The sequence below is a fragment of the Pristis pectinata genome, chromosome 24 (assembly GCF_009764475.1).
Source record: "Pristis pectinata isolate sPriPec2 chromosome 24, sPriPec2.1.pri, whole genome shotgun sequence".
In the NCBI taxonomy this organism is placed as follows: domain Eukaryota; kingdom Metazoa; phylum Chordata; class Chondrichthyes; order Rhinopristiformes; family Pristidae; genus Pristis; species Pristis pectinata.
Window position 1 is genome coordinate 2,050,068 of NC_067428.1, and position 70,833 is coordinate 2,120,900.

The 70,833-nt window shown below is 51.7% G+C and overlaps 2 protein-coding genes and 1 long non-coding RNA gene across 13 annotated transcripts in view; 1 reads left to right on the forward strand and 2 right to left on the reverse strand.

Moving 5' to 3' along the window:
• Positions 1–14,643, forward strand: part of LOC127582547 (lipoprotein lipase-like) — a 140,591-nt gene extending 125,948 nt beyond the window's left edge. For 3 of the 4 annotated variants that reach the window (XM_052037896.1, XM_052037894.1, XM_052037895.1), the window contains exons 8-10: positions 7,976–8,215; positions 11,812–11,913; positions 14,418–14,624. In XM_052037896.1, the coding sequence (XP_051893856.1) occupies positions 7,976–8,215; positions 11,812–11,913; positions 14,418–14,439 (364 nt within the window). In that variant the 3' untranslated portion in view covers positions 14,440–14,624. Of the gene's footprint in view, positions 1–7,975; positions 8,216–11,811; positions 11,914–14,417 lie in introns of all 4 variants that reach the window. The other variant, XM_052037892.1, reaches the window with a different exon arrangement.
• The window catches only part of LOC127582549 (uncharacterized), a 118,113-nt gene extending 101,106 nt beyond the window's left edge, over positions 1–17,007 (reverse strand). The window contains exons 1-3 of one of the 5 annotated variants that reach the window (XR_007958123.1): positions 16,902–17,007; positions 8,081–8,196; positions 1,611–5,459 (exon numbers count right to left, since the gene is read on the reverse strand). This is a non-coding gene — a long non-coding RNA (uncharacterized LOC127582549). Of the gene's footprint in view, positions 1–1,610; positions 5,460–7,950; positions 8,197–16,901 lie in introns of those variants that run through there. The other 4 variants (XR_007958121.1, XR_007958125.1, XR_007958122.1 and 1 more) reach the window with 4 other exon arrangements.
• An 11,024-nt stretch (positions 17,008–28,031) lies between these two features.
• LOC127582365 (lipoprotein lipase-like) lies at positions 28,032–56,243 on the reverse strand. Of its 4 annotated transcripts, XM_052037539.1 has the most exons (10): positions 55,757–56,235; positions 43,452–43,673; positions 41,107–41,276; positions 38,071–38,250; positions 36,149–36,260; positions 34,686–34,919; positions 33,970–34,212; positions 32,532–32,652; positions 30,226–30,459; positions 28,032–28,583 (listed from the first exon to the last, which is right to left on the reverse strand). In XM_052037539.1, the coding sequence occupies exons 4-10, from the start codon at positions 38,239–38,241 to the stop codon at positions 28,475–28,477; spliced, it is 1,224 nt and encodes a 407-aa protein (XP_051893499.1). In that variant the 5' UTR covers positions 38,242–38,250; positions 41,107–41,276; positions 43,452–43,673; positions 55,757–56,235; the 3' UTR covers positions 28,032–28,474. The 4 variants fall into 4 exon arrangements, with proteins under 4 accessions (XP_051893499.1, XP_051893497.1, XP_051893498.1 ...); XM_052037537.1 differs by lacking the exon at positions 43,452–43,673 and having other exon boundaries at positions 28,032–28,578; positions 55,757–56,243; XM_052037538.1 differs by lacking the exon at positions 43,452–43,673 and having other exon boundaries at positions 30,222–30,459; positions 55,757–56,240.
• Between the last annotated feature and the right edge of the window lie 14,590 nt (positions 56,244–70,833).

The following is a 70,833-nucleotide window of genomic DNA, read 5'->3' on the forward strand; positions in this document are numbered from 1 at the left end:
AGTAACCCAGCGCAGGTTCCACGAGGGGTAACAGTGCTTCTCCCTGGACCCACTGACCGGTTGCAGAATCAGACATGGGATGATCCGGTTCCCAGTGGGAACCTGAGTCGGGTTGGAGGCCCCAGCTTGCTCTGAGCGTTCTTTTCCTTCAGCATAGACCTTCCAACAGCCACTAAGTAATTCCAGCTGCAGAGTCTGACTGCCTTACCCCACCCCACACCATCCCCACCCCCACCATCCCCACCCCACACCATCCCCACCCCACACACCCTCCCCACCCCCACCATCCCCACCCCCCACACCCTCCCCACCCCCACCATCCCCACCCCACACCATCCCCACCCCACACACCATCCCCACCCCACACACCCTCCCCACCCCCACCATCCCCACCCCACACCATCCCCACCCCCACCATCCCCACCCCACACACCATCCCCACCCCACACCATCCCCACCCCACACACCCTCCCCACCCCCACCATCCCCACCCCACACACCCTCCCCACCCCCACCATCCCCACCCCACACATCCCCACCCCCCACCATCCCCACCCCCACCATCCCCACCCCACACACATCCCCACCCCCCACATCCCCACCCCCCACACATCCCCACCCCCACACCCTCCCCACCCCCACCATCCCCTCCCCACCCCCACCATCCCCACCCCCCCCTCCCCACCCACACCATCCCCACCCCCACCATCCCCACCCCCACACCATCCCCACCCCCACCATCCCCACCCCCCCATCCCCACCCCACACACCCTCCCCACCCCACACCCTCCCCATCCCCATCCCCACCCCCACCATCCCCACCCCCACCATCCCCACCCCCACACCATCCCCACCCACACCTTCCCCACCCCCACCATCCCCACCCCCCACATCCCCACCCACACCATCCCCACCCCACACCATCCCCACCCCACCATCCCCACCCCCACACCCTCCCCACCCCCACCATCCCCACCCCCCACACCATCCCCACCCCCCACACCATCCCCACCCCACACCATCCCCACCCCACACCATCCCCACCCACACCATCCCCACCCACACACCATCCCCACCCCACACCATCCCCACCCCACCATCCCCACCCCCACACCCTCCCCACCCCCACCATCCCCACCCCCCACACCCTCCCCACCCACACCATCCCCACCCCCCTACTCAACTCCCATTTACGGCCTACACTCCCTCACGCACCCATCAACACCCAGACCTTCCCCATCACGACCCACCCTCTGTCTGCAACTCCAGAACTTTGTCGACATGCCTGACCCAGACGCTACTGTAACAATCCCCCCACTCTCCTTATCTGGGCAAAGGGTGCCTTCCCACTGAACAAGGGATCCCGTCGGTCACTCCACACAGGACTGAGGCACCACCTTCAAAACCAAGATTCCAGGGGGGGTATTTCACAGGAGCCAGGGAATTATCGCTGATATTCCAACTAAAGTTTATCCCTCAGCCAATGTCACAAGAAGTTTTGGGGTCATTTTTACATCACCCTATGTGGAATCCTGCTGTGCACAAACGGACTGGAGTGTTTCCAGTTTAACTACAGTGACCACACTCCTGTGTGTAAATGTACTGCTGAGAAGGACAGGCTTCCTTCCCAATAGTAGAGCGCACATTCCCCGTGCTGTTTGAGTGTTTTCCCCGGACACCCCATTGTCCAGGTGCCTGTCTAAGCTGCACACTGTTCCTGATGAGAGTGACAGCTGCCTCTCTCAGCATCTTGCCTCAGCATTAATCAGAGACATCATTGTAGTTCTACAAGGCTCAATGTTTGGTTTAATTTTTCCTTACCAACAGAAGTACTGTCTCCATGTTATTATTACTGTGTAGAAGTACTAGAAGGTGCTCAGCATCCTCCCATAGTAGAGGGACCAGAGAAATACAGTGAAAGCAAACCTTTGAGAAATTCCAAGCCAGAGACTGTGATAGAGCTTCAGTTTGTGCACCCAGTATTTTGTCACCCTGCAGAGCTTGAAAAGCTTTGAAAAAGTCAATTTGTAACTTAGCTCATCCACCTTTGAGCTGTTCTGTCAGAGGGGAAAGTTGCTGGGGAGAGTCGGGGAGTTCCCTACTCCTCTCAGGATATCAGTGATCACAGCGGCTCCTCTGGAAGAATTAGAAGCTGGATCACACGTGAAAAGTTTATCTTGCCACAGCTCCAGGGACTTTCTGATGTTCCTTGACTTGTACGTGGAAAACTAAGTGACACTTTCAGAGCTGGTAATCGGCTGGAGCCAAAGGCGGGCCGGTCACTGGGAACCCCAATGGTTTGTGGTGTGGAAATAGATGAGCAAGAGTGAGTACTTCAGTCACTGGGAACTAAAACAGCCCATTGGATAAATGTAACAAAGCAATAAGCTGACCCCAGGAAACTTCTGTCAGTAGATCCCTGCTCAAGGCAGATGCTTCGCCACAAGGACAGTAGGTGTGGGGGGGAGACATCCCGCGACAGGAGGTCCCGGATGGGAGATGTTCTGCGACGGGAGGGGAGATGTCCCGCGACAGGAGGTCCCGGGACGGGAGATGTCCCGTGACAGGAGGTCCCGGGACGGGAGATGTCCCGTGACAGGGTGTCCCGGGACGGGAGATGTCCCGTGTCAGGGTGCCCCGGGACGGGAGATGTCCCGTGTCAGGGTGCCCCGGGACGGGAGATGTCCCGTGTCAGGGTGCCCCGGGACGGGAGATGTCCCGTGTCAGGGTGCCCCGGGACGGGAGATGTCCCGTGTCAGGGTGCCCCGGGACGGGAGATGTCCCGCGTCAGGAGGTCCCGCGGGGTGTGTGGGGGAAGATGTCCCGTGACGGGAGGTCCTCAGCAGCTTCCAGAGCTCCCGTACCAGCAAAAGGGAAGTTGGGTCCATCTCACGAGACAAAGTAGTTGATCCGGGCATGGGAATGGAGCGGGCATGGAAGTGTGGAAGCCGTGGACACCTGCGGTGATGGAGATGTGCAGGAAGTGCCTCCACCACAGCAGCTCGAGCTCCAGGGTCAGGAAGCAGATGGGACATGGAGACGGCGTGTGCATCCTCAAGGCTGCACTTGGATAACACGTTCGGGGCAGTGGTCACTCTGCTGGACGAGGGTGACAGACCAGGAGGCAGGAGCAGGGAGGTAGTGCAGGAGGTCTCTGAGTCCATCTCACACCACGGATCTTCCCTTTCAGATGTCCTTGGGCCAGTGAATCCTCAGAGGAGTGCAGTCAGAGACAGGAGAGTGGCGCTGCAAGAGACCCAACCGCACAGGAGGGGAGGGGGAAGAGTTGGGGAGTAGTAGTGATCAGGGATTCAGTAATTGGGAGAGAGTAGTGTTTCTGTGGCCATAGACACAACTCTGGGATGGTGTGTTACCTCCCCAGTGCCAGGGGCATGAGCAGCCAGACGTCATGGGCCACATTGCTACCAATGGCATAAGTAGAAGCGAGTGTGGTAAACGTCAAAGGCGAACCAGGTATCGGATAGCGGATTATTGGAACTTTACTGTTTATACAAGCAGGAAAAGAGGGTAAAGTATGATGAGGAGGGAGAAGGAGAGAATGGAACTGAACTGATAAATGTTCGTAACAACTGGTAGGAGCTTCCACGTAGCAGGCACTGAAAGCAACGACAGTAGATAATCATGGACTACAGGATGGGACTGGGCAAACTGAGAGGGGTGAAGGTGCGCAAGTCCCGGAGCTGAGACCTACAGCCTGGGGCTGAGCTGTGATCGACCAAATCCCCTGGATTCTGGAGAGGTCCCAGAGGCCTGGAAAACCACAATGTGAAGTCTCTATTCAAGAAGGGAGACTGAAGGCAGGAAACCGAAGGCTAGTTGGCCCAGTATTTGTAAAAATGCTGGAATTCATGACAGAGGTCACAGCAGAACATTTAGAAAATGATCGAGCAGAATCGGTCAATGCCAAATAAAAGCTTCCAGTAGAAGACCTCATGGGGTTAGTGGTAAATTATTGGCACAGACAGGAAGGGAGAATAACTAACAGGAAAGTATCCAGTGAGAGTAAGTGGGTCATTTTCAGACTGGCAGCAGGAACTGGTGGGCTGCCACAGGGACCAGGGCTGGGGCCTCACTTATTGAAAACTGGAGGAAGGAACCAAGTCCACTGGAGCCAGATCTGCTGCTGATACAACAGTGCCAAGTTGTGAGGCAGACACCAAGCCTGCAGGGAGATCGAGACGGGTTAGGTGAGTGAGCAAGGGGTTGGCAGGTGGAGTAATGTGGGGAAAATGTGAGAATGGGAAAGCAAGACTGAAGCACTAAAAATTAGTGGCAGGTACAGCAAGTGATGAAGAAACTAATGGAATACTGACCTTTATTGGAGTATAAAAGTAGGGAAGTTCTGATGCACCTGTGCAGGACACTGGTGAGACCGCACCTGGAGGACTGGGTACAGTGCAGATCTCGGTTTTTAGTTCGGAGGGTGGGCTTGCATTGGAGGGTGCAGAGGAGTTCGCTGGGTTGGTGCCTGCGATGTGCAAAGAGAGGTCAAGCAGACTGGGCCGAAACTTGTCGGAGCATCGAAGAATGAGAGGTGATCTTATTGAATCATGAGGTTCTGAGGGGGACTAATGGTGAATTTTAAGAGGATGTTCCCCCAGTGGGGATAACTAGAACAATGGGACGGAATTTCAGAACAAGGGTTGTCCATTTCAGACAGAGATGAGGAGGAATTTCTTCTGTCAGAAGATCATAAATTTCCGGAATTTCTACAGAGGGCTGTGGAGGCAGGATCATTTGGTGTAGGGTGGAGAGTGGTAAACATTTGGACTACATTGGAGTCACTGTGCCAGGGGAGAGTGGTGTTGGAGCCAAGGTCATTGAACGGCAGAGCAGGCTTGGGATAAACTGCGACTCGGGCTCCCTTTAAGAGTTGGAAGGATGCCTCCTGCTTCTCAGGTTACTGAGCACGGCATCCCTGGTGACCAGGCAGGAGGCTGGCAGGCTGCTTGTAAAAATAAATTACTTGGAACTGATCCCTGACTCAAACTCCTGGATAATTTCCTTTTAAGTTTATTTCTGGGATATGAGCACCACTGAGAGGGCAGAATTCATTGCCCATCCTTCACTGCCCTTGAAACGGTGATAATGAGCCACCTCCTTGAACTGCTGCAGTCCTTCTGGTGAAGGTGGTCCCACAGTGCTGTTAGGGAGGGGGTCCTAGGGTTTAAACCCAGTGATGTGGAGGAATGGTGATACATTTTCAAATCAGGATGGTGTGTGACTTGGAGGGGAACCTGTAAGTGGTGGTGTTGCCCCACACCTGTTGTCCTTTATTTAAGAGGTGCTGACGGAGTATCCTGGGTCAGTAACTGCAGGGTACTTTGTAGATGGTCCACACTGCAGCCACTGCGCTGGTGGAGGAGGGACCAATGCCTTGAAATTGGGTCATCTGCTGTTTGGGTTGTAGCGTTCTCACTGATGTCATGTCAGGCCCTCTGCAAAAAATAATCATAATATCGGCTAAAATCAGATCTGGAACAGGTTTGGGGTGTTACACACCCAGAAATGGTACGCGGGGAGTTTGCCGTTCCGTGTAGGAGTGTAGTCAGCTGAGCATGGCTTCTGACCGTTTACTGGGCACGCCCACAGCCAGTCATCCCAGGTGTTGTTGGGGTGTTCCCTTGGGAGGTCAAATGTAAGGGAACAGTATGCATTTAATGGCAGGACCCTTAACACCACTGATGTACAGAGGGATCTTGGGGTCCAAGTCCATAGCTCCCTGAAAGTGGCCTCACAAGTAGATAGAATGGCTTTATCACTCGGGGCATAGAGTGTAAGAGTCAGGAAATCATGTTGCAGCTGTATAAAACTTTGGTTAGGCCGCACTTGGAGCATTGTGTGCAGTTCTGGTCACCCCATTACAGGAAGGATGTGGAGGCTTTGGAGAGGGTGCAGAAGAGGTTCACCAGGATGCTGCCTGGATTAAAGGGTATGAGCTACAAGCAGAGGTTGGACAAATTTGGGTTGTTTTCTCTGGAGTATCAGAGGCTGAGGGGAGACCTGATGGAAGTTTATAAAATTATGAGAGGGATTGATAGGGAAGACAGTTAGAATCTTTGTCCTAGGGTGGAAATGTTGAATACTAGTGGCTTTAAGATGAAAGGAGGTAAGTATAAAAGGGGTGTGCAGGGCAAGATATTTACACGGGGGGGGGGGGGGGGGGGGGGGGGGGGGGGGGGGGGGGGGGGGGGGGGGGGGGGGGGGGGGGGGGGGGGGGGGGGGGGGGGGGGGGGGGGGGGGGGGGGGGGGGGGGGGTGGGGGGGGGGGGGGGGGGGGGGGGGCCTGGAACGTGCTGCCGGGGGCGGTGCTGGAGACAGATACGATAGTGGTGTTAGAGAGGCACATGGATATGGAGGGATATGGGTCATGTGCAGGAAAAAGGGACAAGTTTAATTTAGCATCATGGTTGGCACAGACATGGTGGGCTGAAGGGCCTCTGCTGTACTGTTCTATGTTGTGTGGAACTGTTCCCTGAGTGTTGTGGTGTGGACCTTCGAGCTGCAAGTTGTTTCAGGAATGGGTGTTGCATTAATAATGATGATCATCAGGCACAGGAACCCCAGTCACGTTTCACGTTGGACACAATTTCCCCAGGAGATGATCACGCAAGTGATTGGTTCCAGGTGAAGCTGGAATTTTCCCACATGGCCAACATTCCCGGCATCACACGGTCTTGTGTCCGGATTTGGCAGATGTCCTTCCTGTCGCTCCACATGCCAACTTCCCTATCCAGCTACACGGGAGAACATGCAGCAAATCCGGAGTGTCCCAGTGCCCACTGGCCAGTTCTGGACTGTAGGCTCCAGGTGAGACCATCGGTAAGGTGCAGTGTCTGGAGATTGACCAGGCCCACAGGAGCGTGTTGTAGTGTCAACATAAGAGGACCATTTCCAAGTTTGAGATCGGAGAGACCAGTTGATAATATTGGTCCTCGTCCCACCAGGAACCACAGCATTCAGCTGACCTGGGAACTCTGACTATACCAGCTGAGAGCAGGTACTGGGTGCTGGGTGGGACCTGCGGTTCAGAGTAACAGGCCGTTCCTCCAGTGACCCAGAGGTTGTTTCAACTTCTCAGTCAGATCTGAGAGCAGCAGGATGTCCATCGGGTCAGAGTGGGGTTGGTGAAGGCAGGAACACTGGCCAGAATTCCCTTGCTCTTCTTCCCAGTGGTGTCACAGGATATTCTCTGTCCATTTATAAAGGTGGGTGTTTATCAGTGTATCTCAGAGATGATTGACAGGATCCAGGGCACAGTTCATCTGTTTATCGGTTAGACTCGATACCGCACAGAACACTGTTGTCTGATCCCATCTGATAGCCCAAACTTTGTACGTAGATGCTTTTTACTCAGTGACACTCTTGTTTGCATCTTCTATGTTTTCCCCATTCTGGGTGTTTGCTTTCCGTCCCATTCTACAAATGATGTTTTATTTTCGTTGATATCAGCCTGTTGTACACACTTGGGTCACTTCTTCTCCCCCACTGCCTCTCAATCCAGGGGAAGCTATTGATTGATCCTAGGCAAGCCGTTACCTTATGGCGTCATGCAGCACAGGAACAGGCCCTTTGGCCCACCATGTTCATGCTGACCTTGTTGCCTATCCTCACTAATCCCACTTGCCCACATTAGGACCAAACCCTTCCATGCCTTGTCTGTTCAAGTGTCTGTCAGAATCTGGTCCATGCCAGTAACCCTCCTGAGAACTGACTGTCCCCATCCTGGGACAGGTCTCCCCTCCCAATAAGGGGATCAGCGTGGGACCTACTTACATGACGTCCTCTCACGATGTCCTGTGTGGCACAGTAAACCCTGACACCCTCTGTGCTAAACCTGCCTGATGTTCAATGTGGTGTCTACATCAATCTCCTTCCAACAACGGGGCCACTGAAGAACTCCCACAGCCCACTGAACCCACTGACTCACCATGCTATCCGTCTGTTTTGTTCAGAGTGGAGAGGTTTTCACCAAACAAGACCTATTCCTTCCTGGTGGTAACCGAGGTCGACATTGGGGACCTGTTGCTCATAAAGTTCAGGTGGGAATCATCCCTCACCTGGAATTCCCTGTGGAAAAGAATGAAGAATTCCATTTCCTGGTACAAGCTGCCACTCTGGAGCACCTTGATCAGTTCCGATTCCGACATTCAGATCCGCAGGATCCGGGTGAAGTCTGGAGAAACACAGAAAAAGTAAGGAGGGGCTGACAGGAACAGAAATATCACCGTCAGCTGATTCGGGGGATTTTGATCAATGCAAGGGGCAAAGCGGTGTTTACCTCGAGGAACAGAGGGTTGTTTGTGATTTCTTGGATGGTCTCTCCCTCTGCAAGGGAATCCGCTGTCTGTCATTGGTGCTGCTTTTGGGATGTAACTGGAAGAACTGGACCCTCAGGCACACACCCTGTCTCTGTGACCCACATGACCCTTCGTCCAATCCCAACACCACATCCTCTGTCCTTTCCCTCAAAAGGAAAGACTGGAAACTTCTCTGAATATTTATTCAAATCCAGAAGGAATATTACATCTTTTAAATAAACCAGCCCCACCTCTCCCTCTGCAGCCTCTGTGAGTTCACGTGAGGCCAGTCAGCAGATTTATAGTAAAGAGGAGCAGGTAGGCCATTCAGCCCGAGCTGACTGTTCCTTCCATGGAGTCGTATCGCACAGCACAGAAACAGGCCCCCAGCCATGCCGACCTTTTTACCCACTCACACTGACCCCATTTCCCCGCATTAGGATCATATCCTCATATGCCTTGCCTATTCAAGTGTCTGTCTAAATGTTTCCTAAACATGATGATTGTACCTGATTCCACTGCCTCCTCTGGCAGCACGTTCCAGATATCAGCCACTCCCCTCCAATCCCCTTTAAAACTCCTCCCTCTCACCTTAAACCCACGCCCTCTTGTTTTTGACACCCCTACCATGGGGAAAAGATTCTGACTACCTACCCTATCTCTGCCTCATAATGTTATGTACTCTGTCAGGTCACTGCTTGAGTCTCTTTCGCTCCGAAGAAAACAAGGCCAGCCTGTCCAGTCTCTCCCCGTAACTAAAGTCCTCCAATCGGCGAACCTCCTCTACACTCTCACCAGTGCAGCCACATATTTCCTGTAGCTTGAAGACCAGAGCTGCACACATTATTCCAAGTGCGGTCTAACCAGTGCTTTGAACAGTTGCCGCATTACATATGAACTTTTATATTCCATGCCCTGACCTATGAAGGCAAGCATGCCATATGCCTTCTTCACCACCCTATCGACCTGTGCTGCCACTTTCAGGGAGCTATGCACTCAACCCCAAGATCCCTCTGCTGATCGACATTCCTTATCGTCCAACCAGTTACTGTATCTGTCTGATCCCTCTTTGACTTCCCAAAATGCGCCACCTTGAATTTGTTAGGATTTAATTCCATCTGCCAATGCTCCACCCAACTTCTCACCTGATCCTTGACCTACCATGGCTTTAGATGATCTTCCTCGCTATCCACAGCATCACCAACTTTCGTGTCATCCACAAACGTACTAATCATACATCCGCAAGGTTTTTTTAAAATTTTATTTACAGCGTGGTAACAGGCCCTTCCGGCCCAGCGAGTCCGCGCCGCCCATTTTAAACCCATATTAACCTACCCGTATGTCTTTAGAATGTGGGAGGAAACCGGAGCACCCGGCGGAAACCCACGCAGACACAGAACGTACAAACTCCTTACAGACAGTGACAGGAATTGAACCCCGATCGCTGGTGCTGTAATAGCGTCACGCTAACCACTACGCTACCATGCCGCCCATTGTATATCACAAACAACAAGGGTCCCAGCACCGATCCCTGTGGTACACCACTGGTCATCGACTTCCAATCAGAAAAGCATCATCCACTGTTACCCTCTGGTTCCTATCATTGAGCCAAGTTTGGATCCAATTAGCCAGCTCACCTTGGATCCCATGTCTCTCAACCTCCTGGACCAGTCCACCATTCGGGACAATCATGGCTGATCATCCAAATTCAGTCCCCTGTTCCAGCTTTCTTCCTAAATCCCTTGATCCCTCTAGCCCCAAGACTAATATCCATCTCCTTGAATGTATCTAATGCTTTGGCTTCAGCTGCTTTCTGTGGCACAGAATTCCACAGGTTCACCCCTCTCTGGGAAAAGAAATTCCTCTTCATCTCAGTCTGAAACAACCCACCTCTTATCCTCAGGATGTGACCCCTTACCCTGGACATCCCCGTCATCAGCAACAGCCTTTCCGCATCCAACCTGTTCAGGGCTGTTAGAATTTTGCAGGTTTCAGTGAAGTCAGCTCCCATTCTGCTACACTCTAGTGAATGTAAACAAGATTGACCCAGTATGTCAGACCTGCCATCCCGGGCATCAGTCCTGGTGAATCTACACTGAACTCCCTCCAGAGCAAGAACATCCCTCTTTGGAGAAGGAGATCAAAGTACACACAGTACTCGAGGTGCGTTCTCACCAGTACAGCTGCAGGAAGACATCCCTGCCCTCTCTACGAAGGCCAGCATACCATTATACCATATGTCTTCCTGCATGCTTACTTCAGCGACTGGTGCACGGGGACACCCAGATCCCGTTGCACCTCTGGCCCCCCGTCCCCCCCTCCTTCCCAATGTACCACCATTCAGGTAATAATCTGCCTTCAAAGTGGATCACCTCACATCTGCCATGTACCTGTCCAAGTCACACCAGAACCTCTCCGCACCCCCCGTGCCACCGCCCCCCCCCCCCACCCCCAGCTTTGTGTCACCCACATACTTGGAGATATTACATTTAATTCCCTTGTCCAGATCATGAGTATATCGTGGATCACTGGTGTCCCAGCACTGATCCCTGTTGGACCCACTCGTCACTGCCTGACACTCTGAAACAGACCCGTGAGTTCCTTCCGTCTCTTGTCGGTTTGCCAGTTCTCTTCCTCATTGGCACCTTGGTCCCAACCCCACGTGCTTTCATTTTACACACAGTCTCTCTCCCGTGGGGTTTAATTGACTACTTTCTGAAAGTCCAAATACTCCCCACCCACTGGTTCTCCCTCATCTATTCTGCCGGTTACGTCCTCGAAAGATGCCAGTCGCTTTAAGAACTATGATTTCCCCTTCACCTTGACCGGTCTGTCACACTTTTCCAAGTGTCCTGCTAGTGCACCTTTTCTGTGAACACTGTATTTTCCCCACTGCTAATGCCAAGCAGTCCAGTCTATGATTCCTTGTTCCGTCTCTACCTCCTTTTTTAATTAGTGGGGTTACATTAACCACCCTCCATCCACTGGGACAGTTCCAAAGTCTGAAGAATGTGACATTGCTGGGTTTGATCCTGACCTCTGGTGCTGTCTGTGTGGAGTTTGCACGTTACCTTGCACTGTGCAGCACCAGAAACAACCCGAGCTTTGCCCCATGGGCTCTGCTGCCCAGTGTCCCAGCTGGAGTCTGCCTCGGGCTGGGTGCGCTGTTGTACTTCTCTGTATCTCTCCCTGCTCTCCGGGTTTCCAAGCTCAGTGGAGCAACCTCACCAAAGAAATTTTTGACTGGAAGGTTTTATTGGGATGTAACTGAGCTGTGATTGGGACCACCCAGGCAGAGATGGACAGGGGAACGTGATGGTGGAAGGTTGGTTAATGCCATGGGTGACAGTCAGGGAAGGTCCCCGTGACCTGGCAACACATCCCAATGGTGAATGACTGGGAGTGGGTGGGCTCGTGCCTCTCGCTGGGTGATGTGGGTGAAGCTGGGCTTCTGCTCAGGACCTACAGCCTGTCTGCCTGTATCCCTCCAGAATGGTCTTCTGCTTGGAGGATTCCTCGGCCAGTATAGCCCCCTCTCAGGAAGTCATCTTTGTGAGCTGCCCAGCCCGTCAGGAGTCGACACCCACCACGAGGTAAGCACGAGTGTCATCGGGTCCTGGCACCCAGACCTTCCTCCTCGCCCACTCCAGCTGAGCAGTGCAGACTCCTCTCGCAGGTGCCCCGTGACTGGTCCAGTGTTTGGGAGCTCAGCGCGTGAAATAGGGCAACATGGTGGTGCAGCGTGTAGTGCTGCTGCCTCACAGCCCACCCCTGGTGACTTGGGTTCAACCTTGACCTTGGGTACTGTCTGTGTGGAGTTTGCACGTTCTCCCTGGGACAGTGTGCGGTTCCCCGGGTGCTCTGGTTTCCTCCCACATGCCAAAGACGTGGGTTGGTAGGTTAATTGGTCAGTGTAAATTGTCCTTAGTGTAGAGGGAAATAAAAGGCGGAATGGGATTGCTCTGAGAGCCAGCACAGATTCAATGGGCAGAATGGCCTCCTTCTGCATCATGAAGGAATAAGAGATTCCAAGGATCAAAGCAGAGTAGAAGATCTGGTCCAGGGAATGTTTGACTCTGGAGACCACGGGCCAGCTCAGACCTATTTCCCAGTCCCGGTTCCTGAGGAGCCACGTCCGTGGAGTAGAGTCGGGTCCTGCTGCCCCCATTTAGTGGCAGAAGAAGATTGAAAAGGGCTGGTTTTGGGACGTGACCTCTCAGTTAATCTGCACCTGAATCGATTCAATCAGGGTGAAGGACTTGGCATGTTTCTACCAACCATATCCTTGGAGTGCAGGGGTGAGGAATGGGTTCTAACTGCAGCTACTCCACCACTTCTGGAATTTTCCGCCATAAGTGACGGTGGCTGTGATTCCAGTGGGTGGTGAACCTGAAGAGCCTCTCCCACTGAGTGCGGTGGGGGACAAGTCATTCAGGGAGGTGGATCAATGCCTTTGTGCCAAAGGGATGAAGGGATATGGGGAACAGGGCACTGAAGTGGATATCAGCCATGGAACAAATACGCAGGGAGACTGCAGAAAGCTCAAGAATAATAGGGTTGTCATAGCAAGGGATTTTAACTTTCCTAACATAGACTGGGACTGCCATTGCGCTAAGGGCTTAGATGGGGTGGAATTTGTTCAGTGCGTCCAGGAAACTTTCCTCAGGCAATATATAGAAGGCCCTACCAGGGAGAGGGCAAAGCTTGACCTACTCTTGGGAGATGGGTCTGGACAAGTGACTGAGGTGTCAGTGGGGGAGCACTTTGAGACCAGTGACCATAGTTCTATTAGTTTTAAATTCGTTATGGAAAAGGACAGATCTGGTCCACAAGTTAGAGTTCTAAACTGGGCCAAAGCAAATTTTGACCTTGCCTCAGGAACTTGCAAATGTTGATTGGAGTAGGTTGTTTGCAGGCAAAGGGATGTCTGGCAAGTGGGAGGCTTTTAAAAGTGAGATACTGAGAGTTCAGGATCTTCATGGTCCTGTTAGAGTGGAGAGCAAGGCTGGCAGGAGTAGGGAACCCTGGATGACGAGGGATATTGAGGGTCTGGTCAGGAAAAAGGAGGCATGGGTCAGGTACAGGCTGCTAGGATCAAGTGAATCCCGGGAGGAGTATAGGGGGTGTAGGAGTGTACTCGAAGGAAATCAGGAGGGCAAAAAGGGGGCATGAGATACCTTTGGCAGGGAAGATCCAAAGGGATTTTATATGTTCATTAAGGGAAATAGAGAGATAATCTAGAGAGAGAATAGGGCCCCTCAGACCTAAGTGGACATCTACGTGTGGAGCCACAGGAGAAGGACGAGGTCCTCAATGAGTATTTCTCCTCTGTTTTTACTGTGGAGAAAGATATGAAGACTTTGGAACCTGAGATAGTTGATGGGGATGTCTTGGGGATAGTCTGAGATACAATAAGGGAGGTACAGGACGTCTTAAAATGTATGAAGGTAGTTAAATCTTCAGAAGGCCTGTCCAATTATATTCAGGAACACTGTGGGAGGCAGGAGAAATTGTGGGAGCCCTGGCTGAGATATTTGCATCACTGCTAATGTCGGATGAGGTGCCAGGGGACTGCAGGGTGGCTAATGTTGTGCCTTTATTTGGGACCAGTAAGCCTAATATCTGTGGTAGGTAGGTTACTGGAGAGGATTCTGAGGGATAAGATATACATGCGTTTGGAAAGAACAGGGTTGATAAGGGATAGTCAGCACTGCTTTGTGTGTGGGAGATCACATCTGAATTTGATTGAGTTCTTTGAAGAAGTAACCAAGAAGGTCGATGAGGGCAGGGTGGTAGATGTGGTCTATATGGACTTCAGTAAGGCCTTTAAGGTTCCACATGGTAGGCTGGATGGAAAGTTAGATCGCATGGGATCCAGGGAGAGCTGGGTCATTGGATACAGAATTGGCTTGATGGTAGGAAGCAGAGGGCAATGGTGGAAGGTTGTTTCTCGGACCGGAGGCCGTGACTAGTGGTCTGGGTGCAGGGTGTAGTTGGAGAGACGTAGCTGTTACTGGGCAGTGCTGTGGGTCTTGGCTGGTGTCAGTATCTCTGCTCCACACACAGTGTTTCATCCTCTCCTCTCCCTCTCTCACAGTCCCCGTGGTCAGGAGCACTGAGAGACGTTGCTGTGAGGATGGACCGGACCACTGCAGGAACCGGCATCAGCGGCAGTGGTTGTTCACATGATAACTCTCCCTTCAGGGCTCACGTTTACTTTTTGGGATGGTATTTATTTGTATATATTGTAAAGTCACTGTAAATACCGTGTACAGTCGCTGCATTAACCCAATGAACTTGACTATTGAGCATTGTGTATTCCCAAAATAATAGCCTTTTCTTTTCATATGTTACGACAGTCAAAGCCATCCATGGGCTTCCCGCTCCCTTCCCGGAACACGTTTCCTCACTGCTGGCTTCCAAACCCTCTCAACCCCGGCCCGATCCCCTCCCTGACCCCCGCTCACTCCAGCCCAGTCTTCCCAACCTCCAGCTCTGCCTCCGCTCCCCCTCATGTCGACACACTCCCACCCAGCTCTCCAGCCCACAGGAAGTTGAGGGGTGTATGGGGGGGGTGGAGGGTGGGGGGGTAGGGTGGGGTTAGGGTGGTGTGTTGGATGGGGGGGGGTTGTGTAGGTGGGGTTGGGGGGAGGGGATTGGGGTGGAGTGGGTGAGGTAGGGGGTGGGGAGGTGTGGGGTTGGGGTGGTGGGTGGGGAGGAGGGGGTTGGGTGGGTGGGGTTTGCGGGAGTGGGTGGGGGGGGGTGAGTGGGGCCTCCCTGGATGGAACAGCGGTCCATCGCCAGCCATTACTCCGTCCTCACCTGGGCCCCTCCCAGGGCACCGGGGTCAGAGTGAACCGCTCCGGGGACACCAGCTGCACAGCTCGGCACGACGACACACGACCGTGACACACCATCCCATCGCCAGCCCCTCGCGCGCGGGGAGGGGGGCAGGCGGGTAGTGGGGTCAGAGCAGCCGCACAGTGAAGGAATGGCTGGGAGACAGCAGGCAAAACACAAAGAGGTCGGGAACAGGCCTGGGGCGGGTCAGAGGTCGGGGGAACCTGAGATAGGCCAGAGGTCGGGGAATCTGGAGCAAAAAACGAACCACTGGAGGAACTCAGCAGGTCGAGCAGCATCTGTGGGGGTGGGGGGTGGGGGAAGGTATTGTCGACGTTTCGGGTCGAGAACCTGCGTCAGGGCTGAGAGGGGAGATGGCCGGTGTAAAGAGGTGAGGGGGAGGGGTGAGGCGGGGGCTGGTAGGTGGAAACATAAGGAAAAAAGATTTTAGGCAAGTAAGGGGAGGGGGAAGGGGAGGGGAGGGGGAGGGGAGGGGGAGGGGAGGGGGAAGGGCAGAGACGGGAGCAGTGGTCGGTGATGGGTGTCGGTAACGAGGGGGCAGGGGCGGGAAAGGTGGAGAAGGGACGGACCCTGGGTGGACCGGTGGGAGTGGGAAAGGAACACCAGGGCGGTGGGTCACCTGGGATTGGAAAATCCAATGTTTAAGTGGAATACGAGGTGTTGTTCTTCTGGTTCGTGCTGGGCCTCACCTTGCCTGTGGAGAAGGCCGACTGACAGGTCAGTGTGGGAAAGGGACGGGAAGTTACAGTGACAGGCAATGGACAGCTCAAGACGGCTGTGGTGGACCGAGCACTGGTACCGAGGGAGCTCAGACCCACTGACTGTACCGAGGGAGCTCAGACGCACCACCTGTACCAAGGGGCTCAGAGCCACCCAGACTGTACCGAGGGAGCTCAGACCCACACCGCCTATACCGAGGGAGCTCAGACCCACTGACTGTACCGAGGGAGCTCAGACGCACCACCTGTACCAAGGGGCTCAGAGCCACCCAGACTGTACAGAGGGAGCTCAGACCCACACCGCCTGTACCGAGGGAGCTCAGACTCACCACCTGTACCGAGGGGCTCAGAGCCACCCAGACCGTACCGAGGGAGCTCAGACCCACACCGCCTGTACCAAGGGAGCTCAGACACACATGGACTGTACCAAGGGAGCTCAAACCCACTGACTATACCGAGGGAGCTCAGACTCACCACCTGTACCAAGGGGCTCAGAGCCACCCAGACTGTACAGAGGGAGCTCAGACCCACACCGCCTGTACCGAGGGAGCTCAGACTCACCACCTGTACCGAGGGGCTCAGAGCCACCCAGACTGTACAGAGGGAGCTCAGACCCACACCGCCTGTACCAAGGGAGCTCAGACCCACTGACTGTACCGAGGGAGCTCAGCTAGCAGCCACAGAATTCCACTGTACAGGAACGTGGGGGTAGGGACAGATCTGAAGCAGGACAGCCCTTGCAAACCACGGGTGCACTGGCTCCTGACGGCAGGTTCAGCCGCTGGTCCAAGCGGGTAGTGGGAGAACAGTCAGTGCTGAGTGTGGGGAATGTTCTCCAGACCCACCAGGACAGCAGTGTCTGGGTCTCAGTGAACCTCACACAGACACTTCCTATCACCGCATGGAGGTGGGGGGTGGTTAAAGTGTTTCTGCAGTCTTAGATGAGTAAACAGCTGTTAAAATATGCCTTTAACACTTCACCTTTAACAATTCACCCCTACCTCAAGTGTGCAGCTGGTCACTCGGGGGCTCTTCGGGGCAGGGAGAGGAGCCCACCGATTCAGACCGGTGGCGCTTCCAAAGCTTCCACTTCTCCCTGGAGTCGCTGGGGTTACTGGCGGGCACTTGGAGCTGGGCCAGGGTTTGATGTCCAAGGGATTGTTTATGCCCTGATGTGATGTGCTGTTTACCTACCAAGAACTCCCTCATCAATCACACGGCCTCAGCTTGTGAGTAAATAAGGGAGTGTCTGTAACCAAAGACAAAGGGCAGGATGTGAGGAATTCGTTACATGGGCTTCATTTTCCAGTAAGTGAAGCCCATGTAACTAAAACAGCTGGTAAATCTGGAATTGAAGGATTCCTGGAAAAACAGGCAAGACGTTAGAGCAAACAAGATATAGTAATGTCGGAGAGCAGCCTCTCCCTGTGTAATCGATGCCCTGGGGACGTGTGTGCGCTGCTGGGGTAGGTGTACGTTGGCCGTCCCACACACCCTGAGGAAAAGGGGCAAGTCTGGTCAGCTGAGGGGCTGCCAATCCCGGCAGGGTCCGAAGCAGCAGTTCTGACGTGGTGGGACGGGAGTCACGGACAGTCCACACTGGGAAAGGACACCACCATTCCTTCCTGAAGCCACATTAGTGAACCAAATGGTTCCAATAGTTTCGGCTATTTTACTGACAACTCCCTTTTATTATCAGATGAACTGGGTAAAAGTGAATTTTGAGCATTCAGTAATTAGTTAGGCAAAACTTCCGAATTAAGGCCCAACACACTCTGCAAAAATGTCTCACTGTCAACACCCAAGTCCTGTGTGTCAATAAGTGATTAAACTAATGATTCATGCTCAGTACAGAGAGAGCAGAGCGGTGATGGTATTCCCCACAGATCTGGGTCCAATACTGTGCTTTGAAGGTTCTCTGGTGCAAGTCAGTGGGCATCAAGGGGTTGGAGTGACACCTTGCACGGAGGAAGATGGTTGCGGTTGTCAGAGGCCGGGAACCTCAGCCCCCGGACATCACTGCAGAGTTGCTCAGCGCAGAGTCCTGGACCCAGCTGCTTCATCCTGTCATCTTCCTTCCATCAGTGTTAATATCCTGGGGTCACCACTGACCAGACACCGAACAAGACCATCTGCGAAGGTGCCGTGACCATCAGAGCAGGTCAGAGGCTGGGTATCCAGCTCCTGACAGCCCACAACCTTCCCGTGATCCACAGGTACATGTCAGGAGTGTGACGGAGCACTCTCCACTTGCCTGGATGACTGCAGCTCCAGAAGTTCGGCACCCTGACCATCCAAGACTAGCCGGCTTGTAAATCGGCATAACATGAAGCACCTTAACCATTCACTCCCTCCACCGCTGCCCCACTGCAGTGAGCACCTCCCTCCACCACCTCAAAAATGAGCTGGAATTACTCACCCCGGCCACTCCGGGGTGTCTCCCAAGTTAGTGACCACTACAGCCGACAATGACAATGGCAGCAGGAGCGATGGGAACACCATCCCCTCCGTGCCCCACTACAAGCTGACCTGGTCGTGTATCACCAGTCCTTCAGCACAGTTGGATCTAACTCCCAGGACTTCCCACCCAACAGGTGGCTCACGGGCAGCTAGGGATGGGTAATAAATGCTGCCCTGGGGACGAGGGGCACCGAAAGCAGCAGGTCCCAGCCTGCCCAGTGTCTGAGCTTCAGTGTCACTGTCTCCCCTTCACTCTGACTGGGGCAGGAGGGCTGTGGGTCCGGGGTAGTGAGCTGACCGATTCCCCTTGGTCCTACACTACATTGTAGCTTTGTGCATGACAGCAAAAGATATAGAGGCAGATTCGGCCCCTCCTGCCTGGTCTTCCATTCAATAAGGTTGTGGCTGATCTTTTACCTCCATACTGCTTCCTACACTAACCCTATATCCCTTGGTTTCCTCAACATCCACAGATCTGTTGATTCCTGTCCTGAATGTACTCAGTGACTGAGGAAGTCTGACGGAGATATTTAGAGTCATGGAGTTTGAAGACAGAGTAGAAAGAGAGAATAGTGGAGAGGTCAAGAACGAGAGGATGTCCAATAGGGGGATAGACAATCAGAGGAAATGTTTTACGCAGCGAGCGGTTGGGTCTGGAATGTGCTGCCGGGGAAGGGGTGGAGGCGGATACTGTTGTGGCGTTCAAAAGGAGCTGGATACGTATCTGAAAAGAAAGCATTTACAGGACAATGGGGAGAGGCGAGAAGATTGGGACAAGTTAGATTGCTCTACATGGAGCCAGTACAGACTTGATGGGCCAAGTGGCCTTTGAACCATTCTGTGATTGTGATTCAGTGCCTCGGATTCAGTTGAGAGTGACCAAAGTTGATCCAAGTCGTTTGATCCGAGTCCCGCCGTGATTGTACCTTGGGATTTGGATCTGGGGGTTCACAGTGGCTTTGTCTGGGTGAGACGGTATGAGTATAGCAGGTGGCGTTGGCGCGGTGCTGCGGCGAGTGGAGCTACTACTTCGCTGCTCCGACAACCAGGTTCGATCCCCGCTTCTGGTGCTGTCTGTGTGGAGTCTGCATGTTCTGTGACTGAGGGTTTCCTCCAGATGCCCTGGTTTCCCTTCCACACCCCAAAGCTGTGCAGGTTGATAGGTTAATTGGCTGCTACGGAACACATGAACACAAACTAAAGTCACCTTTGGTCATTTTCAACTAAATGCAAGCAACCAGGCAGAAGGCCACTTGGCCCCTCTAGCCTGTCCCGCCGTGCAATATGATCATGGCTGATCTACTCCTCCTCTGTGCCAGAGCCCTCAATCCCCCAATCTTTCACAAATGTATCTACTGCCACTTCAAGTACTTCTAATGATCCGGCCTCCACAACTCTCTGAGGAGGAGAATTCCAGAGATTCACCACGCTTTCTGAGAAGATATTTCCATCGACCTCAGTTTTTAAAGACTGGCCCCTTATGTTGAAACGATGTCTTCTTGTTCAAGACTTTCCCACTAGTGAAAACATCTTGACATCTACCTTGTGTTTCAATAAGATCACCCCTCATTCTTCTAAACTCTGAAGAATACAGACCCAACCTGTTTAACCTTTCTTCATAGGACTATCCTCTCATCCCAGGAATTATCCTGGTGAATGTCTTTAGGACTTGTCTTCAATGTTACTTTATCTTTTCTTATGCAAGGAGACCAAAATTGTGCACAGTGCCCCATGTGTGGCCCTGTTCAATTGTAACAAAGTTGTAATAAATTGCCACCAGTGTGGTGGTGAGGGGTAGAATCTGGGAGGAGTTGGTGGGAATGTGGAGAGAATAAAATGGGAGTAGAATAGGATTAGTGTGGATGGGTGTTTGATGGTTGGCACGGAGTCAGGGGGCTGAAGGACCTATTTGTGTGCTGTATCTCTCTATGTCAATGAGATGCTCTGTGTGCACTAACCAAATGCACCTCACCTGCTGGGCACAGCCAGCTTGGTGTTGCGCCCTTGGACAGTTCAGGTTTAATTAAATTGTTCTTTAGTGAAAGGGGACCAGCAAGTTCTCAACACAAGTCGAATACTTTCTGCTGAGGTCTCGGTGCCTATACAATGCAGCACTGATCCTGTACATCAGCCAGCAGGGAACCAGCCCTCGATCAACATTGTCTCCACACAAGCCCACTTGCCTCTCCTTGCCCACAGCGTCAGTTTGTGTGGGATCTGGAACTGGAAGCCCACCACTTGCAGCTTTGCCTTTGCTTCCCTCTGTAGCCGATGGAAGATTTCTTGCTGTTGCAAAGCCCTGTGTTGGGGGTGGGGGTGGGGGTGGGGGGGACACTGTTTATACATTCTGTGACACTCTGCCAAGCCTGTCTGGCAACTAGCCTCCTCCGTTGCTGCCGTTTCCAGGGCGACCACAGCAAGGGCTGCAGATTGTGCCAGTCTGACAGTCGACACAGACAGCCTGGCCGATCGAGCGACTGGCAAACACTGCGGGCTGGCAGGGAGTCTGGTGCTGGGGGCTTCCTCATCTCCAATAACGTCCAGCTGTCTCACGCACTGCATTATATATCCAGGTTACAGGTCTCCCCTAGTATTATGTATCCATGTTACAGGACTCCCCTAGTATTAAGTATCCAGACTACTGGGCTCCTCTAGTACGACTGAGATACAAGAGACTGCAGATGTTAGAATCGGGAGCAACACACAAAGCGCTGGAGGGACTTGGCAGATCGAGGGGCATCTATGGAGGGAAATGGACAGTCGACATTTCGGGTCGAGACCCTTTACCTGGACTGAACCCACTCTCTCCTCCCCCACCTGCCTATCATGCCCCTCCCTCACCTGGATCCACCTATCGCTTGCCAGCTCTCGCTCCAGCCCTTTCTACCACCTCGTTATACTGGCTATCCCCCCTATCCTTCAGACTAAGAGTTGACAGGACTTTGACAAGGTCCCGCATGGTAGGCTGGTCCGGAAGGTTAGATCCCATGGGATCCAGGCTGCGTTGTACCTGTACCTCACCACACCTGTGCACATGACAATAAACTCCACTTGACTTGCCTTAAGCCAAATGGATACAAAATTGGCCTGGTTGTAGGAGCAGAGGGTAGTAGTGGGGGGCTGTTTTTCAGATTGGAGGGCTGTGGTGTGCTGCAGGGATGGGTGCTGGGTCCTCTGCTGTTAGTACAGCACAGGAACAGGCCATTCAGCCCACCATGTCTGTGCCGACCTTTTTGTCCATCCACACGAGTCCCATTTGCCCACATGAGGTTGGTATCCTTCTGTGCCTTGCCTGCTAGTGTCAGTCTAAAACGCAGTGATTGTATCGGACTCCGCCACCTCCTCTGGCTGTGTGTTCCAGATACCAGCCAAAGGCGGACAGTAGTGCGGCTAGTGGAGCCACTGCATCACAGCACCAGTTCGATCCTGACCTCCGGTGCTGTCTGCGTGGAGTTTGCACCTTCTCCCTGGGACCGCATGGGTTTCCTCCTACATCCCAAACACGTGCAGGCTGGGAGGTCAATTGACCGCTGTAAATTGCCCCTAGTGTGTAGGTGAGGGGAAGAAACTGGAGGGGGTTGATGAGAATGTGGGGAGTGTAGGATGAATGTAATTGGAAGGTTGATGGCTAGCATGGACCAGTTGGGAACAAAGGGCCTGTTTACATGCTGTATGGACTCTAAAAGCTTACCTCTCAGATCCCCTTTAAAATTCACCTCTCACCCATACCTCGTTGCTTTTGATAGCCCTGCTGTCAGAAAAAGATTTTGATTACCTACCCTATCTGCACCTCTCATAATCTTGTATACCTCCATCGGCTCGTCCCTCAGTCTCCTTCACCCTGGGAAACAAGCCCACCCTATCCAATCTCTCCCCTTAACTGAAGTTGTCCAATCCAGGCACCATTCTGGTGAATGTCCTCTGCACCCTCCCCATGCAATCACACTCATTCTCCAGTGTAGTGACCAGAATGCCACACAATACTCCAAATGCAACCTAACCAGTGTTTTGTCAAGTTGCAACATAACATCTATGCCCCCACCTATGCCATACGCCTTCCTCACCATCCTATAGACCTGTGTAGCCACGTTCAGGACATAATGGACCTGGTCTCTAAGGCCTCTCTGTTCATTAACATGCCTTAGTGCCCTACCATTTACGGTCCATGTCCTGCTCCTACTTGAGCTATAACATAGAAAGCCATGGACACAAGCTTACCAGTGACACAAATAGTAGGCAGCACAGTTTGCAGTACGGATGGAAGCAGGTATGAATAGATTGAGTAAATGGACAAAACTATAACAAAGGGATTTGAGGTGTGCAAGTGTGAAGTGTCCACTTTGGACCTGGAAACTGTGGTGTACATCGCATTTGAAAAGGTAACAACCTAATGGGGCACTGAGTACTAGAGTCAGGAAGTCATGTTGCAGCTGTTTAAAACTTTGGTCAGGCCACACTCGGAGCATTGTGTGCAGTTCTGGTCAGCCCAATACAAGAAGGATGTGGAGGCTTTGGGGAGGGTGCCCCAGAGGTTCACCAGGACGCTGCCTGGATTAGAGGGTATGAGCTATAAGGAGAGGTTGGACACACTTGGGATGTTTTCTCTGGAGTGCTGGAGGCTGAGGGGAGACCTGATGGATGTTTTAAAAATTATGAGAGGCGTGGATAGGGTGACAGTTGGAATCGTTTTCCCAGGGTAGAAATGTCAAATACTCGAGGACATGCATTGAAGGGGAGAGAGGGAAAGTTTAAAGGAGACATATGGGGCAAGATTTTGTTTTTACACAGAGCGGTGGGTGCCTGGAATGTGCTGCCTGGGGTGTGGGTGGAAGCAGATACAATAGAGGTGTTTAAGAGGCTTTTAGATAGACACGTGAATCTGCAGGGGATGGAGGGATATGGATCATGTGCAGGCAGAAGAGATTTTGCTTACTTTGGCATCACGTTTGGCACAGACATTGTGGGCTGAAGTGCTGTATCGTTCTTCGTTCTAAAGGCAGGGAGGTCCAGGAGCTGGCGATTTGGGGAAGTGTATCAATCATTGGAATAGCACATTGAGTAAAAGAAATAATCAAATGCAATAAAACATTGGACTTGGCACCCAAGGTTAAAACTTATGCTGGTTAATCTACAGCTGGAGTACCATGCGTCTCTCTCGGATGGGTATAAAGATTCCTGGATTTCAAAGGTTAAGGGACAAGGAGCTGACAGGCGCTGGGATTGCATTTATTGCAATTCAGAAGGTGAAGAAGTGGTCTTATTTAAGCTTTGATGATACTTGGGAGAACAGAGGAGCTGGTGAAAGGTAATTTCTGCTGCTGAGGGAGTCTGACACTAGAGTCAATGCTCCAAATGTGGAGCCAGTTTCAGGCGTGAGGTTGGAAACACTTCGAACTGCAGAGAGTTCAAAATCTGGGAATCACTTGGTTTGTTCAGTCTCTGTGTAGATTAAAGATCCCCGTGATTATTGTATGACCCTTGGTATACTCACCTGTAATTCCCCAACTGTACCCTGCCCTCCATTCCCACTGCTGTTTGGGGCCTGTGTCCAATTCCCACCAGTGTCTTCTGCTCTTTGCTATTTCTTAGCTTCACCCAAACTCATTGCACTTCTTGATGTCCTGAGCTACAATCCTTCAGTCTGTACCCCACCCTTCAAAATCAGGGCTACCCCAACCCCTCTTCCATTTCTCAAAGTGTCCAGGCACAGATTCACACCAGCAGTTGGACTGAACCACAGGAATACTGCCAGATGATTGGAGGGTGGCAAATGTTGTTCCTTTGTTTAAGAAAGGGAGTAGGGATAACCCTGGGAATTACAGACCAGTGAGTCTTACGTCAGTGGTGGGCAAATTACTGGAGAAGATTCTTAGAGACAGGATTTATGGGCATTTGGAGAAGCATAGCCTGATTAGGGACAGTCAGCATGGCTTTGTGAGGGGCAGGTCGTACCTCACGAGCCTGATTGAATTCTGAGGATGTGACAAAGCACGTTGATGAAGGTAGAGCAGTGGATGTGGTGTACATGGATTTTAGTAAGGCGCTTGATAAGGTTCCTCATGGAAGGCTCATTCAGCAAGTCAGGAGGCATGGGATCCAGGGAAACCTGGCTGTGTGGATTCAGAATTGGCTCGCCCATGGAAGGCAGAGGGTGGTGGTAGATGGAGCATATTCTGCCTGGAGGTCGGTGACCAGTGGTGTTCCGCAGGGATCTGTTCTGGGACCCCTGCTCTTTGTGATTTTTATAAATGACTTGGTTGAGGAGGTGGAAGGGTGGGTTAGTAAGTTTGCAGATGATATGACAGCTGGTGGTATTGTGGATAGTGTAGTAGTTTGCTGTAGGTTACAACAGGACATTGATAGGATGCAGAGCTGGGCTGAGAAGTGGCAGATGGAGTTCAACCTGGATAAGTGTGAAGTGATTCACTTTGGAAGGTTGAATTTTAAGGCAGAATACAAGGTTAATGGCAGGAGTCTTATCAGTGTGGAGGAACAGAGGGATCTTGGGGTCCACTTCCATAGATCCCTCAAGGTTGCTGCGCAGGTCGATGGGGTTGTTAAGAAGGCTTATGGTGTGTTGGTCTTCATTAGCCAGGGTATTGAGTTCAAGAGCCGTGAGGTGATGTTGCAGCTCTATAGACCTCTGGTTGGACCACACTTGAAGTATTGTGTTCAGTTCTGGTCGCCTTATTTTAGGAAGGATGTGGAAGATTTAGAGAGGGTGCAGAGGAGATTTAGCAGGATGCTGCCTGGACTGGAGAGCGTATCTTATGAGGATAGGTTGAGCAAGCTAGGGCTTTTCTCTTTGGAGAGAAGGAAGATGAGAAGTGACTTGATAGAGGTGTACAAGATGATAAGAGGCATAAACCGAGTGGACAGTCTGAGACTTTCCCAGGGTGAAAATGGCTAAGATGAGGGGACATAATTTTAAGGTGATTGGAGGAAAGTATAGGGGGATGTCAGGGTAAGTTTTTTTTCCACACAGAGAGTGGCGGGCGCGTGGAACGCACTGCTGGCAGAGGTTGTGGGGGCAGATACATTAGGGGCATTTAAGAGACTTTTAGATAGCCACATGAATGATAGAGAAATGGAGGGCTATGTGGGAGGGAAGGGTTAGATAGATCTTAGAGCAGGATAAAATGTCAGCACAACATCGTGGGCTGAAGGGCCTGTACTGTGCTGTAGTGTTCTATGTTCTAACCATTGAGAGAATGTTGTGAGTGGTTTTCAGGAGGAGAGAACGCCTAGATGAAGTTATGTTAAAATATTGCAGAAAATATCCCCAATTATTTGATACTTAAATAAACATGCTGCCCGGTATGGGAGCAAACTGTTCTCCACACACACACTCATCAGGAACTGTAACTTTTACAGATCATTGAAAACTCTACCAGCTTCAGGCCATCTCCAGAGTGAGGCAGGAGGCCCAGGTACAAACCATATCTCACATACACAATGTGCAATGACACAGACAAACGTTGAAGCTGACAGAAAAGGGGACAACATTGTTCAGCTCCAAGGCACCGTCACTGGTGCTGCGTTGTTCCAGGTCGCTGACACCGACAGCACGCTGCCGCACTTCGGAAATGTGTGTGGACAGCACACCCCCTGCAGAGTGGCTCATCACACCATCAACATTACAGCAGAGCAGTCCCACATCATCCAAACCACATTTCTACTATACAACTCACGGAGGCCACAGTGCGCTAGAACCACACCGCACTGTCTCATGTCGACACACACCCTGTGGTGTGGTGACATGTCAGTCCCTCCCCAAGAGTGGACCACATCCCTCCCCAGGAGCGGACCACACTATTCTCTCTGTGGTGATAATGGGTCACGTCACTCGCTGTTGAGTCCGTAAGTCAATGGAAAGTTACGTCTGTAACCCAAGGTGAAAGACCTTTAAACCTTGAATGAATTTGAGTTTCTTACGGTGAAAGCCTGTGGAAAATATCTTCTTTAGTCCTTTCCTGCACCTTATGAGATTCAATTGTTTGCAAGTCTCCCACGGCAACACCCTCACCGCTTCCGAATGAAACTTGCTGATGGATTCTGCATGTGAAGAATGTGCTCTGGGACTGGAAGCTGGGCAGGGAGGTGAGAGTTTGAGAAATGACAAGTCTTGAGAGCGAACAATCTGCCGGTGGAACTGAGTGTTCAGGCAGCAGCTGTGGAGGGACAGAGTCGGTCGTGTTTCGGGTCGAGACCCCGCACCAGGGCTGAGAGTGCGGAGAGAAGAAAGCCGGCATATAAAAGGTCGGGGTGGTGGGTGCCTGGCTGGAACCAGGTGAGGTGGGGGATGATGGTAGATGGGGGGGGATGGAGTTTAGAGACAGTGGGTGTAAGGTGATGTGGCACCAGATAAGAGAGAGCTGATGGGTCGAGGGAGAAGAAAGCCCGGGGGTAGGTATGTGGTGACGGGCAGATAGAACCAGGTGGGAGAGGAGCACAGAAAGTGAACAAAGGGCTGGAGAGCCGGGGTGGACCAGTGGGATAGGAAAGGAACACAGGGAAGTGGGTTACCTGAAACTGGAAAATTCATGGCTCCTACCACTGGGCTTGCAGACTGCCCCAGATGGAATACGAGGTGTTGTTCCTCTGGTTTGTGTCTGGCCCCACCCTGGCTGTGGAGAAGGCCAAGGACGGACAGAGTCATGTGGCAAAAGGAGTTAAACAGACATACTCAAGGAAGCTCAGGATGACCGGTGTAGACAGAACACAGGTGGTCTATGCTCAACAAGTCTGCGCTTGGTCTTGCCGATGTACGGGAGGCTACATCACGAGCACCGAGTGCTGTAGACGAGGTTGGAGGAGGTGCAGGTGAATCTCTGCCTCACCTGGAAGGGCTGTTTCAGTCCCTGGATGGTGGGGAGGGAGCCGCTGAGGGGACATGTTGCACCACCATTTCCGGGGAAAGTACCTGGGGATGGAGAGGGATGAATGAACCAGGGAGTCATAGAGTGTGGTCCTTGTGGAAGGCAGACAGGGTGGGGGCAGAGGGGAAGGTGTGGCTGCTGCTGGGATCCTGTCGTAGCTGGAGGCAATGATGAAGGATGAGGTGCTGGATGCAGAGGCTCAGAGGGTGAAAGGTGAGGACTGAGGAACCCCACCTCTGTTCTGTCTGGGGGGGGGGGGGCAGAGCAGATGTCTGGGAAATGGAGGAAACGTGTGTGAGGTCTCCGTCAACTACAGTCGAGGGGAAGCCACATTTTCTGTAGAAGTTTGATATTTCAGAAGTCCTGGAACGGAGGGCCTCATCTTGAGGGCAGATACGGCGGAGTGAGAGAAACTGAGAAAGGGATGGTGTCCCTACAGAAGGCAGGGTGGCAGGAGGTGTGGCCGAGGTAGCTGTGCACAGGCTTCGAGGGTGATGTAGCGAGAAAAATGAACAGAAAATGGGAAATCCAACACACTGAAACTCTGCCTCGATGACCACACGATCCAGGGTGTTAGATCTTAACTGTTGGGTAGAATGGGCTTTGGCCAGTTGCCCAGAGAGATCCAATCCACCCTCTGCTCCCTCGACTCTGCCCAAAACAGAAGGAAGTTACGCTGTGGTCACAGTGGCCCGGAGCATTTCACAAATAGCACAGTGCTTTTGAAATTCATCACCTCTCTAATCGTGAAAACAGTGGTCACTCTACACAGCAAGATTCCATAAACAGACCTTGACCAGATAACATGTTTATTTCAGTGATCTTTAGCTGAGCGATAAATATTGGCCAAATATTTGAGAGAATTCCTTTGGCTTTCTTTGACCTTAGTGACATGGGATTCAAAGTGAACGGGAGCCTTGGTTTGACATCTCTTCCGAAAGCTGCAGCCCGCCCACAGAGTCAGCTCGGACCCTGTGCCAAGGGCCGGGCCCCTGGAGTGTGCCGTGAGCCCACAGGCTCACAAGATCAGAGGGGTGAGGGGACCAGCAGCCGAGCAGTGACACGCAGCACCAGAGGGCGATGCTTCAAAACCTGGTTCCCTGAGGAGATCTGCAATGTTCAGAAGCGACTGATACAGTTCCTGGGAAATCCACTGTCAGGAAGTTGGGCAGGAATCAGGGAAGTCCAGTGTTCAAGTTCGTGTGCTTTACCCATCCGCCAACCGGTGACTCACTCTACTGGTCGCCCTTCCTCCTTGTCTGTTCGTTCTGACACTTCACGAACGTCGCCTCTTGGGCAGGCCGCACCTTCACCGAGGCCGAGTCTTTTGCGCAGAACACTATCCTGCCGTTAAACAAAGGGAAAACTCAGTCACCGGCTGATGCGGCAGAGGGAGGGCTGACTATCATCAGATGTAGGCAGACATTACAAAGTCGTACAGGGTCTTCAGCCCATCGAATCCATGCTGACCAGCTACCCCCAGTTACACTAACCCTACACTGATCCCATTGTATTCTGCCCACATTCCCATCAATTGCCTTAGATGCTACCCTTCACCTACACACCCGAGGCAAGTTACCAATTGATCTACTAACCAGGATGTGGGAGGGAACCAGAGTACCTGGGGGAAACCCACGCAGTCACGGGGAGAACGTGCAAACTCCACAAAGACAGCACCCGAGGTCAGGATTGAACGCTGGTCACTGGAGCCGAGGCAGCAGCACTCACTCCAACACCACCGGACCATCGTCAGCCGAGAAGCCCCCCCCCCCACCCCGCTCCACAGCTCTCGGTTCCCATAAAGCCATCACTAGTTGTGACCAGAACGGAGCACGGAGATTGCTGGCTCTTCTGCAAAGCCACAGTGTTGATAAGATGTCGACGAGCTCTTTGCGTTTATACTGACCAGGAGACTGCAGGTGCCGGGATCTGCACCAACACACAGTCCACTGGAGGAACTCAGTGGGTCGAGCAGCGTCTGTTGGGGAGGGGGGGGGGGTGGGGGGGAAGAGGAACTGTCCACGTTTTGAGTCGAAACCCCGCATCAGCGCTGGGGACTTTGAAATTAGTGACAGGACTTATTGCACCGCTGGAAAGGATGTCTCGCAATGAGGAAGGGACTCAAAGCCCATTTGTGTTTCTGGCATCACCCTGCCCCCCTCACCCTGCCCCCCTCACCCTGCCCCCCCACCCTGCCCCCTCACCCTGCCCCCCTCACCCTGCCCCCTCTCACCCTGCCCCCCTCACCCTGCCCCCTCTCACCCTGCCCCCTCTCACCCTGCCCCCTCACCCTGCCCCCCGTCACCCTGCCCCCCCTCACCCTGCCCCCTCACCCTGCCCCCTCTCACCCTGCCCCCTCACCCTGCCCCCTGTCACCCTGCCCCCCCACCCTGCCCCCTCAACCACACTGGTCCACCTGCTGCATTAATTCGTGCCAGTTGTGTTGCAGTGGGGCAGACTGAGCACCTTCTTTACCTCAACCGGCAGTAGATGGTGGGAGGGAACTGGAGCAGGCGTGTCCTGTGAAGAATCTTAAATCATATTTGATTATCGGAAAGGGGAAGGGTAGGGAAGTTCGGGCCAGATGGGTGCAGTGGGTTTAAGGCGGGACCTGTAGAGTTGGAAATCCTACTCCTTGAAGATTGTCAGATGCAAGGAGTTTCCCCAGTGCTGTGGTCAGCCAGTGGGTGACACTCAGCGACACCAAGTGCAGTCACAGCTCTGTCTAACACGGCAGACACTGCCCTGCACACTGAAACGAATTGCAAGTGTAAGAGGCAAACCGTGACAACTGGTTACTGTGTTTAAATTATTACTATGGTCGATAGTTTTTTTTTAAATGAGGTGAAGACCAATTGTTTTCTCTCTGATTGAACCAACTCCTCCCGGTGAAGCACCTGGCCCTCCTCCAGCCCTGATCCGTCATTAACACATTTTTCCTCCTCTCCCTCTCTAACCGACTGAAGCCCCTGTGCCCCAGACCTACTTCCTCTGGGTCTCCCCTGCCTTCACTCGCATCCTCCTGATTTCCAGGTGGTTGGTGGTCTCCTCACGGCTGTCCCACAGTCTCCAGAGTGACCACGGGTTGGTGACCTTGCCCATGATGGTGGACCAGATGGACGAGGAGGTGTCCCACTTCAGCTTCACCATCAGCAGCTCTCCGATGTCCACCTCCGTGTGCAGTAGGAACGAGGTGGTGCTGTTGGGTGGAATTTCCGATCTGTGAGGAGCACAAAGTCATTCACATAACTCCGAGGCCATGGATAGAGAGGAACCAGGCAACAGCAAAGGTCCCCCATAGCACGGGAAACACCAAAGATCCAGGGGTATTTCCTGAATCCAGGATAAATCCCAGGATTCCAACATTTAACATGGTAAATAAAGAACTCTCATTTCACACTCTGACTCACAGCCAGAGCACATTTGAAGTGTCATCAATGCAGGAAACACAGTTGTCCCCACACAACACAACACTGATTGGAATAAATGTGACCAGGTCACCAGGGACAATCGCCCCCTGCTCTTCCAGCAGGGCCACAGGAGAGAGAATGGGACCTCGCGCAGAGGGTGGTCAGTATATGGAACGAGCTGCCTGAGGAAGTGGGTGAGGCAGGTACAACAGTATCATTTAAGAGGCACTTGGATAGGTCCATGAAGGGGTGGGGCTTGGAGGTATGTGGGCCAAACACAGGAAATTGGGACTAGGTGGGTAAACAAAGTTTGCACGGCACGGTAGTGTAGCAGTTAGCATAACGTTTTACTGCGCCAGTGACCCGGGTTCAATTCTGGTCGCTGTCTGTACGGAGTTTGTACGTTCTCCCTGTGTCTGTGTGGGTTTCCTCCATGTGCTCCGGTTTCCTCCCATATTCCAAAGACGTACGGGTTAGGAAGTTGTGGGCGTGCTATGTTGGTGCCGGAAGTGTGGCGACACTTGTGGGCTGCCCCCAGAACACTCGACGCAAAAGATGCATCTCACTGTGTGTTTCAATGTACCTGTGACTAATAAAGACGTCTTATCTTATGGCTCTCACAAGGCAATGTATTTCAGGAATGCAATAAGGGTAGGACATACACCGTGAACGGTAGGGCCTCACTGAAGAAGGACTGAGGAGGAGGGACCTTGCTGTACAAGTCCTGCAGGTAGCGGCACATAGACAGGGTGGTGAAGCAGACATATAGGATGCTTGTCTTCATTAAACAGCAGAAAGAATATTGCAGGGAGGTCTTGGTACAATTTTATAAAATGTTGGTTTCGGGCAGTCCTGGTCACCCCACTATAGGAGGGATGTGAGTGCACTGGAGAGGGTGCAGAGGAGGTTCACCGGGGTGCTGCCTGGGATGGAGGGTTTCAGTTATGAAGAGAGACTGGGTCTGTTTTCCTTGGAGTCGAGAGTGACCTGACAGAGGTACACAGAATCATGAGGGACATCGGTACAGTAGGTGGTGAGGAACTTCTCCCCATATCAGAGGTCATAGAGCCCAGAACCAGGCCCTTCGGCCCACCAGATCTATGCCAGCCTTTCTGCCCACCCACACTAATCCCGTGTATCCACATTAGGTCTGTGGTTCCTATTTGTCTGCCTAATGTCCCTTAATCATTGAGATTGTATCTGAGTCCACCATCTCCTCTGGCAGCGAGTTGCAGTTATGAATCATTCTCTGTGTAAAAAAAATGTACCCCTCCGATCCCCTTTCAAACCCTTCCCTCTCACCTTAAACCCACACCCTCTTGTTTTCGATACCCCTGACATGGGAAAAAGATTCAGATTACCTACCCTATCTCTGCCTGGTGTAAGACCAGAGAGTTACGAGGTTCAGAGGGGACCTGAGGAATAATTTTCTCACCCAGGAGGTGGTTGCAATCTGGAACACATGGCCTGGTGAGGTGGTGGAAGCAGAGACCCTCCCACCATTTGTAAAGCATCTGGATGAGTACCTGAACTGCAAAGGCTCTGGGCCAGGTGCTGGTAAATTTGATTGGTATAGATCGGACTTGATGGTTGGCAGAGACATGGTGGGCCAAAGGGCCTGTTTCTGTGCTGTGTGACCCTATGGCTCCACAAGGAAGGAAGTGTGGGAGTTATCGTGTGCACAGTGAGCCTGCCCCCAGCTGTATGACACCAGGACTCTGAACACTTTGTCTCTGGATCCTCAATGACGAGCTCCAGTGTAAAACCGAGTGGCGTTCAGCAGCCGGACTCTCAGGTCCCCCCCAGGACAACAATATCCAGCTGTCATTCCCACCACTTAATGATCCCGCTCCCCCTGCACGATGAAGCCGGAGACACTCACATTGGAATGGCAAGTCCTCCAGTTTTGTTCAGGGTTCCGTAGAGCGAGATGCGGAAGTTTGCAGCCGTCTCCGATTGATTGATTTTTCTGAAGAAATGTATCTTCAGCTGATAGTGGTAAACTGCGGGAGGAAAGTAAACACGTTTCTCAGCAGCCAGGAGTGTGTGCTGGATTGGACCATCCAGTCTGTGCCGGCTGGAGCTGGCTCCTGCTCCAAGCCTGGGCTCGGTCAAACTCTCCAGTGCAGAGAGACCGGGCCAAGGAATGTTGGAGCCTTTTGAAAGGGGCTCGGAGAGACGAATGGAGACACAACATGTGGAATCCGGGTCCCCTCTCCTCGCACTTCCCATTTCTCACCACCCCTCCCTTCTCTTCACCGTCCTTGCTTCTCAGACTCCACCACCCGCAGCCCTTTGCTGCCTCAACCCATCACCTCCCGCCTTCCATCGCCACCTCCACCTTCCCCTGACTCTGTCCGCTGATCACCCAGACCCACCCATCGCTTCACACTGCTTGACCCATCCCTCCTCCTTGACTTTTTATACCGGCTATCTCCCCTCTACCCTTCCAGTCCGCATGAAGGCTCACGACCCAAAACGCCAGCTCTCCACTTCCCACCACAGATGCTGCCCGACCCGCTGAGTCCCTCCGGCAGGCTGTATTTTGAGAGAGACCGATGGAACCGTGGCCTCGATCTTGTAGGAGTGGAAACAACGGGACGGTCAGGGGTTTGCAGGGTGGGGTCAGTACCCACCACCCTCACCCCTACCCAACACTGAGTGCATGCAATGAGGAGACCTGGGTGACGATGCTTGATGAGTTGAAGCCATGGGGGGACGGGGGGTTGGGGAGGGGGAGGGGGATGAGAGGAAGGGAGGAGGGCAGCGGAGGGGGAAGGAGGAAGGGGAGGGGATGGGAGGGGATGGGAGGGAGGGGGGAGGGGGAGGGGAGTGGTGGGGAGGAGTGGGGGGGAGAGGGAGGGGGATGGGAGGGAGGGGAAGGGGAGGGGGATGGAGGGGTATAGAGGGGGTTGGAGGGGGAGGGGAGGGGAGGGGGAGGGGAGGGCGAGGGGAGGGGAAGGGGAGGGGGAGGGGGGGAGGGGAGGGGGAGGGGAAGGGGAGGGGGAGGGGGGGAGGGGAGAGGAGGGGGAGGGGAGGGGGAGGGGAGGGGAGGGGGGGAGGGGAGGGGAGGGGGAGGGGAGGGGAGGGGAGGGGGAGGGGAAGGGGGAAGGGGAGGGGGGGGAGGGGGGGAGGGGAGGGGAGGGGAGGGGGAGGGGGAGGGGAAGGGGAGGGGGAGGGGGAAGGGAAGGGGGAAGGGAAGGGGAGGGGGAGGGGGGAGGGGAAGGAGGGGAGGGGGGGAGGGGAAGGAGGGGAGGGAGGGGAGGGGAAGGAGGGGAGGGCTGGGGGGATGGAGAGGGGTGGGTGTCCGAGCCGCTCACCTCTGAAGGGCATGTCGGCCGCTGTCTTCAGGTACATGCGGCCGCCCCTCTTGCTGCGGATCCTGCGGACGTCGTAGCCCAGGGTGTTACAGCGGTTCTTGCGGCAGCTCAGGCACATGCCGCGCTCGAAGGTCTCGGGGCTGGAGCAGCGGTAGGCCCGGCTGGGGTAGTCCGTGTTCAGCAGGGAGTCGATGAACAGGTGGATGGCCCGTTCGTGCTGGCACTTGATGGCGTCGGCCACCGCTGCAACATGGCGGAGGGCAACGTCAGGCCCCGCAGCGTGCACAGTCCGATCCCACCGCCCCGCAGCGTGCACAGTCCGATCCCACCGCCCCGCAGCGTGCACAGTCCGATCCCCCATCCTGGAGCGTGCACAGTACGATCCCACCAACCCGGAGTGTGCACAGTCCGATCCCACAACCCCAGAGCATGCGCAGTCCGATCCCACCACCTCAGAGCGTGCGCAGTCCGATCCCACCGCCCCGGAGCGCACACTGACCGATCCCCAGAGTGTGATCACTTAACCCCCCCACCCCCCCCCCCCCCCACCATGGGATCTCACCATCACCCCACCCTGAGCACACCTCTTTCGGCCCCCCTGCCCCGAGCCCACCCCCCCGGGCCCCACCCCCACCCTAAGCCCTGGGCCCACCCCCGGCCCTGAGCCTACCCCACTCAGCCCCCCACCGCCCTGGGCCCCCCCCTACAGGCCTCACCGTACACTCCCTGCGACCTCATGTTGCCGAGGACCCTGCTGAGGCTGCAGCCGGGCTGGAAGCTGCCCCCATTGGGGTAGATGTCCACATGCGCCACGGGCTGCTGGATGCCGATGCTGCGGCCCAGCGAGCCCCGGGTGAACGTGTGCAGGGCGTCAACGAAGGTGGCGTCATCCGGGGACAGGCGGTGGTGGGCCTCGGCCCCCTCGAATTCCGGCCCCGCTGGGTCCAGGCCTAGGAACAACACACACCGTTACTGGGGAAACTGGGCCCCACTCACCACCCACGGCTATGTGAGGGAGCTCCCTGGGGGTCACAGGGAGCTCCCCTGGGTGTCTGAGGGAGCTCCCCGGGGGTCACAGGGAGCTCCCCTGGGGGTCAGAGAGTGCACAGCCCCGGGGGTCAGTGAGGGAGCTCCCCTGAGGCCTGGGCATTCCCAGCTGGAAGTTGCCAGTGAGCGGTCGGGTCTGAGGTGCCCCTGAGAGCGGCCGCACACTCTGGACCCCCGGCAGGTCCCAGCTCCCCCCTCACCCCCAACATCTGTAGGCAGCCCAGCAGGGTCCTGAGGCAAAAGCCAGGACGTGGGATGGGTTGGGTCTCATTTCCCAGGGGCTGATGTCCCAGACCCATCAGCTGCCCTCACCTGTACCAGGTACCAACTCACAGCACCTCACTGCACATCCCAAACCCCCACTCGCACCCCGACTCCCCCCACAACACCCTGACCATCCCCTCACACCCGGACACCCCCCCATACCCCGACCCCCCATTCACACCCCAACCCCCTCCCAACCTGAACCCCCCTCACACCCCGCCATCCCCATCACACCCTGCCCCCCTCACACCCTGATCCCCCTCACACCCCGACCCCCTCACCCCAAAACCCCCTCACACCCTGATCCTCCTCACACCCCAACCCTCCTCACACCCCGAACCTCCTCACACCCCAAACCCCCCTCACACCCCAAACCCCCCTCACACCCCGACCCCCCCACACCTCGCCGTCCCCCTCACACCCCGACCCCCCCACACCCCGATGTCCCCCTCACATCCTGACCCCCACACACCCCAACCCCCCCACACTCCAAACACCCCTCACACCCCAACCCCCCCCACACACTGCCATCCCCCTCACATCCTGAACCCCCCTCACACCCCTATGTCCCCCTCACACTCTGCCCCCCAATACCCCGACCCCCCCACAACCCAACCCCCCATCAACCCTGAACCCCCCCACACACACATACACACACACACCTCACGCCGACCCTCTCACTCTCTGACCCCCCCCACTCTGACCCCCCTCACTCACCAGCCCACCTTACAGCCTTCCCCACAGCCATCCTCTCATCCTTGCCTTCTTCCTACTCACCCTCCTGTCATGCTGATCCCCTCCTCCCTCACTGAAAGTGAACCACCCAGACCCTCAGGGGAATGGCCCAGACCCCACCCGCTGCTCTCACCTGTGATCCTGCCAACTCTGGAGGCTCCGTAAGTTCCTGCAAACCCTGCGACGTGAGCTCCCAGACTATATCCCAACATGTGGATGTGCTCAGCTGGGAAGTTTAGTTCCTCCTACAGTAAGTAAATAAAAACCTCACTTCTGGGAAATTAGGCAATGTGCGTCTTTTATTCATTCCCAATTTATTCAATTAATTGAACTGAAATTCCCTTTTGGATACAATCTCATATAGTTCCAAGTCCAAAGCCTCTATTTAACCAGCAAACCTTCCGTACACAGCAAGGAGAGGCAATTCAACTCTTCCAAGTGTTTACATGGGAACAGGGGAGGTCATTCCATCCTTAGAGTCTGTCACGTAGGAACAGGGAACTCAGCTATGGGAAGGATTCATCACACTCTTGACTTGTGCCTTCCTTGTAGACGATGACAAGGCATTGGGGTGTCGGAGGTGAGTTCTTAGCCACAGGATACCCAGCTTCTGATCTGGTGTTGTGGCTGATATATTTATGTGGCTGGTTCATGTAAGGTTCTGGTCAATGATGACCCCTGGGAGGTTTATGGTGGGAGACTTGACAATATTAATAGCATTGAATGTCAAGGGTAGTTGGACACACCGCACAGGGAGCACTGAGTACAGTTTTAATCGCCCTGTTTTAGGAAAGACGTCATTAAACTGGAAAGAGTACAGAGATTTACAAGGACGCTGCCAGGACTTGAGGGATTGAGTTATGAGGAGAGGTTGGGCAGGCTAGGACTTTATTCCTTGGAACGTAGTAGAATGAGGGGTGACCTTATAGAGGTGTGCAAAATCCTGAGTGGTATGGATAGGGTAAACGCACATAGTCTTTTTTCCCAGGGAAGGGGAACTAAAAACTAAAGGGCACAGGTTTATGGTGAGTGGGGAAAGATTTAAAAGGGACTTGAGGGGCAACTTCTTCACGCAGAGGGTGGCGCATCCATGGAACGAGCTGCCAGGGGAAGGGGCTGAGGCAGGTACAGTAACAACACCTAAAAGACATTTGAATAAATACATGGATAGGAGGGGTTTGGCGGGGGATATGAGCCAAACGTGGGCCAATAGGACTGGTGTGGGACTAGCACTATGGTTGGCATGGAGGAGTTGGGCTAGGGAGCCGTCTCCGTGCTGTGTTGCTCCATGACAGATCCCTCTCCTTGGAGATGGTCACTGCCCGCCACTTGTGTGGCACATATACTACTTGGCCAGCAAGTCCCAAACTGGGCATTGGTGAGGAGCCCGAAAGGCAAAAAATCTGGCCGGTTAGGACGTGATCTGGTGTTGGACAGAAGTGTGCAGACTGCCCAACTGTTTTGCAGATACCAGGATTGTATCTGTGCTGGAACAGCTTGGCTAGATCTGGAGGGTAGGTCTTCAGTGCCACAGCTGGGATGTTGTCTGGTCCCTTGAAATAGTGATGAACTAGCAACACCAGGGTATTATAGATGGACCTATTTAGACAGGTTGGGTGCTGGTTTGGGCAGACCATGTGCTTTGATGAAGCAATTTATAGAAAGGAGGCCTGTTTCTATTCATGGACTCCCTGTGACATAGATCTCAAAATTGACAAAGACAACTTTCGCCCTGTGACTGTGTGGGTTTCCCCTGGGTGCTCCAGTTCCCTCCCACATCCCAAAGACGTACAGGTTGGTAAGTTAATTGACCGCTGTAAATCAGCACTGTGTGAGTGGTAGAATATGGGTGGGGGGGGTCGATGGGAAAGTGGGGAGAATAAGATGGGTAAGGGTGGGATGAGTATAAGTGGGTGGTTGATGGAGCGCAGGGACTGGGTGGGCTGAAGGGCCTGTTTCTGTGTGATATCTCCCTATGAATTACTTGGGGCATTTAGAGTCAAGCATTGAGAGCAAGATGAAAGAGCAGAACAGGTGTTCACAAGTAACACCCACCTCCAGCCACTCAATGAAGTGTGCGATGTCACGGCCAACCAGCTTGGTGTTCTCGGCAGCGACTGGGTAGTGCTGGTGAGCCCGGGTCAGCCAGTCTACCACAATGACGTTGGAGTCTCCCTCTCTCTCATACAAAGCCAGGACTAGCTTCGGAATCCAACTTTCAAACATACCAGTAACCTGCAATGTAAATATAAATAAAACAGAATCATTTGCTTGGTGTAGTTCACTAGATGAAAGGTCTCAAGATCTAAATAAAGCAAGGGAATGAGTCGGAGGGAGATGGATGTGCTGTGGGTGATACAAGGAGAGACTGTGTGTCAGATAAAGGCTTCCATTCCACTGGGATTATTTGGTGAGAGCAACAGTTGGACACAGCCAGTATCTGGGATTGGGGAACTATACCAGCATAGGACTGAGGGCAGCCCGGGCTCTTTAAAGTGTTGATATGGGATTGTCGGCATCATTTGAAGGAAGTGCTGATTGGTCATATATTTTTGCTGGGGCTGTGAATCCTGATTGTTGAGATTACTTGATGAGATTGTGCACACTGCGGCATTGAAATTATTGGACTGGTGTGTTGATATTGGATCGTTGGGAACTTTAGCAGGGAATATTGCTTTTGGATTGTGGTAACTGCTTGAAGGGAATGTCGATTATTGATAGTTTAATGTCTGACAAGAGTGTTGTTGAATTTTTGAGACTGGTTAAAATTATTGATCTGGATTGTAGGGACAGCCTGAAGATGTTGTTGATTTTAGATTAGTAAGTGTTTGAAGTGAACGTTGTATTGTTGACACTGTTTAATGTGAAGTTCAAATGCATGCTGAATTTGAGTTGTTAAGTTTTTAAAGGGGATTTTGAAATCTTTTTTTCAGATTGTTTTATGGGAATGTTACTTATGGATTTTGGGCCTGTTTGAAGGGAGAATTGATACTGGATTGTTGACTTTGTTGGAAGTGAACATTGAGAGAATATTGTTGAGATAGCTGGGAGTGCAGGGAGAGTTGTGTTTGTAGTTTGTAGGAGGCCAATGTTTTTGGATTTTCAAAACATTGGTCTTGGATCGCTGGCATCAAATGAAGGACAATTTTTGATTTATTCAATTTTCAGATGTTTGCATCTCTGAGGATTATTGACCCTCCCTAATTGCCCTTGAGAAGATGGGAGCGAGCTGCCTCTTGAACTGCTGCAGTTGTTCTGGTGAACTTGCTTCCATAATGGTTCCGGGCAAGAAGTTTCACGATGGAGACCCAGTGATCTGCTTCCAAGTCAGGAGGATGTGTGACTTGGAGGGGAACCTGCAAGCGGTGTTCACATGTGCCTGCTACCCTTGTCCTTCTTGGGGATTGAGGTCATGGCTTGGGGTGCTGCTGTCTCGGTAGCCTGGGTGAGGAACTGCAGTGCACTCTGTAGATGATACGCACTGCAGTCACTGGGCATCAGTGGAGGAGGAAATGAAGGTCTGGTTGATGGGTGCAACTCAGGTGGGCCACCTCGTGCTGGGTGGTTCTTGGAGCCATGATCATCCAGGCAAGTGCAGAGTATTCTATCACATTACTAACATGCCTTGTGGATGTGGGAAAGCCTTTTCAACACACCCTCCGACAGCTTTTAAACAATCGCCTTGGTACTTACATGGCTGGCTTAGTTGAGCCTCTGATCAATGAAGACCTTCAGGATGTTGATGGTGGGAGATTTGTCAATCCTAATTCCAGTAAATTGTTCAAAGTTACATGGTTAGACCTCTCCTTGTTGGAGATGGTCACCGCCTGCCCCTTTTGTGGTGGCAATGACACTTGTCACTTATCAGCCCCAGCCTGAACGTGGCCTAAATCCTGCTGCATGTGGGCAGGAGCTGCTTCGTTTGCTGAGGAGTTGTGAATGGGATTGAACGTTGTGCAATCCTTAGCGAAAATCCCAACCATTGCCGCCTCTTCTTGTTATCGTCTCTGTGTCACGCTGCTGGTCATCCTTTGCATCAACTCGACAAACAGTCCAGGCATTGCTTGTTAACATCACTACTGCTGCTTGTTGACATCACTGGAAAACACCACTGGTTAACACCGCTGAACACGGTTAGGCCGAGGACATTGCCCTGAGGAATCCCCGTAGCTGGGCTGGGATGGGATGATTAGCCTTCAATAACAAGAACCATCTTCCTCCATGTGAGGTCTGATTCCAACCACTGGAGTGTTCTCCCCTTAATGCCCATTGACACCAGCTTTACCAGGGCTCCTTGATGTCACACTCGGTCAGATGCTGCCTTGACACCAAGGGTGGTCACGGTCACCTCAACTCTGGAACTCAGTTCTTTGGTCCATTTTAGGACCAAAACAGTGAGTTCTGGAGTGGAATAACTGGGTGTTGATAGGATGGTTATATTGAAGAACAAGTGCCATTAGGGAGCATTGTCGCAAACAGCTTCCATTACTCAGCCGATGGTTCAGAGCAGACTGATTAGGCAGAAACCGGCAAGGCTGGATGTGCCTTGCACTTTGTGGATGGGACATAGCTGGGTGATTTTCCACATTGTCACTAGATGCCAGCGTTGTAACTGCACTGGCACAGCTTCACTGGAGTACAGATCTTCAGTGCTATATCTGGGATGTTATCTGGTCCTGCAGTCTTTCACGTATCTCTGCTCCATTTCTCAATATTATGCATTGTGAAGAGTGAATCAAATTAGCTGGAGGTGGTTCCTGTGACATTTGTGATCTCGGGAGGGAGCTGAGATGGATGTCCCAGCTGCAGATGGTTTGGCCTTGCCTGGACCCCGCCATTTTGAGGATTGTCGATATTGGACGTCTGAAATTGTTTGCAGTGAGGATTGATTTGGACTGTTGGAACTGTGTCAATAGCTATTTGCCCTGCCAATTCTGCAATGATTGTTGTGAGTTCTTTCAGGTTCATTTCAATCACAAGCACTGCAGCCTAACTGGCAGGCACGAGCAATGTAAGTTTGTAAGGATTTACAGCAATCAACAGAGGGCAGAAATAAATGTTTGTTTAATTTATCCATTTGTTGGAACTTACCGTCCACCCATGGATGACTAGGAACGTCCTCGCGGTTTGGTTGAAGCTGCATTCTGAGAAGCTTTCCAACTGGCCAGGGATAAGGTAACAGGAATCGGCCTCTGGATCCAAGGCATTTCGGAGAGAGAACTTGGTCACGATGTTGCTGAAGTCCTTTTTTGTCTGAGGAGCTGTGTAAAGTTAAGACCAACTATGAATGGCGCGCACCCAACATCTAGTGCTGAAGACACACTGAGAGACACACTGAAGGAATCAGACGTTGGCCACTCAGCCCTTGAACAATATAAGCATGCTTGAGCAGATCCCTGCCTCAGCTCCACATTCCCCCTAACATCAGCTCCCCTTCAGACAACAAATTCATTGCAGAATGGAGTGATGTCAGAAGTTAGACGGAAATATTCAGCAAAGGGGAACAGATTCTCGGAGGTGGGATACATGGATAAACGCAACTGCAACAATACTGCAGGGCAGGAGGGTGAGAAGTTCAAGGGAGATGTCAGAGGGAGGTTTTTCACCCAGAGAGTGGTTGGTGCATGGAATGTGCTGCCTGGGGTGGTGGTGGAGGCTGATACGTTGGTCGAGTTCAAGAGATTGTTAGATAAGCACATGAGGAATTTAAAATAGAGGGACATGTGGGAGGAAGGGGTTGGATAGTCTTTGGCGTGGTTTAAAGGTCGGCACAACATTGTGGGCCGAAGGGCCTGTATTGTGCTGTGCTGTTCTATGGTTCTATGGAGATAGACGATGAAATGTGGAAGGTGAACAAGAACTGGTCATGGGAAGAAGGTGAAGATTATGATTGTTCAAATGAAACAGATATGAGGCAAAATTACTTCCTACACAAGCAAACACTAACATAAAGAATGTAAAAAATGCTGGCACTGCCTATGACTATTATGATCAAACACTGCAGGCAGAGGTTATTGCCACCAATATAAAACACTACACACTGCTTATCCTTTCTAGAGGGCACTGCCGACACTGTTTGTCATTATCTCCATAAAACACTGCCGCCTCTTCTTGTTATCATCTCTGTGTCACGCTGCTGGTCATCCTTTGCATCATCTCGACAAACAGTCCAGGCATTGCTTGTTAACATCACTACTGCTGCTTGTTGACATCGCTGGAAAACACCGCTGGTTACAGTCTGCCAGGAACTCCTTGGCATCATCCGGATGAAACACTGCAGGCAGTGGTTGCTAACATCTCTATAAAATGGCACTGTTATCACTCAGTGTCACACTGCAGGAACTCCTGGGCATCAGCTCAATAAAACTCCGCATGCACTGCTTGTAATCAATCTGATAAAACGCTTCTGTTTCCACCTGTTACCATCTGTTTAAAGCACTGCAGACACTTCTATAAAACACTCCAGACACAGCCTGGTATCATCTCTATAAAGCACTGCTATCACTGTGTGTTACGCTGCGGGCAGTCCTTGGTATCATCTCAATATATCACTGCAGGCAGTGCTCATTACTGCTGGTATAATGCAGGCACTGCTTGTTATCCTCGCTATAAAACACTGAATGTTATCTCCGTAAAACACTGCAGGCACTTTGTGCTACCATCGCTGTAGAGCATTGCAGGCACTGGTTGTTACAATCAATTTAAACACTACAGGCAACGTTTCGTACCATCTGCATGAAACACTGCAGCCACTGCTTTTGATCATCTCTGTAAAATGCTGCAGGCACTGTGTGTTACCAACTGTAGAATGCACTGCAGACACTGCTTGTTGCCGTCACTATAAACATTACAGGCAGTGCCTGTTATCCTCTTGATAAAATACTGCAGGCACTGTGTGTTCCTAAAGCACCACAGACGCTGCTTGTTATCATTCTCACACCACAGGAACTCCTTGACATAACCTCGATAAAACGCTTCTCGTTCCTATCTCTACACGGTATACACTGCTTGTGATCATCTGCATTGAACACGGCAGGCACAGGAAACACTGCCAGCACTGGTCGTTGTCTACAAACAACAATGCCGTCTCTGTGGGCTGTTGTGTTTATAGAGTTGCACAGGCATGTTTGGTTATTATTCTTTCCCTAAAATGTTGCTGAATCTCAGTTTTCCCATTCAGAAACTTTTGGCTACGAAGACCTTGACTCCACGCTTGGGCTCAGTGTTTTCTCTGTAAAATACATGGCAGCTTTCAGAGTTGCCATTCCTCCTTTATTCACACTGCTGTGATGTGAATTTGATGTGCACGTATTCATGGTAGAAGCCTGTGCTGGTCAGACATTCAAAGCACAGATCTGTGCCGGGTAACAGACAGAAGGACTCCCTCCCGATACAACAACCACTTTATAAAATGCAGGATAATGTTCTGTATTCACCAGGTCAGGCTTTTCTCAGCGGCGTTCCCTCAAATTCCACTGAAGTACTCAAATGTTCTCAGTTCTCAGAGAACAGCTTTACATCTGCAGACGCCCCCTTTCATCCAACCTTCTCCCTGCCGTTAGACTTATCGTTGCATTGGTTTCTTAGTGGCATCCAACGGTGTCACCTGCTGCAGGGTACCAGCCTCTGACCTGCCCTTGCAGCCACGGTTTATGTGTCTGAAATAAAAACAGAAAATACTGGAAGCGCGCTTCATGTTCAACCTGAAATGTTAACTAACCCTCCCCACAAACACTGCCTGACGCGTTAAGTGTTTCAAGCATCTTCTGTTTTGATTTCAGGTTTACAGGATTTGCGGTTTTTTTATGTGGCTCGTCCAGTTGAGTTTCTGGTTGATGGCGACCCTGGGATGTTGCTGGTGGGGACTCGGTGATGGTGATACCAATGTCGAGGGAGATAATTGGACTCTTCATCGAGATTGCCACTCTCTGGCACTTCTGTGCTGCAATTGTTACTTGCCGCTTATCAGGCCATGCCTGAATGTTGCCCAGGTCTTGATGTGTGCAGGCATGGGCTGCCTCAAATGGAATCGAACATTGTGCAATTGTCAGTGAACATCCCCACACCAGACCTTATGGTGGAAGGAAGGTCGCTGATGGTTGGGCCCAGGACACTGCCCTCTCCTGCAGAGATGTCCTGGAGCTGGAGTGAATGACGTCCAACAGCCACAACCATCTTCATTTGTGTGAATTGACTTCCGTTTTACCAGGGTTCATAGCACACTCAGTCTGATATCAAGAGCAGTCACTCTCACCTCATCTCTGGGATTCAGTAACTGGACCCGTGTTTGGACCAAGACTGTGTTGAGGTCTGGCATCGTGTGGTCTTGGCAAAAGCAAACTGGACATCGGTGATTAGGTTACTGCTGTTTGTTAGCACTGTCAATGACAGCTCTGTCATCTTCCTCATGACTGAGAGCAGACTGAATGTACAGGGATTCATCCTGCTCTTGGCGAACACAAGTTCTGAAGAAAGGGGAGCAGGAGTAGGCCACTCGGCCCCACAAATCAATGTGATCATGGCTGATCTGCCCCATGCCTCACCTGCTCTCCTCTGCCAGTTCCCATAGCCCCGAATTCCCTCAGAATGTATCTACCTCCCCTTCAAATACTTCCAGTGATCCAGCTCCCATATCCCTCTGGAGCAGAAAGTTCCAGAGATTCACCATGAGAAGGAATTTCTACGCATCTGTTTTAAATAACTGCCCCTTGTAACTCTGTCCCCTTGTTTGAGACTCTCCCGCTAGGGGGATCATCTCGATATCTATCTCTCATGCCCCCTCAGGATCTTGTATGTTCTAGCAAGATCACCCTTCAATCTTCTAAACTCCTCCAAGAAGTTTAGCTTTTTTTTAGCCAGTCATGATGGGACAACTCTCTCACCTTAGGAATTGGTCTAAGGAATCTCCTCTGGATGCTCTCCAATGCTAACATATCCCTTTTTGAACAAGGGGACCAACCCTGTACTCCAGGTGTGACCTCTCTAACACCCTGTACAATTGAAACAATGCTCCTTTAATCTTAACCTCAATAAAGGCCAATAAGCCACTGTCCTTCTTAATCACTTCCTGCAATTGGCAGATAACTTTTAGCAATTCAAGCACGACAACGCCCAGATACCACTGTACTTTGTTTATCTGCAACCTTTCTCCACACAGATAACAGTCTGCCTTCAGATTCCTCTTTCCAAAGTGCATGACTTTACACTTTTCTACATTAAGCGCCATTTTCTAAGTTTCTGCCCACAAGTTAACCAATCTCTATTCTGTTGCAGAGACTTAATATCTTCATTGCAACATGACTTTTCCATCTGGTTTTGTGTGTTCAATGAACTTGGATACCTTGCACTTTGTCCCTCCTCCAAGTCATTAATATAAATCGAAACATAGAAACATAGGAAACCTACAGTATAATTCAGGCCCTTCTGCCCACAAGCTGTGCGGAACATGTCCCTACCTTAGAAATTACTAGGCTTACCCATAGCCCTCTATTTTTCTCAGCTCCAAGTACCTATCCAACAGTCTCTTAAAGGACCCTATCGTATCAGCCTCCACCACCATTGCCAGCAGCCCATTCCCCGCACTCACCACTCTCTGAGTAAAAAACTTACCCCTGACATCTCCTCCGTACCTACTCCCCAGCACCTTAAACCTGTGTCCTCTTGTGGCCACCAATTCAGCCCTGGGGAAAAGCCTCTGACTATCTACCCTATCAATACCTCTCATCATCTTATACAGCTCTATCAGGTCCCCCCTCATCCTCCAAGGAGAAAAGGCCGAGTTCCCTCAACCTGCTTTCATAAGGCATGCTCCGCATTCCAGGCAGAATCCTTGTAAATCTCCTCTGCACCGTTTCTATGGCTTCCACATCCTTCCTGTAGTGAGGCGGCCAGAACTGAGCACAGTACTCCAAGTGGGGTCTGACCAGCGTCCTATATAGCTGCAACATTACCTATTACATAGTAAATAATTGAGCCTGGGGCACTCCACGAGTTACACCTCTCCAGCCTGAAAAAGACCATTCATTCTGACTCTCTGTCTTCTATGTGATAACCAGTCTTCAATCCATACTAACACACTTCCCCAATACCATGAGCTCTGGCCTTGTGCCCCAGCCTTTTATGTGGCACCTTATTGAATGCTTTCCGGAAATCAAGTACACCACATCTATTGGTTCCCCTATGCTGACTGTTTGAAGGACTTCAGCAAATCTGTCAAACATAATTTTGCTTTCATAAAACCATGAAAACCATATTGACTTGGTTTGATTATATGAAGCTTTTCTAAATGACTAGCTATTTCTTCCTTGATTATAGGTTCCAGCAGCTTCCCACCAGATGTTAAGCTAACTGGCCTCTAATTTCCCAGTTTATGTTTCCCTCCCTTCTCTGATCAGGATGTTGCAGTTGTGGTGTTCCGATCCACTGGGATTTCCCGGAACTCAGTGAGGTTTGAACAACTTCAACCAGTGGGTCCACCATCTCTGCAGCCACTTCTTTTAAAGCCCGTGGGTGCCAGCAGTTGAGCCCTGGCAACCTGTCTGTCTTTAGTCTCGTTACATTTCCCAACACCCTGTCCCTGGTGACAGGACACACCTGGACAATTTTCCACATTGCCAGGTAGATGTCGGAGCTGTAATTGTACTGGAACAGCTTCACTGGAGCACAGGTCTGCGGTACTACAGCTGGGAGGTTGCCCACCCCTGTAACCCTTGTCGGATCCGGTGCTCTCAGCTGTTTCTTGGTATCACAGTTGGATTGGCTGGAGACTGACTTCTGTGATGGGAGTATCGTGGGAGGGAGTGTTAATGGGCCATCCACTTGGAACTTCTGACTGACCATGGCTGTGAACGCTGCAGACTTTAGCACTCACGAGCTGGGCCCCACCACCGTTGAAGATGGGTTTAGATGTGGCAGGAGTGCAGAGCTTCCATCCGATCCATTGGTTGTGAAGTTCCTTCGCTCCGTTCATTACGTGCTCTTCTTGCTGCTTGACATGCATGTAGTTCCTTACTGCAGTGTCACTGGGCTGGCACCTCATCCTTTGCGGGCACACTCGGAGCTGCCGCTTGCTTGTCCTTTAGCCACTGAGGCCTTTGTATCCTGCAGTCAGATGTACGACCAGTTTGTAGCATTGAGTTGTGAGCTAGATGGGTGCGGATATCACTGCTTCAGTTGGGGATTTCATTAAATAACCTGGTATTTAAAACTAGTCTCAGAAATGATGACTGCAAAAGTTCCCTGAATGTCAAAAAAATCCCTTCTCCGTTACTGATGGAGTTCTGGAAAGTCTGGCACCCTTTCCTGACCTGGTCCACATGTGACACCAGACCCACCAATGTGGTTAACTCTTAACTCCCCTTGAAATCACCCAGCAGAAACCACTCAGCTGTTTCTTAAACCGGAAGAACAAAACTGAACAGACCACATCCCACCAACCCAGGCACCAGATTCAGGCCTCAGTCAACCATCACACACCACATTGCAAAGACTCACAAACTCCTGCCGACTGGGTGAGTGTCCCGCAGACTGGTCATGCAACACCCTGACACAGTCGAATGAAGAGGTTCCTGCAAACAATCACCTGGCAAAGCTGCCTGTGGGAGAGGCGGGTCCCCAGCCCGTCCACAGGCAGCGGGAGAAGAGACTCGGGGAGGAGCAGCAGTCATAGCTGCTCCCAAAGAGATGAAGCTCGTTGGTCCACCATCACCCCACGAGGTGCCCCAGGTTACAGAGGAAGGGGTGAAACACAGGACAGCAGGAAGGAGGTACGGTAATAACCTCCAGCTACCAGATCCACACCCAGTGCACAGAGGCAGGGCAGTGAAACCAAGAGAGCCAGTGTGAGAAGATAAGATATTAAGATAGTCACATGTACATCGAAACACACAGTGAAATGCATCTTTTTGCGTAGAGTGTTCTGGGGGCAGTCTGCAAGTGTCGCCACGCTTCTGGCGCCAACGTAGCATGCCCACAACTTCCTAACCTTTGGACTGTGGGAGGAAACCAGAGCACCTGGAGGAAACCCATGCAGACACAGGGAGAATGTACAAACTCCTTACTGACAGTGGTGGGAATTGAACCAGGCTCACTGGTGCTGTAAAGCGTAACGCTAATTGCTACACTACCGTGCCTGAGGGGCATGGAGCCCTCACACAGCGATGACTCCTCTGAACGGGAGCAGGGAGGCTGCCGAGGAAAGGTACAGTGTGTCGGGCAGACAAGGTGTAAGTGACAGTGTGCCTGAAAGGAGTCACGACAAGAGTCACGACATGTTGGTAGCAGCATTCCCAGCACTCCCACCTCCGGGGGACTGAGGGCAGCTGCACCAAGCCAGGAATCCAGAGTCAGTGCAGCACCCCTCTACCTGGCTCCGGGAACCTGGGGACAGTGCCCACTGTATCCAGCTCTGGGAAGAGCGTCCCTGTACCAAGGCCCAGGAATCTGGGAATAACATCCCTGTATTCCAGCTCCAGGAACCTGGAAGCACCACCATCCGTTCCCCAGCTCCGGGAAGCCCACAGCAGCAATCTTATAAACAAAGGTCACGAGGAAACTCCACATGTCCACAGAACGGTCCTCTTCCAACAGCAGAACCCAGCAGCCTCTGAGAAAACAATCTGTTTGTCCAACCTCTCCTTGTAGCTAATACTCTCTAATCCAGGCAGCATCCTGGGGAACTTCTTCTACACCCTCTCCAAAGCCTCCACATCCTTCCTGTAATGGGGTGACCAGAACTGCACACAATACTCCAAATGTGGCCTAACCAAAGTTTTATACAACTGCAAGATGACTTCCCGACTTTTATATCCACACCCTGACCAGTGAAGGCAAGTCTGCCGTACAGCACCTTTACCACCCTATCCACTGGTGTTGCCACTTTCAGAGAGCTATGGACTTGCACCCCAAGATCCCTCTGTACATCAAGGCTAAGGGTCCTGCCATTTACTGTAGACCTTCCTCTTGCACTTGATCTCCCATAATGCCACATCTCACACTTTTCCAGATTAAACTGCATCTGCCATTTCTCTGCCCACATTACCAGCTGACCTATATCCTGCTGTATCCTTTGACAACCTTCCTCACTGTCCACAACTCTGCCAATTTTTGTGCTGTCTCAAGCTAACTAATCAGCCATCTCCATTTTCATCAAAAGTATTTTCACATATCACAAATGACAGAGGTCCCAGCACTGATCCCTGTGGAACACCACTGGTCACAGACCTCCACTACCCTCCATCTTCTATGGCTAAGACAATTTTGAATCCAATCTACCAAGTCTCCATGGATCCCTTAATCTTCTGGAGCAGCCCACCAAGAGGTACCTTGTCGAAAGCTTTACTAAAGAGCCCGTATACATCATCCACTGCCCCGGCCCCCTCAATCATCTTCATCACCTCCTCAAAAAGCTCAATCAAATTTGTAAGCCCTGCTGACTATCCCTAATAAGTCTACACTTTTCTTGATCCTATCCCTACAAATCTTCTCCAGTAATTTCCTGACACTGATGTATAATTACCTGGGTTGTCTCTACTGCCCTTCTTAAATGGAGGGACAACACTGGCTATTCTCCAGTCCTCTGGGACTTGACCTGTGACTAGAGAGGATACAAAGATCTCTGTCGAGACCCCAGCAATCTTCTCTCTTGCTTCTCTCAATAACCTGGGATAGATCCCATCAGGCCCTGGGGACTTATCCAACAATGTTCTCCAAGAGCTCCAACACCACTTTCTTCTTGATAATGACATGCACTGGAATATCCGCATATCCCTCCCTGGTCTCGCTATCCTGCACGTCGTTCTCCCTGGTGAATACTGATACGAAGTACTCACTTAGTACCTCACCCACTTCCTCTTGCTCCAGGCATAAATTCCTTCCTTTGACCCTCTGGTTTTTAATGTATGTATAAAATGCCTTGGGATTCTCTTAATCCTACTCAACGGATATATTTTGTTACCCCTTTTACCCGTCCTGATTCCCTTTTGAAGTTTTCTGCTTCCTTTAGACCCTGTCCGATTTCCTTAAATTTTGTACCTTCCTCCACCACTCCCTCAGGCAGCGTACTCCTGATTCTCACCACTCTCTAGGTGAAAAAGTTCTTCCTCAGATCTCCTCGAAACCGCCTGATCCTTGCACATTCTTTTTCAGTCAATGGGTGTGAATGCTGCGGAGTTCCTTGAGAGCCTGCAAGCCTCGCTCTTTGCCTCAGAATCTTCCAAAGTCACCTTCCAGAATCCTCTTTGTGAAGCAGGATGAGACATGTTCACAGAAAGAGGTGTGATCAGCAGAGGATGGGTCTGTAACATCCTCACAGGTGAGGATCTGCAAACCCTTCTGTGCCAGCCATATGATCCAAAGGGCACAGACAGAACAGCCTCCCAGAGCTCACTGTTCCTCTGTCTCAGGGGCTTTAGTTGACATCAGCAGGAGCACCTGAACCAGCTGTTGACTCTGGAGGAACTGACCAAGTTGCTTCCTTTCCTTCGAGCTGAGTAAAAGTCCCAGAAGTGACAGCTTCCCAGCCGAGTTGTACTCGTCTCTGTGGGACCTGGGGTCCAGACCTGCTGGAAGTGTACGTGGGCTGGCAGCATGTCAGAATCCATGAGGAAGGGCACCGTCACCTTCATGAACAAGCAGGAGTGGGAGAGGGAAGACATCAGGAATTGGTGTCTCACCATTGAATGTGGATTACAAGATCCGGTCCAGGGTCATTGCCAATCGGATCATCTGCTCGGGGGCAGGTGATCAACCAGACCAAAGCTGCTCTGTACTCAGCAGGAAGCTCTCAGGCAGCCTTGCGCTGCTCAGAGCTACCTGCAGGGCAAGAGAGAACACCTGCCTGGTCAGCTTGCACCAGGTGAAGGCCTTCGACAGGAGGTCACCCACATACATGGTGGGCTTTGGGGAGAGGATCTCTAATTGGATGCGACTTACTCTAACAGACATCAGCCGCACTGTCCAAGTTACTGAGAAGCTTCCTTGTCAGATCTGCTCTCGTTCCTCTGCCTTCACTGTGTATTGCATTGAGCCTTTTGCTGAGCCCATCAGGAAGGATGTGGATATATGAGAGGTGATGATCACAGACAGCAGAGGCGCTCAGGTCAGAGCCTCCCTGTACATGGATGATGCCACTGTCTTCTGCTCGGACCCACAGTCAGTCCACAGATTAACGTACTTCATTGTGAACTGGCCTTGAGGTCTGGTGTCAATCACAGGAAAAGGGAGGCCAAGTTCATTGACACTCAATCTGACTGGTGCTCTGTTCCCTTCACTCTCAGGTCCACTTACCTGAAGGTGCTGGGAATATGGTTCGGAGGCACCTGTGCATGCAGCAGGAGCTGGGTGTAGTATAGGTAAGGTGAAGATAGAATTGATGCACATCGCCACAGGATTCACCGTCATTCATGGGGAAGGAGCTGATCCAGGTGGGAAGTGCTCTGGGTGTTGCTGGTCCATACCCCACCACTGCTCTGCAGCAACACTTCACCGCTCTACTCGGAGCTGAGACATGGAGAAAGTTTAGCCGAACCTCAAAGCTGCACATAGACGTCGGGCACACCGGGTATTATGTTCCATTTGTCTGCAGGGCTGTGAAGGCTGGGTCTTGGAGCAACCCTTTCAGTTGGACCATTCCTTGTGGAACTTTTTATCCAGAAAACCACTTCTGATCTTATGTTTTTCTTGTGAATGATGCTGATCTGATGCTGTGTGCCTGTGATGCTGCTGCAAGTAAGTTTTTCATTGCACCCGTGCACACGTGGACTTGTGCTTATGACAATAAACTCGACTTTGACTTTTGACTTTGTCCAAGGTCCTGCGGGGAAAGGAGATGGTGGGTCCTGTTGGATGGTTCACCCAGCAGGCCACCTGAGTCGTTTGGCAGAAGGTCCCATCACCAAAGCTTTCACACAACCATCGCCACCTTGGTCAGTGGGGAGAAAGGGTCCGCTGTCAGATCTGTCACGTCCGTTCACATCAGCCACATCCCACACTGCCCTCGGGGTGTCCTCACCGGCAGTGCGATGGTGCCCACCTCCTGAGAGAATGCACCTTTGTCAGGAGGGTCTGGGGTGAGGTGCAGGGGTACGTATCAAAGTTCATCCCAGCAGCTGCGGGACTGAGCCCTCAGTGCAGTCTGGGCTGTTCCCGGGGACACACCCTGAGCCCAGCATCAGCTGTGGCTGGAAACCATCATCACGGTGAAAGGCGCCCTCTGCTCCCCCTGAACCTCTCTCCAGAGTGAGGTGTTGTCCATCGCCGGGGGCTACAAATGGCCACCCCAAGGTGCAGGAACACCTGCTGAGGGACGTGCTGGAGGTGAAGGCCTCCGTGGGGGAGATGCCCTCCTGCCATCGCACACCATGTGTTGGAATCTGTACAGAAATCCCATGAACTATTTGCTCAAGGGTTGTATATAAATGACAACTGATATTGTGTTAATGTATGGAAACTGGAATAACAGGACTGATGGAAGTGTTGACTTCAATGTTTGTATTATACTTCTGAATTCTTTGTGGAAAAAGTATATTTTGAAATTTAAAAAAGGCAGGGGAATGGGTGAGAGGGAGCAGCCCTGGGAGTCCTCGATGTTGAGTCCAGCCCTCATGAAGTCTCATGGCATCAGGTTGAACATGGGCAAGGAAACCTCTTCATTACCACATCCCGTCGTCCCTCAGCTGATGAATCCGTGCTCCTCCATGTTGAACAACACTTGGAAGAAGCACTGAAGGAAGCAAAGGCACAAAACATCCTCTGGGTGGGATCTTCAATGTCCATCACCAGAGACTGGACTGACCGAGCCCTGAAGGAGGTAGCTGCCGGACTGTGTGTGCAGCAGGTACCGGGTGAACCAACAGAAATGATAATCCTCGTAGTGGAGACTTAGTCCCACCTTCAGACTGAGGATATCGTCCATCATGTTGTGTCCACCATATTGTACTGCAGGGGCATAATGGGAACAGGTCTGGATCTTCCTCGGGCAGGTTCCTAGACCCAACCACCTTCCACCGCTTCATCTATGATCTTCCTTCCATCAGAAGGTCAGACGTGGGGACGTTTGCTGATGATTAAACAATGTTCTGTTCTATTTGCAGCTCCGCAGTAAATGAAGCAACACATACCTGCCTGCAGCAAGACCCGCACGATGTTCAGGGATGGACAGATAAGTGACAGGTAACATCCACACCACAATAGTGCCAAGCAATGACCGTCTACAGCAAGAGAGAATCTAACCTTGATATTCAATGGGATTACCATAGCTGAGTCCTCCACTATCAACATCCTTGGGGTCATCATTGACGGAGCCTCAACTGGACTGGCCACATAAGTATTGTAGCTACAACAGTAGGTCAGAAGCTGTGGATCCAATGGTGATCGACTCACTTCCTGACACCCAAAAGCCAGGAGTGGGGTGGAACACCCTTCGCTAGCCCTAGTACAGTTCCAATAACACTCCAGAAGTCCGACATCATCCAGGACAAAGCAATCCAGTTGACTGGCACCCTATTAACCACCCTAAATCTTCAGTTCCTCCATCGATAGCACACAGTGCCTGCAATGTGTACCATCTACACAACACAATATTATAATTAATAGGTAGTTAGTACTGAAGAAATTAAACTGATAAATCCACAGAGCCTGATATTCTGCAGCTCAGAGGCAGTCATAGGAATCATGAATGCATTATCGTCTTCCATAATTCCATAGATCATTGAATGTCCCCTGCGGATTGGAGGGTGGCAAATGTAACCCCGCTGTGTAAAAAGGAGGAAGAGAGAAAACAGTGAACTACAGACTTGTTCAGCAGCAGGGAGTGTGCTAGGGTCTATTAGAAGGGATGTGAGAACAGAAAATATCCAGCGGATTAGACAACGTCAACGTGGATTTATGCAAGTGTTTGACAAAACTCCTGGGGCTTTTGAGCATCTAACCGATAGATTAGATTAGGGAGAACCAATGAGTATGGAGTATTTGGAACTTCAGAAGTCTTTTGATAAAGTCCCAAATGAAAGGTTAGTGTGCAAAACTGAAGCAGATAGGATTGGGGTAATGTGACAGGAAACACGGCAGGAATAACTGTGATTTTCTCCATGTGGCAGGCAGGGACTGTTTGGCAGTGACTACGTACAGAGATTGGGACCCAGTTATTCACAACATACTGCAGTAATTTGGCAACAACTCAAAACTGGGAGGGATTGTGAGTTGAGTAGCAGACATAAAGAGGTTTCAAGATGGTTTAGACTAACTAAGGGAGCGGGCAGATACATGGCAGATGTCGTATAACATGAAGAAACATCCCCAGCACTGCTCACAGTTCCAGTGACTTGGGTTCAATCCCAACCTGTGCATGTTCTCCCTGTGATTACGTGGGTGCCCCGGGCACTCTGGTCTCTTCTGACATCACAAAGACACGCTGGCTGGTATGGTAACTGGCCTCGAGTGTAGTGTAGTGTGGGTGGGTGCTGGAGAAATCGGGGAGGGGGGAGGCCATGGTCATGCAAGGCAGAACAGGTTCCAGGGAATAATAGTGGAAACAAGATTGATGGGATTGCTCTGTGAGGCAGCATTGACTCAGTGGGCTGCATGGCCTCCCTTCTGTGTCACGAGAAGTTCGAAATATGAAAGTATCCAATTCAGTTCAATCCCCAGGAAGGCAGTGTATTACTGAAATGGTGTTAAGACTGGGAACTGTGGATGCACAGCCCCCTGTGTACCAGTAAACATGCGGAAGCAACAGACAGCCAAGGAGACAAGTGCCAGGATAGTCTCTGCAAGTGGGTCTGAGTCCAAGTCCTGCTGCCTTGGTGAGATCACACTGAAGGACTGTGTGCAGTTTCGGTCTTTTTACCTGAGAAAGGATGTATCTCCCATGGAGAGTGTGTGGTGAAGCCTTGAGGGGGCAGTTTGACGAGGAGAGGTTGAGTTGACTGGGGTTTAGAGGAATGAGAGGGGATCTGCCAGGATTTGACGAACTGACTGTGGAGGGATGTTTCCCTTGGCTGTGGGGTCTCAGTCCATGGTTCACAATCTCAAGGTATAGGGGAAGACTTTTAGGATGGGGTGAGGAGGGAACTTCACTGGGGTAGTGAAGCTGTGTAAGTCTGTACCCCAGAGACTGCGGAGCCCGTCTGTTTAAGAAGGAGCCGGATTTCTAGACACAAGGGGGCTGGGGAGTGGTGGGGGGTGGATGGGGCGCCGGGTATCGGGCACGCCTCAGCACCACGCTGCCGGAGCAGGGTTGTAGCCGAGCAGGGAGACGTGGAGCAGCCGGCGGGCTCCCCACGCTCCCGGCCCGCGGTTACCGAGCGGGGAATCCGCCGCCCGTCCGGCCCGGAGGTTACTGGCGGCCAGTGGCAGCGTGACCGCGGGTAGGAACAGCCCGCGGGCGGAATCACCGGGAACCGGGCTGGGAGCCGGGCTGTGGGTGTCAGCTGGGGCGTCTCACTGCCCAACACAGGGACACAATTCATTCACACTGGGAGAGGACAACACAGTGGGTGGGGGTCAGTGTGGGAGGGGGGTGTGAGTGCGTGGGGGGTCAGTGTGAGGGGCGTCAGTGGGTGTGGATAGAGGGTGTCACTGTGTGTGGGGGGAAGTGTGTGTGTGTGGGTGGGGGAGTGTGTGTGTGGGGGGGGAGTGTGTGTGTGGGTGTGGGTGGGGGGCGAGTGTGTGTGTGTGGGGGGGGAGTGTGTGTGGGGGGGGGAGTGTGTGGGGTGGGGCGGGCGGAGACGACCGGCGGCGGTACCTGTGTAGCTCTGGGCTCGGCTCGGACACAGTCGGGCGAGGGGGGAGAGCAGGATGCAGATCCAGGGCAGGTACCCGCTCCCACACATCGGCATGGTCCCGCCGGCTCCACGCAGCGCTCCCCGGGGCTGTGAAACTTTCTGCCGCCAACAACCCGGCTGTGAACGTCGGCTGGTGCTCCGTGTTCCCGTCCCGCTGCCTCCTCCGTCTGTCACACACTCTCCCCGTGTGTGTGTCCTGCTCCTCTGCCTCTGGACTTGTCTGTCAGCGTGTCTCCCCTTCCCTCCCCCCCTATCTCCCCTCTCCCTCTCCCCCTCTCTATCTCCCTCTCCCCCTCTCTATCCCTCTCTCTCCCTCCCCTCTCTCGCCCCCTCGCTTTCTCCCTCTCTCTGTCTCTGTCTCTGTCTCTCTCTCTCCCCTCCCTTTTTCTCTCCCCCTCTGTCCCTCTCTCTCTCCCCCTCTCTCTCGCCCCCTTGCTTTCTCCCTCTCTCTGTCTCCCTCTGTCTCCCTCCCCTCTCTCCTCCCTCCCCTCTCTCCTCCCTCTCTCCCCCTCCCCTCTCTCCTCCCTCTCTCCCCCTCCCCTCTCTCTCCCTCCTCTCTCTCTCCCCTCTCCCTCTTTCTCTTCCCTCTCTCTGTCTCTCTCTCTCTCTCCCCTCTCTCTGTTTCTCCCCGCCTCTACCTCTCCCGCGCTCTCTCACACCCACTGAGCCGCTCTCCACCAGTGGTCCTGTCACACACAGTTTCCCCGCTGTTCCCGGTGGGCTATGCTAATCGCTGCCCACCCATTGGTTACTCATTGACCCGGGGTGGAGGCTTTTCCTCGCAAAGTGAGTTGTGCGCTGCCTCGGCCGCCAGTTGCGAACGTGCGCTGCGGAGCGGCGACTCTGCCTTATCTCCGAGTGTGAGCGGGGGACGGGCCAGATCTGACAGATGTGGTAAAGGTCCAATTCAGCCCATGACCTACCCTCCCACCCCCTCCCCACCCCTCCCCCGGCTCCTAGTGTCACAAGGACATTCCCAGGTGTGGATGCACACCCCCACCCTGCCTTTGTGGAAGTTGCCCCCGGGACTTCGCCTTTCCCTTTCAGTTGACAATCTCCAACTCTCACCGGTTCCCACTGGAGACTCTCAGTGAACCAACTCCTTCGCTGCAGAGTCCAATAGCCCGGGAGGTGATACTGAACGTGGACAAAACACTGGCTCAGGCCGTCACCAGAGCATCGTGTCCAGGTGTGGCCACCACACTTTGGGAAGGAAGTCCTGTCAGGGACTGAGCTCCAAATTAGGGAGAGGGAGGCCATTCTATAAGTAGATGGCACAAAATTTAAAGTATGGCCAAAATGTGCAGGATGAGGAATGTGCAGATTATGGTTTGCAGGCAGACTGTAGTTAGGGTGTGGAATTCTCTGACTGTAGAGTTGGTACAAACAGGTGAGGAAGGGTGCTGAGGAAGGAAATCCGGAATGAAAGATCGAGGGGAGGTAGCCAGTATAAAGAGGTGGAGGGGAGGGGTGGGGCACGGTCTCGACCCGAAACGTGAACTGTCCATTTTCCTGCACAGGTACTGCCTGACCCACCGCGTTCCCTTCCCACAGGCGCTGCTCGACCAGCTGAGTACTCCCTGCCTTTGCAGTTGTTGTTGGTTCGGCACTGGGGAGATGAATCTGCAGAGCAATGGGGGAAGAACAGGGCAATGGGATGAAACAACCCCACCCAGCACCAACAGCACTCAATGGACTGAACTCCTTCTGTGCTGTGAATTCAAATTCCAATCGATTAAATCTCCTTCTCTACATCGGCTGTGCACAGGTCCTGTCTGATTCACGATGTTGATGGGAAACAACTGAGAAATATGATGATAGTCTTGTGAGGTGTCACAGGGCAGTAAAAACCAGGTGTAGATTTCGGGTGTTGAGATACCAATTATTAGGTCAGGAAACACTGGGATCATGCAAGATGCTGGAGGAACTCAGCAGGTCAGGCAGCAGCTATGGAGGGAAATGGACGGTTAACGTTTCAGGAGGAGACCCTTCATCTGGAATGAAAGATCGAGGGGAGGTAGCCAGTATAAAGAGGTGGAGGGGAGGGGTGGGGCATGAAGGGTCTTGACCCGAAATGTGAACTGTCCATTTTCCTGCACAGGTACTGCCTGACCCACCGAGTTGCTCCAGCTTCTTGTGTGCTGCTCCAGATTTCAGCATCCGCTGTCTCTTGTGTTTCCGACACTGGTATCATCTTCTTCTGTCAGACTTTATACTCTGCCCAAATTTTTCTGTGATCGTATTTTTATTGTAAAGTTTATGGTCATTGGGTTGCAGAGAGGTGACGGTTGGAGACTGAGTCTCCTGGTAGTGCGTCCCATTTACCAGAGGACAGAATTCAGTGAGACACATTCACGTCGGCAGCTTTTCATTATAAGGCAGTTTAAATGGAAAGAAATGCACGAAAGTCAAGATGAAGGTGTTCTCGAAGATGGGAATGTAGGAAGCCATTTGATATCTTCTAGGTATTTAAAGGAGCAGATCAGTTAAACTCCAGAGGGCAGCTTCAGGTGAGATGTTTGGACAAGGAGCCATTGATTAAAGCTGCTGAGTGGGCAATTTATGGCAGCTTCACCACACAATTTGCCTACAACCCTGTGTGGCCTTCAGGGCAGTGGGGACAAGATATTTAGATTTCATTAGGAAGCAATTATATGTTGTAGGAGAGCCAAGGGCTGTAACTGAGTTAAGTGTGTAAATTTGCAAAGTAGAGTAAACTGAGCTGAAGTTAAGTTCAGGTATACATGTCTATGGGAGGGATCGGTTTGGTTCACCCTGGCACCGGGTGTCTTGTTTCCGGGAACGGATCCATGCAGCAGCCCACGGCTACACGTCTTGGTGAAGGTGGCCTTCAGCCCATCTTTCAGCGAATGTAAGTGCTGTTCCAAGCCACATTGCACCCAGTCAGACGTGGCCCACAGGGACGTTTCCTTCTCTGGCAGAACAGGGTGGCTGCTGCACAGACCATTCAGCTCAAAGAATGGAGAGAACAATTGTAGGGAATAGTATTACAGAGTCAGTCAACTGTGATTATAAGGTAAAGGCAGCTTCAATAAAGCAGTCATTTAATAATTAAAGCTCGCTTCTTCTTTATAACATAGTGCCGGGATTCCCCGGTGGATTAATACGTTCAGTGTGATTGCTCCCTCTGAGGAGGGTGCTCAGGACCGTCCTGGTTGTAACTTGTGCTCAAGGACTTGAATCCTTCAGATGGATAGAGGCTGCAATAAGCTGTCTCCTTCTACAGGCACTTTAGACCGTTCAATCTCTCCTCTGGGACTCTCCCCCTCCCCTCTGACTCTCCCCCTCCCCTCTGACTCCCCCCTCCCCTCTGACTCTCCCCCCTGCCCTCTGACTCTCCTCCTTGCCCTCTGACTCCCCTTCCCTCTGCACTTTCTCTGTAGCTGTGACACTTTACTCTGTACTGTTACTGTTTTTACCTGTACTACATCAGTGCACTTTGTATTAACTCAATGTAACTGCACTGTGTAATGAATTGACCTGTACGATTGGTTTGTAAGACAAATTTTTCACTGTACCTCGGTACAAGTGACAATAATAAACCAATCCCAATACCGTCTGACTCCCTCCTTCCCTCTAACACCCCGTCCCTCTGACTCTCCCCTCAACTCCTCTTCCCTCTGATTCTTCCCCCTCCACCATTGACACCAACTCACTCCCACATTCCCTGAGGTACACACACACACACACACACACAGCAAGATCGGAACTGTTCCAAGGGAGCAAAGGCAGGAAGGGGTTAACCGTGCAGTGTGTGGGAGGAGAGTTTCAGTGCAAAGGCTGACATTGCCAGCTTGAACTCAGTGACTGGAGCACAGGGCAGGAAGTCCACAGCAGCTGCAGCCTGTCCCAGAGCTGCTCCCACTTCTCACCGTCCTGCCCCACATCCCCACCCCTCAGCCCGGTGGGTGTGTGCAGCCTGCTCACTCCGATTGGCTGACGGGAATGTTACTGATGCTAACTTGTTGGGGGAGGGGAGAAAGTCAGGCTATGGGGAGAAGGCCAATCAGGGAGTGTGCTGCTCCTTGCTGCACTTGGCTCTGGCACATCACCAGCCCTCTCCTCCAGATAACATCAACGTGAGCTGCAATGGAATTCAGACTATTTCAAAAACTTGGAAGTACAATATTGGAGTGAGCTAACCCCTGTCCCAAACCCCAAATTGCCTGGGCCCCAACATGTCCCAGTACCACAGCCCCGTACTTGTCAGTGGTGTGTGTGACAACAACCTCACAAAACACTTCAGAAACATGCCGAGAGACTCAGGGTTGAGGTGGTACACAGTACAGTGAATGTCCACCAGTGAAATGCACACCACAATCTAACCTTGGTGGTTTATACACAGAAAAACAGATATCCAAGTGAGTTAGTTGCTACAATCTAATCGTGGCTTCTTGGAAAGGGTATGTGGGAGTTCGAGCCTGCAATCAAGGAAATCAGGAATTCTACACACAATAAAACAGATACCTAACAATGCTGTTCGGTTGGAATCCAATCAAGGGGTTTGGGGTGTCATAATGGATACTTGTGACTATGGACCTGAACTGATATATGTATCTGGGTGTTTCAGTGGTTTACAGTACAACACATAGACAAGAGCAAGCAACAGCTGGCATTGTCTGAGGGGTCTGGGGATTTGTTTACCATACACCGGACAATCAGCAGCAAATTCCAGGCCGGAATCTGATAGGGGGATCCTGGTAGTTTACAAACTTTACATTTAACGTAATCAACACTCTGAACTAAATTGGTTTCTACTCAAGGGATTTCAAAGTTTATTTGGAGCAGAATAGGTACCCAGGAATCATAGAGTCAAACAGCACAGAAACAGGCCCTTCGGCCCAACTGGTCCATGCTGCCCGAGATGCCCCATCCAAGCTAGTCCCATTTGCCAGTGTTTGGCCCATAACCTTCTAAACCTTCCCTATTCATGTACCTGATCAACTGTCTTTTAAACGTTGATATTGTACCTGCCTCAACCACTTCCTCTGGCAGCTCGTTCCACACACATAACACCATTTGTGTAAAAAAATTGCACCTCAAGTTCCTATTAAATCTCTCCCCTCTCACCTTAAACCTGTGTCCTCTAGTTCTTGATTCCCCAACCCCGGGAAAAAACACTGAGTGCATTCACCCTACCTATGCCCCTCATGATGTTATGCACCTCTATAAGATCACCTCTCAGTTTCCTGCGCTTCAAGGAATAAAGTCCCAGCCTGTCCAACCTCTCCCTATAACTCAGTCCCTCAAGTCCTGGCAACATCCTTATAAACCTTTTCTGCACTCTTTCCAGTTTGATAACATTGTTGCTATAGCAGGCTGACCAAAACTGAACACAATACTCCAAGTGCAGCCTCACCAGCGTCCTGTACAACTGCACCGTGACCTCCCAACTTTTATACTCACTGTCCTGACTGATGAAGGCCAGCGTGCCAAATGCCTTCTTCACCACCCTGTCTACCTGTGACTCTGCTTTCAGGGACCCATGTACTTGAACTTGAAGGCCCCTCTGTTCTACAACACTCCCCAGGCCCCAATGTTCACTGTGAAAATCCTACCTGGATTTGACTTCCCAAGATGCAACACCTCGCACTCATCTGAATTAAACTCCATTTGCCATTCCTCAGCCCACTTACTCAGCTGATCAAGATTCCCCTGTAATTTTTGATAACGTTCTAAAATACCACCTACCTTAGTGTCATCTGCAAACTTACTAACCATGCCTTGTACATTCTCATCTGAATCATTGATATAGATGCCAAACAGCAATGGGCCCAGCACCGAGCCCCGGGGAACACCACTAGTCACGGGCCTCCAGCTGGAGAAACAACCTTCCACCATCACCCTCTGCTTCCTAACATCAAGCCAACTGTGTATCCAGTTCGCCAGCTCTCCCTGGATTACATGTGATCTAATCTTCCAGAGCAGCCTACCATGTGTCACACCTACCGCCCTGCCCTCATTGACCTTCTTGGTCACATCAGCAAGAAACAAAAATCAATCAAGTTCAAAAGGCGTGATCTCCCACGCACAAAGCCATGCTGACTATCCCCTAATCAGCCCCTATATTTCCAGATGTACGTATATCTTATCCCTCAGAATCCTCTCCAGTAACTTACTTCGCGCAGATGTTAGACTTACTGGTCTATAGTTCCCAGGTTTTTCTCAGCCCTTCTTAACTAAAGGCACAACATTCGCTACCCTCCAGTTTACCGGCACCTCACCCATGGCTAACAACGATGCAAATATCTCAGCCAGGGCTCCTGCAATTTCTTCTCTAGCCTCACGGTGTTCTTGGATATACCTGGTTAGACACTGGTGATTTATCTACCTTCATACATTTTAAGATGTCCAACACCTCCTCTGCCGTAGTTCGGACTATCCCCAAGACATCCCCATAACCTTTCCCTAGTTCTGAAGTCTTCATGTCTTTCTCCACAGTAAAAACAGAGGAGAAATATTCATCAAGGATCTTGCCCATCTACTGTGGCTCCACACAGAGATGTCCCCTTTGGTCTGAGGGCCGCTGTTCTCTCTCCAGTTACCCTTTTCCCTTCATACACATAAGAGCTCTTTGAAGTCTTCTTAATCTTCTCCGCCAAAGTTATCTCATGCCCTCTTTTTGCCCTCCTGATTTCCTTCTTGAGTACACTCTTGTACCCCCTATACTCCTCCCAGGATTCACTTGATCCCAGTTGCCCGTACATGACCCATCCCTCCTTTTTCCTGGCCAGGGCCTCAATATTCCCACGTTGGCCAGTGTTCCCTAGGGCCTCAATATGGCCAGCGTTCCCTACTCCTACCAGACTTCCCCTTCACTCTGACAGGAACACACAGACCCTGAACTCTCACTGTCTCACCTTTAAAAGCCTCTCACTTGCTCGTGGTTCTTTTGCCCGCAAACAACCTATTCCAATCAATCTTTGCAATCTCCTGTCTCATACCGTCAAAATTCACCTTGCCTCAATTCGGAACTTGAACCTGTGGACCAGATCTGTCCCTTTCCATAACTATTTTAAAACTACTAGAACTGTGGTCACTGGTCCCAAGGTACTCCCCCATTGACATCTCAGTCACTTGCCCCACCTTATTACCCAAGACTAGGTCGAGCTTTGCCCTCTCCCTGGTAGGGCCCTCTATATATTGCCCAAGGAAACTTTCCTGACCACACTTAACAAATTCCACCTCATCTAAGCCCTTTACAGTACAGCAGTCCCCGTCTATGTTAAAATCCCCAACTATGACAACCCCATTACTCTTGCAACTCTCCACAATCTCCCTGTATATTTGTTCTCCCAATTCCCGTTGAAGATTCGGGGGGGAGCCTATAGTACAATCCCTACAATGGGATCATCCCCTTTTATTTCTCAGTTCCACCCATAAAGCCTCAGAATCAGAATCAGGTTTATTATCACTGACATATGTCGTGAAATGTGTTGTTTTGCAGCAGCAGTACTGTGCAGGACATAAAAATTACTATAAATTACCAAAATAAATAAATAGTGCAGAAGAAGGATAATGAGGTAGCGTTCATGGGTTCGTGGACTGTTCAGAAATCTGATGGCGGAGGGGAAGAAGCTGTTCCTGAATCATTGAGTGTGGGTCTTCAGGCTCCTGTACCTCCTCCCCGATGGTAGTAACGAGAAGAGGGCATGTCCCGGGTGGTGAGGGTCCTTAATGATGGATGCCGCCTTCTTGAGGCACCGCCTCTTGATGGTGTCCTCGATGGTGGGGGGTGTTGTGCCCATGATGGAAATGGCTGAATCTACGACGTTCTGCAGCCTCTTTCGATCCTGCGCATTGGAGCCTCCGTACCAGTCAGAATGCTCTCCACTGTACATCTGCAGAAATTTGCAAGAGTCTTTGATGATATACCAAGTCTCCTCAAACCCCCCAATGAATTAGAGCAGCTGGCGTGCATTCTTCGTGATTGCATCAATGTGTTGAGCCCAGGATAGATCCTCGGAGATGTTGACGCCCAGGAACTTGAAGCTGCTCACCCTTTCCACCACTGACCCCTCAATGAGGACTGGTGTGTGTTCTCCCGACTTCCCCTTCCTGAAGTCCACAATTAATTCCCTGGTCTTGCTGACGTTGAGTGCGAGGTTGTTGTTGTGACACCACTCAGCCAGCCGATCTATCTCACTCCTGTACGCCTCCTCGTCGCCATCTGAGATTCTGCCAACAACAGTGGTGTCATCGGCGAATTTATAGATGGCGTTTGAGCTGTGCCTAGTCATACAGTCATGAGTGTAGAGAGAGTAGAGCAGTGGGCTAAGCACACACCCTTGAGGTGAGCCTGTGTTGATCTTCAGCCAGGAGGAGACGTTACTGCCAATCCGCACTGACTGTGGTCTCCCGATAAGGAAGTCGAGGATCCAGTTGCAGAGGGAGGTACAGAGGCCCTGGTTTTGAAGCTTGTTGATTAGTACTGAGGGGATGATGGTGTTGAAAGCCGAGCTGTAACCGATGAACAGCAGCCTGACGTATGTTTTGCTAATCTCATGAATGATCCATCAGTATCTCGGACACTGCAGTGACGTTCCCCTTAATCAAAAATGCAACTCCCCTCCTCTCTTTCCTCCACTTCTATCCTGCCTAAAGCACCTGTATCCCAGAACATTAAGCTGCCGGTCCCGTCCCTGCCTTAGCCATGTTTCCATAATAGTGATGATATCCCAGTCCCATGTGGCTCTCCAAGCCCCAAGTTCACCCGCCTTGCCTGTCACACTTCTTGCATTGAAATAAACACAATTTAATCCAATGGGCTTTCCTCGGGCCTGGCCATTCTCCTGCCTGTTGTGTCTGTTCAACCTGCTGTCACTGATTTCTGCATCACTTTCCAGCCTCTCATTTGCTCTTCCTGCTGCTTTGGATCCCCAGCAGCTGAAGATTGGTGGAAAGGTAGCTGATGAAGAGCAGGGTGAGGGGGTTGGCGGGGGGGCGGGGGGTGGGGGTGACGGAGACCAGGTGGTAGTCTGAGGCTGAGGAAGGGGCTCGGGGAAATTAGAGACAGACACAATATGAGTGGCACAGGCGAGACGCAGAGGGAGACGCAGGACGAGGGATTAGCAGCACGGGTGATGTTTGGCATTGGCGAGGCAGTCAGGAAGGAGACACGGTGAGAGTGAGGCAACAGGATTTGTCTCTGGGGAGGATCTCCAGTGTGTACAGGAAGCAGGAAACGTTAAGGACATGCTTGGGAACTCTCTGAATTTCACATGGACGTTCCAGTAATTGATGACAATTCCCGTGCCTGCAATAAGCTAAGAGCAAGGGTCAGTGTCCGGGAGCCACGGATGCACAATACCTGTATCCGGGCAGTGCTGTTGACAAATGAGTCACTCGCCCTCAGGCTCAGCTCGACAGTAAAGACCCGGGTAGGGAGGGGTGTGTACCTGCTGGGAGAACTGGACATGCCCCGACAGTGCTCCAATGTGAGGGGCAAGAACACATGCAAGGTGCAACAGTGTGCCTGGTCTCTGCATGGACGGTGACTGTCAGGGCAGCGAGGAATGCAAAGCGGGAGAAGAAGGTCCCCCTGCTTCCCTTCACAACACAGGGGGAATGAGCTGGGAGATCACCACTTGCACCAGTCTGAGGACACAGTGACGTCCACAGAGAATCCACACAAGCACGGGAAGGAAGAGGACAACCTGGCAGTATTGATCAGGGAGACCAGTATTGATCAGGGAGACAACGGCATTGATCAGGGAGACCAGTATTGATCAGGCAGACCAGTATTGATCAGGGAGATGACAGTATTGATCAGAGAGACCAGTATTGATCAGGAACACCACAGTATTGATCAGGGAGACTGGTACATCCCAGAACAAGTTTGAAAGACAAGGTCTATTTGACTAGAATTGAGAAGCAATGAAGAAATCTCCTGCAGCTGTGTATTTAATCAGAGGCATCAAATAGTGAGAACGTGACACAAGAAAAGATCTGCAGTCAAATTTGAGAAAGATCCAAGAGTAATAACTCCGTGCAGGGAGATACATTGACCGACACAAACCTCAGATCCACAGTTCAGGAATTCTGCCTTATTTACATTGACACGGATTCAGTCCCAAGTCATTGAAAGCCGAACAAAGTGGTGAATGGTTGGACAGAGTGTACCATGTCCCCCAGGGATCTGTGTCAGGACCACCCCTCCTCTCAATACACTGCGTGAGGTACAGTGTTCATGGAGGCAAGCCGGGTGAAATGTGTGGAGAAGTGTGAAGTGATTCACGTTGCCTCCCTGGACAGAGCAATGTTAGGGGGAGTGCAGGAACAGAAAGTGCACCTTCCTCTAGTGAGATGCCGTTTGAAATTTTGCTTCCTTCCATTTGCTGAACCACAGTAAGAGCGACTGTGACCACAAGCCAACTGCCACAGCACAAGCACAGCTGCATACATGTTGTGGGATCAAGCTGACTTCAGTGAGAGAGGGCTTATCTCCAGGACGCAGGTGAGGAGAGGGGAGTGGTTGTTAACATTTCCTGGGTGGGGCAGTTCCCGACAACGTGTTGAGAGACTTCCTTCAACACTGGATCAGCAGCCTGGGCTTCCTTTAGGCTCACCGCCTTGCCTTGCCAGCTTGCTTCACAAAGCAGGGATGGTTATGGAGAAAGTGGGCTCCGTCATTCTCCCTATCAGGTGGGGTATTAGGGCAGCTGTGTCCAACCGTCAGAGGGGTGCGCCTCGGTAACCATACTGGTTTCAGCAGGGTGTCCTGTGTCCCCGTCACTACCCGTTCCCTCAAACACGACCAGCTGGATGTTTGCCAACAGATTACTTCACCGTGAGCAGTCCCACTGAAGAAAACATTGGGACTGAGGAATGGATCAGAATAGGGCATGGACAGGATTCCTTTCGGAAGCATGACCAGCATTCCTGGGATTCAGGATTGTGCCTGAGGGCAGATGAACACACTGACCCTGTGTTCAGTTGAGTTCAGGAAAATTGTGAGATCATCTCATTGAAATGTACAAATGTTCACAGGGCTTGACTGGGAGGGATGTTTCCACTGGCTGGGCTGTCTACAACCAGGGCTCATGTTCTTAAAATAAGGAGTCTGTCTTTCAGGACTGAGATAAGAATTTTTGTTTCCCCCCCGTGTGTGTTGAATCTTTCCAGTTGTTACCTGGAGAGGATCAGTTGCTGAGGATGTTTGAGGCAGAGGTGGGCAGACTACAGGAGAGTGAAGTGAACCACTCCTTGCACTTAGTCACTGGGCTGTGTTGGGAGCAAAAGGACCAAGCCTTTTCCTCAGCTTGACGAAGTGACTGTGCCCTCCTCGAAAAAAATGATGAGGGAGTCCCTTACATCCCTGCGGACACTGCCTGCTGGGCTGGGGCTGGGGCAGTGAATGCTGAACTAGGTTCCCCCCAAACCCCCTCCCCAGGAATCCTCCTTCCTCCCCCTGCCCTCCAGGAATCCTCCCTCCTCCCCCCGCCCCCAGGGAAGCCTCCTTCCTGCCCCGGCTGCTCCCCAGGCTCCAGCACTGGGCCCGCAGGCTCTGGGTCTCCCTGCCGGTCTCCCCCCGGCCCTGGCTGCTGCCTCTGCCGGCCTTGGTTGGGCAGCAGGAGGAGGGGGTCTCCACACCCACCGGGCAAGTACTGCAGGGCAGCTGGACCCACACTAGGAACAGCTTCCATCACCAGAACCCCCGTGGTGTCCCCTCCAGGGCCCTGGTCATTTAGTGGTTCCCCTTGTCCCTGCCCTAGGAGTGGAGAACACACTCGGGGGGGTGCGGGTAGGTGGGTGGGTGGGGGGAGTAGGGGAGGGAGGGAGGGTGGGGAGCATCCCTTGTCCCCAGGACCCACCCCTGGGACACGGCAGCCACTGAATGGACCCCCTCAGAGTGAAGGGTTCAAGTGAGGTCCAGAAATTCGTCCACACCCACCCGCACATTGAGGGAGTGGGGAACTTTCCAGGTGATGGAAGGTTCCGGTTATCAGTGGCAGGCCTTGCAGAGATGTCAATAGGTCAACAGAATGGACAAAATTGTGGCAAATGAATTGTAACTTCCACCCGAATTAGGTTGTTTTTCAAATGGTGAGAAGATAAGATAAGATATCTTTATTAGTCACATGTACATCGAAACACACAGTGAAATGCATTTTTGCGTAGAGTGTTCTGGGGGCAGCCCGCAAATGTCGCCACGTTTCTGGCGCCAACATAGCACGCCCACAACTTCCTAACCCATATGTCTTTGGAATGTGGGAGGAAACCGGGGCACTCGGAGGAAACCCACACAGACATGGGGAGAACGTACAGACTCCTTACAGAGAGCAGCCGGAATTGAACCTGGAGATTCTAAGAGACTTGGGAATCCCGTGTGTGTGAATCACTGCAGGTACAAAGTGTAACCAAGGAGGGAAAAGGGTTAGAGAGGAGGCTACAAGGCCTGAGAACTTATGTCACAGGTCACCCCTACCTCAGCTGGGGAACTGGGAGTATTGGACATCACAACTCATAACGAATGAACTGGCCTTAGAGGTGTAGTGCAGCTTCACCTGAACAATACCAAGGGTTAAATTACAAGCAGAAATTACACAAATGAAGGTTGTCTTCTTGGGATTTCAAAGACTCAGATGCAATTTGATCCATGCTTTCAAGACGTGGCAACTGACTGAATAGACACAAGGAAGCGTGGCGACGCTTGCGGGCTGCCCCCAGAACACTCTACCCAAAGATGCACTTCACTGTGTGTTTCGATGCACATGTGACTAATAAAGATATCTTATCTTATCTTATTGGTTGGTAGAATTTAGAATAAGGGAGTCATGGTCTAAAATTAGAGCCAAGACTCTCGAGAGTAAAGTAGAAATGGCTCTACCCATGGAAGGGGAAGTCTCTTCTGTATTAACAACTGACTTCAGGTACATTGTTCATTTTAAATCTGAGATTGACAGACCTTTGCTAACCAGAGATGTTTGTAAAGGGTGGATATATGGAGTGGGGTCTCAGATCAGCCGTGACCTTGGTGACCACTGTAGCCTCCTGTTGCTGTGTCCTGTGATGGAACGAGGCACAGTGCACTCCCTCGCAACCAACCCTTCACAGATTCTCAGAGTCGTTCTCATTCTCCCCTCCTTGAACAGATCTTTTCCAAGCTTGTGTAATAAACGCTATGCCTTTCCCAATGTGGAGGAATGTCACACTGGGATGGAGCAAGCCAGAGGTGAAAAGCAAGGCGGAACAAACTGTCATGTTGTGACATTTATCTTCAATTACACAAACTAATGAAGTAGTTTCCTTTCACAAATTAAAAAGGCCATATGTACTTGGTCACCATGTTCTTCTTGCCCTTGTCAGGATTTTGTTTACTCTGTCCTCCTGCTAGCTTGGATTGGAACGCAGGGGTAAGTCTCACTGGTAGGACAACACGCAGTGAACTGACCCTGCAGTGCTCACAGTCCGAGAACACGAACTCCCCACCAAACCCGAGACCACTCACATAAACCAAGGGGTACAGCAAAGCAAACTCAACACTACACAGAAACAGATACAAGACACAGCAGCATTCAGACAACCACAGCACAACACACACAACTAATTATTAAAAATATAAAAAGCTAAGGTCAGCAACTTTGTGAAATACACAGAAACATGTAGGAAGCCAGTGAACATGTAGGAACTTAGTGAAATGCATCAAACTGTGATGGAGAACTTAAAGTCTTTTACTTTATCTGGGAAGATAACACAGGAAATAATGAAATGTTGTTCAATGGGTGATAACAAACTAACAATAAACACACCTAAATGGACAGAGGGAAGAGACATAAGATCGGCAGATCTTGGAGAACCTGATAACATGTGCAGGAATTTGTACCATTGGGGTAACAACCAGGGGGAATAGATTTAAAGTAATTGGTCAAAGGGGTAGAGGGGAGATGAGGAAAAGCCTCTTCATCCAGAGGGTGGGGCTGGTCCGGAGTTTCACTGTCGAAAGGGGGGGAGAAGCAGGGACATCACATTTAAAGAGTACTTGAGATTGTACTTGAAGAGCCATAACCAGCAGGGCTGTGGACCAGTGCTGGAAGGTGAGATTAGTTGGGTAGCTCTTTCTCAAGCTGCATGACCACTACTGAATCACCTCTTCCTGTGCTGTGTGCTGGGGCTGCTGGGATCTGGAGTCCATGTGCTCTGGGGTCCCTGTGCTCTGGGGTCCCTGTGTGTGGGAAATGCCTCCAACTGATGAAGTTTAAACCCGGCATTTCCAAGCTTGTGAACTCACTGGTGTGTGCGTAACGGTGGCTGAGAGCTTCCTAGATCATATGTTCAGCAGGTAGTCACTCCACAGCCATCCAGGGTTCAGGACAGTCAGTGGGTGACCACCTGAAAGGGCAGGAGGATGCAGAAAGAGCAGCTTCCTTGATGGTGTGGGTGTGCGTCCAATAGGTGCTCAGTATTAGATAGGGGTGGGGCTGAAGATACCTTGAAAGAGACCATGCATATACTGCACAGGGGAACAGCAACGTTTAATTCGGCAAGAGCTCACTTTATAGGGATGACTAAAATTGGGAGGTAAAACTGTATTGGAACAGTCAGGAGCCTTTAAGGAGAATTTCCAGGCACAGGCCAGGTACATTCCTGAGGGGGATGAAAGGAGTCTGAATGAAGCTCCTTGGATAACTAAGAGCAGAGGAAAGAGAATGGCAGTTTTCTAACCCAAAAATTCTCCGACAATGTCAATCAGCAGCCAGTTACAGGTGGTCAGGGCGTTGGTGTGAAGTACTTGGTACGAGGGCCTTTAACACAGAAGACCATGCCGACATGGGTGGATGGATGAGGTAAGAATTGATAACCGGGAGGCTTTGGAAAGGCTGAAGTAAAAGTCAGTCACTGCAGGTATGATGCATCCTGTGTGACGAGGGAAGTGAGGTGAAGATCACAAAAGGACAGGCCTGAAATATTAACTCTGTTCCTCACTTCACAGGTGTGACCCGACCTGCTAGGTATTTCCAGCACTTTCTGTTTTTGTTTCAGATTTCCAGCATCTGCAGTGTTTTACTTTTGGGAA

What these genes read in the sequence shown, in the direction of transcription:
- LOC127582365 (XM_052037537.1), bottom strand. Translation starts at nt 55,850, where the DNA reads ATGCCGATGTGTGGGAGCGGGTACCTGCCCTGGATCTGCATCCTGCTC. An exon ending in CCGAGCCCAGAGCTACACAG is followed by an intron (nt 41,277 to 55,756) that starts GTACCGCCGCCG and finishes AACTTTACACAG; the next exon opens with CTCCTCAGACAAAAAAGGAC. An exon ending in ACTTCATTGAGTGGCTGGAG is followed by an intron (nt 36,261 to 38,070) that starts GTGGGTGTTACT and finishes TACTTACTGTAG; the next exon opens with GAGGAACTAAACTTCCCAGC.